At 43.9% G+C, this 72,089-nt stretch overlaps 2 long non-coding RNA genes across 2 annotated transcripts in view; one reads left to right on the top strand and one right to left on the bottom strand.

Annotated features, from left to right (window-relative positions):
* LOC119857964 overlaps positions 1 to 6,362 on the bottom strand; it is a 20,248-nt gene extending 13,886 nt beyond the window's left edge. Inside the window, exon 1 of the long non-coding RNA XR_005293749.2 lies at positions 5,783 to 6,362. This is a non-coding gene — a long non-coding RNA (uncharacterized LOC119857964). The remainder of the gene's footprint in view (positions 1 to 5,782) is intronic.
* Positions 6,363 to 32,781: 26,419 nt separating this feature from the next.
* Positions 32,782 to 51,477, top strand: LOC119858009. The gene is made up of 3 exons (XR_005293755.2): positions 32,782 to 32,826; positions 42,038 to 42,140; positions 51,239 to 51,477. It is a non-coding gene; the product is annotated as an uncharacterized LOC119858009 (long non-coding RNA).
* Positions 51,478 to 72,089: the final 20,612 nt, after the last annotated feature.

Raw genomic sequence — 72,089 nt, forward strand, 5'->3', positions numbered from 1 at the left:
ACTTGATGATTTCCTGTTCTGTTCATTCCCTCTGTAGCACCTGGTATTGGCCACTGTCAGAAGACAGGGTACTGGGCTAGATGGATCTTTGATGGACCTTTGATACTGGGCTAGATGGCCATTCTCATGTTCTCTAAACTGAAGTGAAGACCCAAATCTTTTTAGGTCCATGAATGGCTGTGAGTAACACACATGACTCACTGGAGCAGATTCTCCCATCCTTATCCATGCTGGGTTGGCTTGCAGAGCTTTCAATCAAATTGGGGGGTAGAGCTGGTAAAAATGTTTCCCTCAAAAAATTTTCCAGTCAGAAAATAGGGTTTGTCAAAATTTTCTCTGGGGAAAAATGTTTATTTAGTTAATCATTTCTATTTTGTGATCCGGAAAATCAAAATGAAAAATGTAGTGGCATGGAAGTGTCGTGTTGACATGTTCCAATTGACCGTCGTCAAATTTTCCATGTCAACAGCTCCCATTCAAAGCTTCATGGAGTTTTGTTTCATGAAACTTTTGGTACTTCAACATGCCGTTTCAGGTCGGAATTTCAAAATGCTGAAATTCTCCTGTGAAAGGAAGGTTCTGTTTTTTCACCCACTATATCAGAGAGTGCTCAATCAATGAAGTGCATCTGGGCAGGCCTGGAATTGGCATCTCCACTGTAGAGTGGGAGGAAGAGGTTCACAGCTGGCTAGCTGTGCTACACTTTACTCTGCGAGTACTCTTGTTTAAATGAATGTAACCACTTGCAGAGTGAGGTACTATTCACTGTAAGGACAGCACAACTGGGCTTGACTGATGGGATGAAGGTGATGATTTAAACTGAAACTTGAAAAGGGAAGTGTCTCTCCATTGACAATAACATTGTCATCGTGTTTCACTCCTACACTTTTATGTTGAGAATGAGGCACGGAGTCATAAAATCATAGAAGATTAGAGTTGAAAGAGACCTCAGGAGGTCATCTAGTCCAACCCCCTGATCAAAGCAGGACCAAAATATCTGCTTGGAAAAGCTCATATCTCATTATTAAAGTTTACTCTCTTTTATACTTAATGAGTTTAAATGTTTATTTATAGTGCCTCATAGGATCAGAAGCATCAAAGGAGATGCTGATAAATCAGTGCTTCCACAGCCATGCAAAATTAAAGTTCTCTAAGAGAAATGCTCAGTTGCAATGAAGCCTTTTGTATTTTACAGCTTTTTCACATTTTAAGGAGAAAATAGTATTTCAGTTTTCCAATAGGAATTTTAAAAGGTTCTTTCTTGTCAATATGTAATATGGATTTTAGACTGTTTACGAGGAGAATAAGATTTACCTTCTGTCTTTGTTTCACCTCTAAGCACATGCCCTGTGGGCTGTGATCAATATGGCACTATTGTTGAGCACATGGCATTGAGCGCACAGCCAGTGTTACTTGGAGACCTTTAAAAAATTGAATGCAGAAACAAGGAAGAGAGTGAAAATATGCAGAATCAGTGTTTATTTCCCCCTGTGATGTGAATGCAGTCGCTTCTGCTAAGGAGGAGTGATTTCAGCCCAAATATTCACAAGTGGTTACTTAAACTAATGCACTTTAAGGCCATATTTAGGCACCTAAATGACCCGTAGTCCCTACTGTCAGAGGTGCTGAGCACCTCTGGCTCCCATTGGAGCTAATGCTGAGGTGGATTCTCAAATATGGACTTCTCTTCCTAACTTTTGGCACATGATAACAACGCCTAAGTTCTATGAGGTTGAAATGTAAGTCCAGATAGGAATCCTGCAGAGGGCTTGACAAAGTCCTGGCTGGGATGATTTAGTTGGGGACTGGTCCTGCTTTGAGCAGGGGGTTGGACTAGATACCTCCTGAGGTCCCTTCCAACCCTGATACTCGATGATTCTATGATTCTATGATCTGCTGGAGCTCACTGTGCTGCTGGCAGATCGGATGCCAGCTCCTGCCAAGGCCTCTAGGTACCAACTGAACACTGACGAATGCACAGCTGGAAACCAGTCTGGCTCCCCTGTGTGTTTATATTGTTAAAATAGGTATTAGATTTATACAAATGTGTTTAGTGTTTAGACTTTATGAAATATTTGTATGTGCTGCGTGATCTAATCTCACTTACAACATCTGCACCCCATGTTATACGGTTATAGTGAATGTGTAGGAGCAGATTTTTGATAGCCCAGAGCCCAGTATCATGTTTAAACCACTGTCAGCGGCTGGCATACCAATTGTTACGTTTATTGCTGAAAGCAGCTAGAAGGAGGCCTTTCTGAAATCTTAGCACAACTAACAGACCAGGACGGGAGGTGAAGTGAGCGACCTAAAGGAATAAACATGACCCTCTGCCCTCCTGACTTGAGTTGCTTTTCCGAAGCATGCAGATTTTACAAGATGGAAAATCTAGCAATGGTGAACAATTGCTCTACATCTGGTTAACTGATGGAAAATTCCCCTGCCTGACTGAAGGAAAGTTGCCCACCAGACAGCCTGGAGAGCTCTCCCCTTAATTTAGCGTCTGCTCAGCAGTTTTGTTAATGAACAAGCTATATAATACTAACAAGTTAGATATAAAAAGAGGAAGAAATCTGAGCTTGATGGACACTTGAATGCTTGGCCACCTCTCAAGTTCCCCTGCAGACAGCGGCCAACCACTGGATGTTTGCAGTTATCCCCTTAAGACCTTCTCAAGATCCTGGGTAATATGCCTCTGGGATTTTTTTGGGGTGTTTTACTAACCTGCTGCAGACATGCGTAAGTGCTTAAGACTAAGTAAAGTATAGCTTTAAGTAAGAGTACTCTTGTGTTGTCCTGCTTGTGCCTGCTACCTGTCTCTGTGCTGATTGGACTTTGGGAGGGCAAGGTTTCTAAGCATAAGCAAGAGATCCCCAGCTGCTTAGCCTCAGTTAGCCCTAAAGGACATATACTGCTTGCACATTACAGCAGCTTCTATTAGCTTTTGGGAAAAAAGACTGTAACTCGTGTGTGTGTGTGTGTGTGTGTGTGTGTGTGTTTATCTGCTTTAACCTTGTAAATAACTCATTTTTTTTAATTAATAAATCTTTAGTTAATTTATTATAGGATTGGCTACAAGTGTTGTCTTTGGTATAGGATCTAAGGTACAATTGACCTGGGGTAAGGGACTGGTCCTTTGTGACTGAGAGTAACCTGAATATTGATGTGACTTTTGGTGAAAGGGACCATCTGTCACAGAGACAAGCTTTCCTGAGTGGCAGTGCCTAAGCGGACTGTCTGTGACTCCATTTTAAGGCTGTGATAGTGCTTGAGGAGTTCACACTTGATCTTTGGTTGGTGAAATCTAAGTACAGAAATCACAACCAGTTTGGGGTTTGTGCCTCAGCTCTTAACACTCTGCCCTGAGGCTGGCACTCATGCTCCTGAGCCACTCCAGACATATGAACACATAATCCAGACATGAAAGTGAGACTGGGATCCTTTTGAGAGTGTATTTGTGGAGGAGGTCAGAGCAGGTCGAAAGCTGGTCTTTTGTTCCTCTGCTTGATTCCCAAGTCTGACCAGATAGATGCCCTGAGCTTCCTGGGGCAAAGGGGCTGCCTCTCTGCCAGGTAACAGCCCTCTCTCTCTCTGTAACATAAGCCCCTCTGCTGGCTATGCAGCTCTGTGCCCCCTTCCTTTGTTAGGGAACATGGAATGTGCATCAGGACTGCAAGGGCCTTCACTGGCGCCCTGAATGGTCTGTACCGGCTGTTACCTGGACTGTTCAGATGTCCAGCAGCTCCAGCGCTATTTGTGGATTTTGCTCAGCTGCCCCCAGACACAAATGCAGGGTGTGAGGAATTGCCATGGCTGTTCATTCTGACACTGGTCCTTGTGGATTTAGTGGAAAATTATGCTAATCAGTTGAGATGTTCATCTTAGATTTAATGGAAGATGAATCTCTTGATCCCCTGGACTCTTTTAGAAATATCAGGTGCGATCTTCCTCCTTGCTGCATTATCGAACATCTGAAAAACTAAGTACACTATATCCATTGGATCCTTCTTGTAAACTGCTTCCCTGGAGTCTGTGAGAGCTTCCGATACAATTACCCCAGGGGGTGAGGAGGCTCAGCAAGAGCAACGCCTGGCCGGGTAGGAGGTGTGTCCTATAAGGTAGGCCCCAATTCTTTACAGTGTGCTACCACCTACTCTTTTCCTTGTTTTTAGACTATTTCTAAATCAGACAATTGGATCTGAAAACCAGTCATTGTAACTGGGCAGAGTGTCCACTAGCCCTTCTTTGCCAGTGATATGACAGGCTTATGGTCTATTTCTGCAACAACTCGTCTTCCATAAATGAACAAACGATCTTTGTTTTACAATCATGTACCAGGGCTAAAGCTTCCTTTTCAATTTGGGCATAATGGCATACTGTTTTTGTAAGAGCGCTGGATGCATACGCCACCAGTCTCCAGGTGGTGCTCATATTTTGTAGCAATGGAACCCCTATGCCTTCTTTGGAGGATCTGTGGACAACTTGATCTGTCTTCTGTTGTCCAAATACCTCAGGACAGGGGCTTTCTGAATCAATTGTTTTACGTTACCAAACTTGTTGTCCAGGTTCGTATCCCACATCCATTGATTATTCTTTTGCATTAGTATGCAGAAATTGCTGGTTAATCCAGCCAAATTATCATTATCTATCTATCTATCTATCTATCTATCTATCTATCTATCTATCTATCTATCTATCTATCTATCTATCTATCTCAACAAAATTCCCCATTCCTGTGAACTGCTGTAGTCCCTCATCATTTTCTGGCTGTGGCATATCTGTTATAGTTTGCCCTCTGCTACGATCAATACATACCCCTTGTTCAGTTAACCTTCCTCCTCAATAGGTAATTTGTCTGAGCCTGAATTTACATTTTTGTTTAACTTCAGGCCTACTGTTCTCATCTTGTCCAATGCTCTCTTTAACCTGTAATTATGTTCTTCTGTTGTGCTGCCCCAGATGAGAATGTAATCTGTGTACACTTCAATTCCCTCAAATATTTGCTTTAGAGTCCATGAAAGCCTTCTGGAGTGGATGGATTTTAGACCAAGTGATAATCTGAGAAAGCAATATCTTCCATATGGTGTAATAAAAATACATAATTTGAAACTCCTCTCATCTCAGGGAATCCTCCAAAATCCAGACAGTACATCTAAAGTAATAAAATACTTTTGTACCAGCCGTATCCGCCAGCAATATCTTCCCTGGTAGGGAACTGAAAATGCTCCCTTTTGATATATTTGTTAAACTCCGAAGGATCCAGGCATAATCTGTATTCCATCCTCCTCCCCACCAAAACTTTTACTAGTGAGTGCACCCATTTGTAGGCTCTTCTAATTCTATGTATTGTTACTAAACAATCCAGTTCTTCTTTGAACTTTTTTCTTATATTTAGAGGACTATTTCTAGAGGCATGTGTGATGGGACAATTGGGCTCTGTTAGTTCAATTTTATATTCAGTTGCTAGTTTTCTTATGACCTTGAAACATCCTGAGACTGTTTCTCTATGCCTGTGTCCCTTATCTCCTCTGCCATGTGCACTCTTTGTATCAGCCCAAGGGCTTGACATGCTTTTAAACCCAATATAAGTGCTTTATTCCCTTTAACTGTCACAAAGTTTATGAGTTCTATTTGATCCTTTACCTTCACTTCTAGTACATGCATACTGCTAGTTGAAATGAGTTCCCCACTATAAGATTTGAGTTTAACCGGTTTGCTCACCATGTTTCCTGGCTTTTTTTCCCCTTCAGCCTTTTACACTAGTATCTGAAACAACATTTACCTGAGTTTGAGTGTCCAATCTGTAGGTTATAGAGTCCCATTAGTTTCTAAGGAAATTGTCCATTCATCTGTTCTTCCTCTTCAGATACAGCTCCTAGATAAACTTGTCTTCTGTGCTGCTGTCTGTACTCTCTTCCTAGATTAGTGCTTCAGAATGCAGGCTCTGCCTCCTTGTCTGCTGTGTGATCCTGGTTGCAGACTTTGGCAAATAACTGCATTTCTTACAAACATTGCAGCGCTTAACAAAAGCCGGGCATTGTTGAGGTCTGTATTTGTGTCCACATCTTGTGCAATGCTTGAAGCTGTCCCTTGTGAACTCTCACGTTTTGTTTTTCAGGCTTCTCTGTGTTTTTTGTTCTCTAGTGACTTACTGCTTGCCAGTTTTTTCTCTCTCTTGTCACTCTATCAAGATTGGCGGTGTCCTGTTTTCCTTCCATTATTTTTATTCTGTTTGGAGTGATTTGTGCTTCCTGACACAGTCTTACTGTTTTATCCAAAGTGAGATCCATATCTTCCAGTAGTCATTTTTGTAGCTCTGGTTCTCTGATTCCAATTCCAATTGGATCCATTATAACTGAATCTGTTAATTGTTCATAGTTGCAGGCTTGGCTCATTAGCTTCAGCTCTGTTAGGAATTCTTCAAAGGACTCTCCTTCCTCTTGTCTTCTAAAGTGAAATTTATACCTTTCAATGTTTCAGTCTTTTGGGGTATGCAGTACTCTTCAAATTTCTGCAAAATTATGTCACAACTTGATGTCTGTGCTTGATTTAATTGCATGCTATTAAAGACATCAACTGTCTCAAGTCCTGCAATGTTTAAGAAGATTGTGATTTTCTGCTGGTCTTCCTTCTTGCCAAAGAGAGCTGCGTACATATATAAACTCAGAATCTCTTCCAGGAGTCTGCTGCATTACCTGAAAGTTTCAACTCCTTGGGGGCTTTTAGTCACTCCATCTCCAAGATGACTCCTTTACTCCTTCTTCACACTTTTCTTTCTCTGTCCTCACTTCTGACTCACTCTGGTATCATGTGTCATCTTGTGAATTCATTGGAAGGCACAGCCTGGACGCTGAGAAAGCCTTACTCCTTAGAACTAAACCAGAATTTGGCATGGAACAGGAGAGCCATGAGCTCCTAGCTGTGTGACTAGGGAAGTGGCCACTTGGCTGCTTCCAACCAGTGTTCTTTAGCCCCAGTCCAGTTCCCTCTAATGTGTGATCTTCCCTTAAAGGCACAGTATGTTCTCCTGACACCACTCTGGTGTGGTTCCCTCTTCAGACAGGTCAGGTCCAGCATCTTCTTGCACCTGTCTGGTCCCATTCCTCTCAGGGTGACTCTTAGTGTAGTCCAGCTTCTATTTCCTGTACAGCCCTGATCCTCCTTCTTGGGCACCCAAGCTCTGATCTGGTACCTCACAGGGCAGGTTCAGTTCTAGGTTCACCTTCCCACTGCAGTGGCTACTTTCACAGCATGTTATGCAAGAGATTCCCTGTCAATCCCCCTTATGACAGTGTCAGAAAACAGCAATAGCCTGTGTCAGAGGGAAGGACGTCAGATGTGATGCGTGCAAGGCCTGATCCCATATGGCAAATTCTGCAGTCCCAGCCTTCCACAAATACATAAGTAGTTGAGCTCTTTGTACAACTTTATAACAACACTAAGATAGGGACCCTGAACTTTTCTGACCGAATAAGGCAATTTCATTATTTCTTTTCCTTTGTTAAATGAGGTGTATGGCTAATATCAGGTGCTTTTCATACCAAATTAGCACAGGATACACTAAAGATAACTGTTTTATCAGGACTAAAAATTTCTGCATCAACTTGCAGGGATGTTATTGCATGCTGGACAGACATACCTCTCTTCTTTAATTAGTCAGTCACTTGTGAATATAATGATCTATGTTACCCCTAGTCTCCATGCAGAGAAACAGTTTGTATATGTCTATAGGATAGAAGTTTGGAGAAGAAATAATGGCTTTAGCTCCTATTTCTGTCCTTGATAATTTTGGTCAGTTGCCAGTCATTTGAAATGCTTTTGCTGGAATGGCATGAATTTACCACCCATTACAGAAGCTGTTTGAAAATCATTTCCCTTGCAGGTCCAGCTGGCATTTATTTCAGAGAATTTCAGACATCAAAGCAACAGAATTACTGCAATATTCAAGCATAAACCTGTGGCTGCATCTATGCATTAATTTCTGAGTTCATTGAGGAAACTGCTTGAATCTGGAACAGACAAGGTTAGAAACAGAATGAAAAGGGGAATGCAGCCACACTGAAGAATACCTTTTAGACTACTTTTATTCAGGCATCTTTTGGGATAATTTAATAGCAGATTGCCAACAGGCACAGAAAGATTTTAAAAATTCACAAAAACAGGGTTGTGTTAGGATTTTTTAATTGAACAATATAAACTCTTTCTATTACATTTTAAAAAGGAAGCAGATTGACTTTTTTGACTGTTTTATGAGGAATATGCTGAACAGATTGCCTGGTTTGGTTTTAGTTAATTATACTGTACCTTCTAATTGCAGAAAGGAGTATATTTTCTCTATGGTCATATGCATAAAAGTATGTTCTGTATACACATAAAGAGGAGGTGGATGTTGACAGTTATTTCTGAAAGGGAAAGCTGCTTTCTGCACAATGACTTAAAATTAAAGCATAGTAATCTCTTCATATCGAAGAAGATCAAATGTTTTCTGTATGTAATAGTATCAAGAGAATAGTTTTGCAAGGTGGAATGTACATATGTTGTGTAGCTCTATTCATTGCAAGGTGAGACATTCTTCATGTAGCATTGGGCTAACATAGGTTTCTGTTTCCGTTCGAGTTTCCATGGACTGGATGAGACCATTTAGAATGGATGTAAGTACAGTAGTTTGTACATATTATAACTCTGTGTGGACAGGAACAGTCCACAGTATTAATGCAATTCCTCTTTCACGGGATAGGCACATGAAGCTAGTATTCACCAATGTACTAGCCTCCTTATAAATGGAAACTATGGGACTAAGTCCAAACACATTAAACTCCAATCGGAGGCTTTGCATTGACATCAATGGCTTTCAGATGACCCCCAAGGTTTGTCTATCTCTCTCTCTCATCTCTCCCCAGTGTGTTGCAGCTATGAGAATTGTATGATGAAGCTTGCAGATGAGACAAAGATGGGGGAGAATGGTAAATAATGAACAGGAAAGGTCAATGATATAGAGCGATCTTGGTAAGCTGGGTGCGAGCAAACAATATGTGCTTTAATACAGCTAAATGTAGGAACAAATGTAGGAACGCTAGGAACAATGGATGTAGGCCATGGTTACAGGCTAGGATCATAGAAATGTAGGGCGGAAGGGACCCTGAGACGTCACCAGGCCCAGCCCCCTGTGCTGTGGCAAGAACCTCGTAACCCTGGATCATCCCTGACAAGTATTTGTCCGACCTGTTTTTAAAAACCTCCAGTGATGAGAATCAACAACATCCCTTGGAAGCCTACTTCAGAGCTTCACTTTCTTCATGGTTAGAAAGTTTTCCCCCCCTAATATCCAACCTAGGAAGTTCTCCTCTTGCAGATTAAGCCCACTGCTTCCTGTTTTACTTTCAGAACCCATAGAAAATAATTGATCACTGGCCACTTTATAACGGCCTTTAACAGCCCGGAAGCCACAGGCCCCCATCTGCTTTTCTCGAGACTGTGTACGCTCAGCATTTTTAACCTTCCCTTGTAGGTTGGGTGTCAGAGCAGCAGCCATGTCTATCTGTACCCGCAGAAAGAACAGGAAGACTCGTGGCACCTTAGAGACTAACACATTTATTTGAGCATAAGCTTTCGTGAGCTACAGCTCACTTCATCGGATGCCCACGAAAACTTATGCTCAAATAAATGTGTTAGTTTCTAAGGTGTCACAAGTCCTCCTCATAGGTCAGGTTTTCTCAACCTCTGGTCATTTCTGTTGCTGTCCTCTGGACTCTCTCCATTCTGTCCACATCTTCTTAAAGTGTGACACCCAGAATCGGATGCCACACTCAAGCTGCAGCTTCACCAGTGCTGAGCAAAGCAGGCAAAGTTTGAAATTCATCCTTCTTAACATGGGAGACCAAACTGCATACAGTATTCCAGATGAGTTCTCACCAGTGCTTTGTATAACGGTACTAAAACCTCCTTATCTCTAATGGAAAACCCTTGCCTGATGCATCCCAAGACCACATTAGCTTTTATCACATTGGCACTCATAGTCATCCTATGATCAACCAATACTCCAAGGTCCTTCTTCTCCTCTGTTACTTCTAATTGATGCGTCCCCAGCTTATAACTAAAATTCTTGTTATAATCCCTAAATGCATAACCTTACAGATGGTTAAGGGGTGACTTGATCACATATGTAAGTATCTATATGGGGAACAATATTTGAAAATGGGATATTTAGTCTAGCTGACAAAAGTCTGACACGATCCAATGGCTGGAAGATGAAGTTAGACAATTCAGACTGGAAGTAAGTCTGAGGGTAATTAACCATTAGAACAATTTACCAAGGGTTTGGTAGATTCTCCAGCACTGGCAATGTTTAAATCAAGATTGGAAGGGTTTTTTTTTTTTAGTTATATGCTCTAGTTCTAAAGGAATTCTCTGGCCTGTATTATACAGGAGGTCAGACTAGATGATCACAGGGGTCCCTTCTGGCCTTGGAATCTATTAACCTATATTGCTCTTCTGATCCAGGGTGAGATTCCTAAATTTTTTCAGTGGCCAGGGACTCTGGAACTAGGAGCATCCTCTGTAGCGTGAGGGCCAGGCATGGACATGCCTGATATTTCAGGCAATGAGTGGAGATCTCATGGGGCTATTGTCACTTCTTCCTGCTTGTTTTGACATTGCAAGCCCAATGCAGTGCTGTGTATCTCACATCACATGACATGGGGAAATCAACAACCTGTCCTAATCCTCGCAAAGTCACAGAAACAACAATACCAGTTGCATGATGTCTGCTGTCCCCGAGGCAAACAGCACATATATCCAAAAGGTTTCAGATAGGGCTAGTTGGAAAATAGAATTTCTGTCCTGCAGGAAATTCCAGTGTTCCAAAATATGTTTTCATTCCCAATCAAAAGAAAAAGGCAAAATTTCTAAATGCTTTGTGGAACAGAAATCCAGAAAACTTTTTATTCAGGAACATCAAACCCTTTCCATTAGATCAGATTGCGTAATAATGATGTGTTAGCGGCAGTGCATGGAATTTTCACTGGTGCCAACCAGAGCCCTGTGTTGGATAAGCTACTGAGGTCTGGGTTAGTGACAGTAACTCAAGTTACAGGTCCCATAGGCCTGGCTAATAGCGGTGCAGGGTTATAGTTAAAGTCAAATATTCCCCAACTACCTCTGTTGGAATGTAAAGTAGTTGGATCTGTTGTCATCCATGCAGCATGATGAGCAATATTCACAAAGAGGGTCCAAAAATTCTTGCCTTGTGCAGAGGCACCAGTATGAAATCAGTCTCTACAAGAATTCTTAGCTATTCCCTCTACCATTTAACCAGTGTTGCGACCCTGCATAGTGTGGGAGCATGGAAGCCCTCTTTTATTTGCATTGAATACACTTGACAGTACTGTACTGCTATAGCACTTACTGATTCAATACTACTGAGGCTTTTATAAATCATATCTTAATATTGAATAAATGGCAACTGATGCACAAATATATCTTGGATGAATACCTTAATCTAATCACATTAATATTACAGTTCACGTTGATGGTTAGGTTGCGGCTATTCAAATATAAAGAAAATTCCAATCTTCAGAGCTGCTCTATACTGCTATGTAAATTAAAATAGGTTTTCTGAGAATTTCTTGAACAGATTGCCAGTTCCAGATGTCAAAAGTCTACTGGTGGTTTTCTGTATGGTCTGTCTCATCCAGCTTCCTGTCCTTGAAGCCCTGCCTTTAAGAGATCCCAAAATAGGAATTGGTAACATGAAGATAGTGGCACACAGTTCCTTAAGTGATAGCTAGGTTCCATTGGAACTCCTATGGAAAGCCATTTTACACCAGAATTTATATCACACTAGATCATTGTGGGAAGAATTGGTAGGGGAAGTAGAAGTGGGTGGCAACCTGGGCAGCAGTGACCATGAGATTGTTGAGTTAGGACCCTCACAGATGATTGGGAAAAAGGAAAATATAGTGCCCATCACTAAAAAAGGGAAGAAGGATAACCCAGTGAACTACAGACTGGTCAGCCTCACCTCAGTTCCTTGAAAAATCATGGAGCAGATCCTCAAGGAAACCATTTTGAAGCACTTGGAGAAGAAGAAGGTGATCAGGAACATCCAACATGGATCAGCAAGGGCAAGTATGCCTGACCAACCCGATTGCCTTCTATGATGAGATAACTGGCTCTGTGGACATGGGAAAGCAGTGGATGTGATATCTTGACTTCAGCAAAGCTTTTGATACAGTCTCCCCGCAGTATTCCTGCCACCAAATTAAAAAAGTATGGATTAGATGAATGGACTATAAAGTGGATAGAAAGATGGCTAGATTGCCGGGCTCAATGGGTAGTGATCAATGGCTCCATGTCTAGTTGGCAGCCAGTATCAAGTGGAGTACCCCAGGGGTCGGTTCTGGGACCGGTTTTGTTTAACATATTTATTAATGATCTGGATGATGGGATGGATTGCACCCTCAGCAAGTTTGCAGATGACACTAAGCTAAGGGGAGTGGTAGATATGCTAGAGGGCAGGGATAGGGTCCAGAGTGACCTAGACACATTAGAGGATTGGGCCAAAAGAAATCTGATGAGGTTCAAAATGGAAAAGTGCAGAGTTCTGCACTTAGGAAGGAAGAATCCCATGCACCGCTACAGACTAGGGACTGAATGGCTAACCAACAGTTCTGCAGAAAAGGACCTGGGGATTGCAGTGGACAAGAAGCTGGATATGAGTCAGGAGTGTTCCCTTGTTGCCAAGAAGGCTAATGCCATATTGGACTGCATTAGTGGAACCTTGCCAGCAGATTGAGGGAAGTGGTTATCCCCTGTATTCGGCATTGGGGAGGCCACACCTGGAGTACTGCATCCAGTTTTGGGCCCCCCACTACAGAAGGATGTGGAAAAATTGGAGAGAGTCCAGCAGAGGGCAAAAAAATGATTGGGGGCTGGGGCACATGACGTATGAGGAGAGGTTAAGGGAACTGGGCTTGTTTAGTCTGCAGAAGAGAAGAGTGAGGGGGGATTTGTTAGCAGCCTTCAACTACCTGAAGGAGGGTTCCAAAGAGGATGGATCTAGACTGTTCTCAGTGGTAGCAGGTGACAGAACAAGGAGCAATGGTCTCAAGTTGCAGTGGGGGAGGTCTAGGTTGGATATTAGGAGACACTATTTCCTAGGAGGCTGGTGAAGCACTGGAATGGGTTACCTATGGAGGTGGTGGAATCTCCATCCTTAAAGGTTTTTAAGGCTCCGTTTGACAAAGCCCTGGCTGGGATGATTTAGTTGGTGTTGGTCCTGCCTTGAGCAGGGGCTTGTACTAGATGACCTTCTGAGGTCTCTTCCAACCCTCATCTTCTATGATTCTATGATAAATATTTTAATATCTTGCTCTTCTTAAATTCCAAAGGGTTGTGACTGAGTGGCTCATCAAAGCTTTATTCGTAAGATGCACCCAACATTTCAGAGGTAATACAGGATTTAAATCTTTGAAGAATGATAGTGGCCCAAGCAGTCAGAACAAGAGCCCTCGCTAGGTGACTGTCTGTGCAGGATGGAATTTTCTGGGAAATTTCTGGCTGTGGTTTAAAATACTGTAACAGTCCTTCTTGTGGTTTGCAAACACTTCACCCCTCCAGTATCACCTGCAAAAAGATTGAAATTTAAAGATCAAGCCCAGGGAAATGCTTGCTGCTCTTCATTATTTCTCTTGAAGTAACAAAACTAGCAGGACAAATGCTGTATTTTCTTGTGCACTGTCTATATCTCTGAAGTTGGAGGACTGGAATGGCAGGATGAACCACTGTATAATTTGGCCTAGTAAGTTAAATCTCATTTGTAGAGAATTTTGCAAGCATGTGACATTTTGGAAGGAACTGGGGAACTGGCTCTTTTGAAAGCTGTAGCTTCCAGATTAAATATGTATTTTTGTTCTAGCTGTCATCATGGGCAACATGCTCCACCTCCACGGAGACTGGCACAGAAGTGTGTAAGAGAGGGGAAAAAAATAAGCACTAGAACCAGGAAAGAAACAGCAGCATGCTAACAGAAAGGAATGCTCTGAGCACTGTGGAGGAAGCAAGGGCATGGCAAGGAACAAGGAAATCCCTGCAAGCACCATCCTATGCAGGGTGGGCCCAGCAGGCAACACCCCCAGGCTCCAGCTACTGCTGTGCTCTGGTCTTTGTATGATGCACAAGAGGGACCAGCATTGGCTCCTCTGATCTGCCTGGCAGAGCGATGCCTGCTGTGACGTTATTGACAGAATCTGTAACTGTGTAGATCAACCAAAGTCCGTAGTGGCACCAAATCTTGTATAAGGGGGTCAATAAGGTATCTAAGACAAGGTGATGGTTGGCTGGTTATGATTATGCTATCTGTATAGGTGTATCATTTTGTAGTTGAAGTTATGTAGTATGAAGTTATTGGCTCTATACTGTCTGTATTTCAAACTTATGCTATGCTTCTGGGTGACACCCCAGACAAGTTGGTGTCAGCTCTGCCTAGCCTGCTTGATGGCCCATTAAGGACCATCAGCGATACAATTTACCACCTGAGAGAAGGCAGACATGCCTTGTGACTCAGCAAAGTATGCAGGGACTTGCCCAAGTGACTCCAAACTCCATTTTGCTGTAATTTTCCACAGTGAGAACAAAGCGGGGTCCTTACACTTGGAAAAGACTATAAAAGGCTGATGCCTCATCTCCATCTTGTCTTCAATCCTGCTTCATACCTCTGGAGGAACTTCGCCACAAACGGAAGCTCTATATAAAGGACTGAATGACCCATCCCAGCTGTGGATTTCTCCACAGACTTGATTTGAACATGCAGTTTATTCCATCACTGCTGCAAGCCTGAACCAAGAACTGTGCCATTACTGTATGTAATTGATTCAATTTAACCAATTCTAGCTCTCATCTATATCTTTTTCCTTTTATGAATAAACCTTTAGATTTTAGATTGTAAAGGATTGGCAACAGCGTGATTTGTGGGTAAGATCTGACTTGTATATTGACCTTGGTCTGGGGCTTGGTCCTTTGGGATCAGGAGAACCTTTTTTCTTTTACTGGGGTATTGGTTTCTATAACCATTTATCCCCTTAACAAGTGGCACTGATGGTGATACTGGGAAACTGGAGTGTCTAAGGGAATTGCTTGTGTGACTTGTGGTTACCCAGTGGGATAAAATCAAAGTCCTCTCTGTCTGGCTGGTTGGGTTTGCCTTAGAGGTAGAAAAACCCCAGCCTTGGGCTGAAACTGCCCTGCTTTAAGCAATTTGTACTGAACTGGCACTCTCAGTTGGGTCTCATCAGAACCAGCATTGTTACACCTGCCTTTTCCACCCTCCCAGTGTTCCTTTCACATGCATCACAAGTTGGGTCCCACCACTGCCATGACTTTCCTGGGGCAACCCTCTGACTGACTCCTCCTGCTCGCTTTGGCTCACAGGCTCAGCAGCCTGTGCGACTCCCGTGGCGTTTCCCCAGCAGGGCATGCAACATTCTGTAATCCACACAGGGGCTCACTGTCTCCCTTCCGAATAACACAGCCCAGCTTCCTCCACACTGCAGTATGGGACTGAGCGCAGCATATGGCTGTGAATTAACCATGCATTCAGGGAACAATCACGAAGCCCTCCTGTAGCTAATGGAACATCTGTAAACTGCTATGGCTTGTAAGCAAGACTCCATAGCCAGCTTTATCAGCCTAATAAAAGAAAATGATGAGCCCAGATCCTGGGGCGGAGTGTCTTCATTCATTGTTAGCAATTCTTCACCTTTTATTCTCTGTTGAACGGTTGTTGCCTCTTCTGCTCTTTAATTATCAGTCCCCATCCCCCCCAACATTGCAATAAAAAATACAGCAACATCCTCCATTCAAAAAGGAAAATGGAATCCATGATTCAAGATCTGTCTGAACTCACAAAGTTTGGCAGACATGGGGAAGAAGCTGTGTTTGGCTGGTGCATATCCTTTATTATATGACTGATCTGACAGTATGAATCAATACGCTTCCATTGAGATCAGTGCACATAGAATCATAGAATCATAGAATATCAGGGTTGGAAGGGACCTCAGGAGATCATCTAGTCCAACCCCCTGCTCAAAGCAGGCACAATCCCCAAATAAGAAGCGTTTAGTGATGGGATGCATGAAAGTAGAGAATCTGTCAACTTTATGATGAAATGTCATGATGGCCGACAGGTGTACATGGGTGGAACTCATGGAAAGTCCCATTTAAGTTCCAGTAGATAGCCTCCTTAACTCTTATTTTAGACTGACGTAAGTACAGTCTGTTTGCGTTGGTACCATGATTCGAATAGTTTCCATTTATGTCTGTAGGTGTGTCGGGTAGTTGCCCTACGACTGTTTAATAACAAGCCAGATCATGTGGCCTACACACAGATCCGCAGCAGGCAGACCAGAAGGCCAGGGATGCCAACAGTTGATCCAGTGCTGTGCCACAGACCTGCCACATTTTACAAAGAGCTACATGCCATACTTGGTGGAGACCCCACCATTGCCCAGCACACCACCATGGGCACCTCTGAGGAGACTGAATCAGAGGTCCCTGCCATGAACACTGAGGAGGAGACGGAAGAGGATAGAGGACAGGTGACCAGGAAGCCCAGCTGTGCCATGAGCCAGAACCCTTTTTTGACTCCATCACAGTCTAGCCAGTCCCACCAGTCGAGCACATATGAGCCCGATGCAGGGGAAGGAACCTCGCATAAGTGTGTAAATAAATTTCCCATTACAGTGATGCTTCTTCCCCGCAAAAAATTAATTAGCAGGACACAGCTATTGATTTTTCATTAGTTTATTCATACTAGAAGAAGTAGTGAAACAACCAAGAGAACCAGAGTTGCCACTGCTTTTAATTCCCTTGGGGGGGGAAGTGTCATGCAGAGCAGTTTGTATATATGCACAGGGATGTCTTGTGAATCCTCCTGGGAGATCTTGCTGACATTTCTGCGACCCTTGTCTGATGGTTTCTAGGCAGGGCAGCCTCATTTCTTCCTGTGTGGCAGCACGCTTTCCCACACCAGAGGGCAGTAACTTCAGCAGGCGCAATTCCTGTACATAGGCTCGTGGCACAGAGGCCTGGGCAAGTTCAGGATGCCAGCAGCAGCTGTGCTTTCTCTGCCCTTGTTATTCTCTGATGTGAGACATCAGCTAAACTCACCACTGGCTGTGGGAAATGGTGTCAGTGTGCACTGGCAGTGCCCTATGCTCAGAGTTTCATGCAACCGAGCAATTCCCTCCTCGTTTCCCTCTCCCTTGGTGGTTCATACTCATCAGGGTTAGTGCTGAGAGTGGAAGTGTGAACAAGTAGTCTGAAGCAGAAGTGCCAGTAAGCAGGGTCTTGTTTAACGCGTTAGGGGAGCAAGGGGAGGGGGCAGTTCGGAATGTTAAGTTTCAATTTCTGTTTCTTACTCTATTGACAATGGTGTTCATGTTTGTTCTGTGACTGGGGCCACTGTGGCCTTGGGGAGTACTCCCTGCACACCAGCAGAATGACTGACCCAGGTAAGGAGGAGAGAAAAGATGACACGAGAGGGCATATTCTGTGAGATCCTGCAGACCGTGATCAGGGCCTGCAGAGTAAATATTGCAGACAGCCTAGAAAAGGAAAAAGCATACAGGAGAGAGGCACAGGAAAAGGAGAGGGGGATGCACCAGGATGCATGCAGATGCAAATGCTGCAGATTCTTGTGGACCTCCAGATTCAACAATCCCAGGCTTGACTTCCATTGCAATCTGTGGAGAACTGCACCATAGCACCCCTTCAGCACTCCACACATCCTCAGGGCCCACACATACCTACCCCATCACTCCACAGTGGGGGAAAGCCTGGACAACCTCGGTGTCATATATACAGCTGTGGCTCTCACAGGTCAGTGTACGTGTAGCTACAATGGACGTCAAGGTTCCTTCCTATTTTATTAAGACTCTGTGACGGGGTGGACTTGGCCCGGAGGTCCCTTGCTGGAGGCCTTGCAGCCCTACCTCACCCCGCCCCATAAAAGAGCAGCGGGGAAGTCCTCCAGGCAGCCTAGAGTGGCTTCAGGGGAACAGCCAATTAGAGGGGTTGCTGGAGTGACGAATAAGGAGCCAGAAGTGCCATATGAAAGGAAGCAGCAGAGGCAGAGCATCAGTTGCTGCCTGGAGCTCAAAGAGGGAGGATCTGCTGGGCTGGCTGGATGAGCAGCAGGACCGCAGACAGCTCGCTGCAGGCACGACGGAGCCAAGGGAAGCCTGCTGAAGACCTGGTGCTGGCTGGCTGGAAGAGCAGCAGGACCGCAGACAGTTCACTGCAGGCATGATGGAGCCCAGGGAAGCCTGCTGAAGTCCTGGTGCTGGGCTGGCTGGAAGAGCAGCAGGACCATGGACAGGTCAGTGAGGGCAGGCTGAGCCCAGGGGACTGAGCCCAGAGCCTAGCCAGACTGGGTGTGGATACTGTGATAGGCCCTGCTGGGCTGGTTGAAGACTGAGCTTGGGGAAGGCTGCCAAAAGGACGCCAACTGAGGGTACCATGATGGGCCCCTGTTAGGCTGTTAAAGAAAGCAATGTCTCCAGGAAGGAAGCTTTGGTGCTATGGCCCCGTACCAGAGCAAGAACTAGAGAGCTGGAAGGCTGAGTCACTGAAGACCTGCTGAAAGTACCATTGGCTGGGAGGGTGCTCATGAGAGGTGAGTGCCACCCATTGTAAGAACTGAAAGAAAAGTAGGCTGACAACTGACCAGAAAAGGGGTGCCCACAATAGGGAGGTGGTGCCCCGTTCAAAACTGAGGGATTGCAAGCAAATATTGGCCAGAGAGGGGGCACTCAAGAGAGATGGGTGAGAGGGAACTGTTTTCAAAAGTGAATAAAACTCTTTTGCTTTGAAATTTATTCATCTTTATTAGTTTATTACACCTGATATATAATGCCTGCGGGCAGTGAAAGTAGAGGTCTTGTACACTCACAACCCAAACAGTGCAGTTGTCATAAATGTACAGCAAGCACCCCAACATTATTAGTTGTACTGGCAGTGACATAGGCACAGATATAGTTAGTGATATTTTAAAGCTTCCTAACTGTATAGCTTCTTCTTGAGCTAATCTGATAGCCCTTGTAGTTGGCTGCTAAACCTCAGCAGACAGCCTCTCCACTTCTGCAGCAAGATTGCACTCTTTGCTTCACGGACACTATACAGGACACAACAGGCAGCTACATCCATTGGGATATTTTTCTGGCTGAGATCCAATCCGGTGAGTGAACAACACCAGCGTCCTTTCAGTCTACCAAACACACATCACTGTCATTCTGCATCTGCTGAAGCAGTAGCTGAATCTTTCCTTAGTGCTGTTGAGATGGCCAGTGTGCAGCTTCATGAGCCAGAGGAGCAAGGGGTAGGCTGGGTTCCCAGGATCACTGCTGGCATTTCAACACGGAGTGCCATGCACCTTCCCTGACCAGCCATCGCTGATGCCAGTGAAGCATCCACAGTGATGCATTAATGCAGAAGTGGGCAAACTACAGCTCATGGGCTCCATCCAGCCCACGGGACCATCCTGTCCGGCCTCTGAGCTCCTGGCTGGGGAGTCTAGCCCCCGGCCCTTCCCATGCTGTTTCCCTTCCCCCCACAGCCACGTGGGAAGCGCTCTGGGCGGCAGAGCTGCACACTCTTCCTGCGCAGGGCAGCAGCGTGTCTAGCTCTGGCCAAGCGGCACGGCTGCCAGACATGCTGCTCTGAGCAGCATGGTAAGGGGGTTGGGGGGTTGGGTAAAGGGCATGGGGGTCTGGGGGGCACTCAGGGGATGGGGGTGGTTGGATGGGGTGGAGGTTTGGGGGGCAGGGGTTGGAGAATGGGGGGATTAGATGAGGGGCTCCTGGGGGGCAGTTATGGGCAGGGGGTCCTAGGAGGGGATGGTCAGGGGAGAAGGAGCGGGGGGGTTGGATGGGGGGATTCTGAGGGGGGCAGTCAGGGGGAGGGCAGATAGGGGGCAGGGCCAGGCTGTTTGGGGAGGCACAGCCTTCCCTACCCAGCACTCCATACAGTTTCACACCCCGATGTGGCCCTCAGGCCAAAAAGTTTGCCCATCCCTGCATTAATGCTTGCATAGCCATGGAAAAGTAGCTCTTTCTGTTGATGTACACTGGGACAAGGTGCTCTGAAGCCACCTGCTGTGAGGGATAGATGCAGTCTACCACTCTACTGCAGTTCGGCAACAGCATTTGTGATAAATAAAGGGGGGGATAGCTCCCTTTGATGGAAAGCTAGTTAGCTGTAAAATCCCTCTTGGTAGCTGTTCTTTACTTACTTTACCTGTAAAGGGCTAAAAAGTCCTCCAGGTAAAGGAAAAACATTTAGGCACTTGACCTGTCAAGGCTGAATCCCCACTCTGTCACTCCGAGTGCAGAAGTCGGGCCCGAAAGGATTTTAAAAATTAACACTTGCCACTCCAGGCTTGTATTAAACTCCCAAGGTTACAGCTTTTCTCTGACCTTGGCCAGGTAAATGCTGCACCACTCAAATGCAAAAAAACCCCTTTGAACCCAGGAAGGAGCACTTGGGAATTCCTCCCTGTGGGGTACCCTCAAGCCCCTTCACTCCCACCCCTTTCTGGGAAGAGCTGAGAAAGAAACAAGGAAATTAGCTGTGGCTACCAGCTGATCAAACAACATGCACAAACCTCTTAGGACACACAAATCCAATCCTGTCCTTAAAAAAAAAAAAAAAATCCATCTGGAATTTAGGCTTTTGATAGATTTTAAAAGATAAATTCCAAAAATCAATCACCCAAAATAGCTTTCTTGGGGGTTCAGTTTAAAGATTACAAGCAAACAAAAGCATCTGGGGTTAGCACAGAGGAGTCCACAAGCCAATGAGAAATAAAAGAAATAACCCTGATTGCGTCTAGCTAAACACTCGGATCTACGGACACATTGGAGTTCAGATAAGTAGTTCTAGGCATGTTCTGATGACTTATGATCATACCTGGCTTAAGCTGCTTACAGCATGGCTACTCTGTCCTTCCAGCCCAGAGAACAACAGACAAGGGGGAAAGTTTCTTTCCCAATTTTAAAAAGTTCTACCTTCCCATTGTCTCTTTTGGTCAGGTGCCCCCCCTTTTTTTTCTTTACCTGGGAAACTTTTTAACCCTTTACAGGTAAAGCAAGTAAAGAACAGCTACAAAGAGGGATTTTACAGCTGGCTGACTGGTTGGGTGTTCATCAAAGGGAGCTATCCCCCTGTTTATTTATCACAGGATTGCTGCAAATCCATCCATGTGCTGCACAGGGCCGAGAGTCACAGTCCTGTGTAGCAGGAGACAATTAATTGGTCTGCATGCTTGCATCACAGTGGCCCCCATAGTGGATTTTCCCACTCCAAAATGACCTCCCTCTGACTGGTAGCAATCTAGGATGACCAGATGAAAAGGACAAAATATTGGGACACATGGGAGAAGCAAAAAAACCCACCGGAGCCGAGTTGCCGAAGCAAAAAAACTGCCATAGTGGCCAAAGCCGCAATATTGGGACAAATGGCGCCCTGACCATGCGTCGGTCAGGACGTGGGACAAAGAACTAAAAATCGGAACAGTCCTGATTTTATTGGGACGTCTGGTCACCCTAGAGCAATCCAGTGTTACAAGTTCCACAGGGTGATCACCACATGCTTCTCCACTCTCAATACAGCCCTCAGTTTGGTGTCCCTGTGCTGGATGGCTGGGATGAGCTTGAGACAGATCCAGGAATGTAGCCTTGTGCATCTGAAAGCTCTGCGTCCACTGCTCGTCATCCCAAGCCTGCATTATGATGAGAGCCCATCAGTCAGCACTTGTTTCTTGGGCCGAGAAGGTGCGCCACCATTTGTAGCTGCTCTGCAAACACCACCAACAACCTTGAATTGGTTCTTGCTATGCCCCATCACAAAATGATCACAAGGAAACCCTCATGTTCCCCTCAGTGGTTCTTGTGGCTCTCCAAATAGTGGAAGGTCATGCGCCCTGTGCTTGCAATGCTCATGACAATAGCACAGAACTGCGCAGGAGCCATGCTTTGTCAGAGGTGGTAGACAGGGACAAGTGCTACGTGGGTTCATGGGAAACTGAAAATAGGCACAACAATTATGGAGTAAGATATTATGAGGGGGAGAACACTTAATTATGGGCTGTTGCCCCTTGCTTGCAGTCAACCCTGCATGAGTCGTTTCTGCCCCACCATACATTGCCAAAACTACGCAGAAGACAGTGTGGGATGTACACTGGTATACCTACACCTGGTACACCGGACTGTGACTGCACTGACACAATCACTCCCGGTGAGTACGTGCCGTGCCATGCCGATGCAAGGAGCCACATATGAATGCACACAAGCAATATACTAACTGCAGTGGCTTTATGCCGACATTACTTGTGCTGGCAAAATGTGGTAGTTGTGATATCTAGGGCCATGTCTACAAGGAGAGCTGAGTGCACTTGAAAGCACAACCACCTGTGATTTACCCAACGGAGTCTGTGGCAAAGCCAAGTATTGAGCCTGCTGAATCCAGTTCCATTGCCTTAGGTGCAAGCCCATCCTTCCTCAAGTCAGCTCTGTGTCCTGGAGCCCTTGGCCGGGGGTTAGCATCCTTCTCATATAGCTGATTGTAAATATCCTGGGCAGGATTGTATTAAACTGAATGGAGTGAGTCCAGATTTCCAACAGCACACCTGCCATGTTGTCCTTCCCTTTATGTAGCTGACAGGTTTTCTTTGATAACGGGGCTTTTCTGCCCACCTGTGAAACGTTTAGGATCCTCTTGTTTCAACAAATCTTTGAAAAGTGAATAAACTTCCTTCTCTTTCTCCCCAAGCCAGCAGTGGGGCAGCTGTCCAGCATACTGTCCCATGGTTTTAACAGTCCTGGCTCATTCTTCCGCCAGCACAGCATGGCTATTTCTGTGAACTCAATAGTAAAACCTATCTGCTGTCAGCACCTCTGTATCAACAGCCTTATCGCTCCGAAAGCCACGGCAAACATCGCACACTTTGAATCAATTTATACCATGTAAAGCTGAAATTACTGGGCGGCAAGCTGTCTCCAAATCTGATAGGACAGCTGGAGAGAGTGCAGGGCCTGGTAGGAGACTGTCTGTTACTATCTTGTCTCTTAGGTATAATAGCGCCTTGAACATGCAGAATTCCCATCAGGGCAGAGTGACTTCATCTTTCTTTAAGGCCTAAAAGCTTTGTTTGGAAGAGACACTGGGACTGCTCTAGCCCTGAAAGCTGAGGTAAATCCCTGTACATAAAGCTGGTGATGTGACAGGAATACTAGTTAGATTTGGGAAGCGAGGCCTAGAAATGAGACAGGCGAAGTGAGGGCAAGCTATGGCAGGATGGTGCTGGAAGCCTCCCTCGGCTCCTTCTGAACAGGGGCTAGCATGACTGCTGGCATCCTCAAAGAGGGGAGAGGACAGCCATGTCCTGACTCTTTACACTAGCTAGCAGGGCTTGGCAGGGAGGGGAGGGCAAGGCCTACAGTTCCCTTTCCACTGGTGCAGCAGAAGCCACTAGGACGTCTCCTGCCCCTGAGGCACCGGGCCTGAGTTTGAGCTCAGCCCTGTGTAGAACAGGTGGAAAACTCCAGTGAAGTCAGTTCAGTTATCCCTGGTTTACACCACACGAGAGAGGGCAGAGTCAGGCCCATTGGGCCTGACTTGGGAACAATGGACCTGATTCTATTGTCTTGCATCAGAGCAGCAAAATGAGGCAATAAAACACTACCGCCGGGGCTTCACCTCAGCACCAGAGGATGATCCTGAGCCCATAAAGCTGGGCAGCTGGCAGCACATGCCAGGATTTCCCAGGACAGCTACCTCAAAAAAGGGATGGTCCTGGGCAAGCGACCTCCCTACCAGGGGCTTGGAGTCACAAGCTGGCCCTTATGGCAGGCCAAATCCTGGCACCCTTGCTCACACGGAGTAGTCTTTCGCTCACGCCTGAGCTCAATGGCAGTACCAGCATGAGGGTGGAAGAGTTGTGCCCTGTCATCAGTAATTTAGTTTCTCTCGAAGGAATTGTCCCTATAATACATTTTCCAGAGTGCTGGCCTGACTATATTGTTGCTAGAGCTGCTTGACAAACCTGTGTGTGTTCTTTGAGTGGCTTTTTTTCCTCAACAAAAAAATTGAAGAATAAACCAGGAAGGAAGGAATGTGTGAAATCCCCCTAGACTTCATTCATCCCATCCCGTTTGGAGGCAAGAAAGGAAGGAGAGAAATCCAGCATTTCACCAATTTTTCAGTTCTGCAAAACCTGTTTTCCAAAATTTCAATTAAAAACTAAACCAAAAAGGAACTTTTATTCGGGTTTCAGTCTGAAATTTCCCACTGAAATTTTAATTTAGAGGTTTTTTTTTTTTAACAAAACCCTATTGTTTTTCAGAAGAAAAGATACACCACCTCATATTACTGCCTGCCCCATAGAATCCTTTGATTTTTCAAATAATAAAACATTCAAAAGGCCATAATGAATACATTAATTTAACAAAATCCCTGCTTTTAAAAGTTACCTAAAACATCGTAAAAGTTTATGGTGTCATTGTTACAGGTATAATGATTTGCAGTTTAGGCTGCATGCATTGTAATGATCTCTGCTGCTGAACTTATTATCAATTTAAAAAGGCATTAAATTAAGACATCTCCGATGTTTTCTTCCTGATGACTTTCAAATCATTTTTCCCATAGCAGCCTAGCAAACTTCTGTTACAGCCTGATTCTGGAAGTCCCTGACATTTGCAAAGACTTGTCTGTGGATGACAGAGATAATTTCCAATCCATGAATAAAAGAGCTTTTCTAAAGGAATAGATAATTTTAAACTGTCGTTTGGGCTATAATTTGTTCGGGAGGTGAACATAAATTTCTTAAACTCCATATTTAAAAGCCATATCCCTTTATTATTGGAGCATTGGCAACCACTGTCAAATCTGAAAAAGCATTGGATTAGAGGGTGCCCTGGATGGCATTCCTTCCAGATGCCCTGGCGCAGGCCAACCAGACTTTGGTCTGGAGAGTGGTGGGGAAAGAGCAACCCTCTGGTCCACCCCCACTCTGCACTGGCCAGTGCAGCTGGGATAGCATGGGTGTGTGGTCATTTGCAAAGAGGATGTATTACAATTTATGAGCGAAGGGCCTACAAGCCTAATCCAGCCCATTGCAGCCCTGTTAAATGATCCTCTGTATTTTGAGTACCATGGTCTAACAGGAGCCTACAGATCTTCTGCCAGCAGCAGCTTTCTTTTGACTCATGTGTACAAAGCTTGCCACCCCTTTTCTTTTTTAATGACATCTCTGTGCCTGGTGAGATGTTTGCAAGGGGTTGCCGGATACTGTTCCTGAAAACATGAAAGTCTGAAGAGCACAAGCGTTAATGGAGCCTGTTACTTTTCAGCACTCAGACTGCTTCTGTCCCCAGAGTACCATTTATTTAAATGCGCTTCACAGGCTTTCTTCATTTCCTTCCTCTCAAAAGCTACTTCTTTCACTGTCTGCAAGTTTCTCCTAACAGTCCCTCCTTCCATTGCCATGCAGCTCCTCCCTGATACCTGCCTTTGCCGAGCTGTTGTACTCAGGGCAAGTCTTGACTACAGAATAAAGTTGACCTAAATTATATCGACGTACAGCCACTGCAGTAATTAAATCACTTTTGCATGTCCACATTATGCTCCTATATTTGTGTGTGTGTGTGTGTGTGTGTGTGTATGTATATATATAATACAGCTATAAATTTGTACTCATTGCTACCTACCCAACCCATATGAAAGAAGACGACTATGTTCCTTGACTTGGTGTGTATCCTCACCAGGAGCACTTGTAAGTGTAGGGCATTGTGGGACAGCTTCTGAGAGGCAGCAACAGTCAATGTAAGCAATGCAGTGTCTACCCTGACACTGCATCAACCTAACTATGTCAAACCATGTCACAGGAAGTACCAATTTTGATGATATTTTGGTGGGGGAAATGCCAAAATGACTTGTTTAAATTTCTTGTTTTAATAATGTTGAAATGTAGTATTCTGAGGTGGGTGAAACCTTGTTATGGGTTGAGTTAAAACCCCATTGAGGTTGATATGTGTGAACTCACCTTTCAACTACCGTAGCTGTAAGCAGAGTCTCCACTTAAGATGCAAAGCTGTGTGTGAACTTGCCCAGGAGCTTTTGGCTGAGTATTTTTTGCTCAGGTGTGGGGCAGGAGTGGAGGGGGAAGAGAGAGCACACACAAACTGACAGCAGACAAGAACAGGGCGAAGAGGAGAGACAAGAAAGCCCAGGAGAAGCCTGCAAACAGTGTTACCCTGTAAAAGGCAGAGAACACTTTTTTGATTTTAGTGCTGGCTAAAGAGGCTTGGGGGCTGTAAGCAAAGAAACTGCATCTTTTTACCCTTGGTTCCCTCTGCGTTCAGAGACACAGGACTTTATACATTCCTTATAAACAAAGAAGATTGCATCAAAGAAAATAGCAGATTCCATCAATTTCTGATTCCCTCTGGAATGTCCCAGGTTCCGAAACTTTGACTAGCCACTCAGGTTGAAAAGGGGCAATGGTATTGTTTTGAATTTTTAATTTCATGTCGACTAGTATATAAAAGATAATATTTTACTTTTATAAAATTAATGAAAAATTTATAATGTTTTGACACCATCAAAACAAAGTTTTTACCTTATTGAAACAAAATGATTTGACACTTTTGTGACAAAATGATTTAATGTCACCAAACTGATTTTTTGTGTGTGTGTGATTTCTGTTGTGGAAAAAAGTGTTCATGTCAATGTGGAATAAAAACAAATGTTGGATTTGCCCATGGAATGGAAATTCTCTTTTCAGACCAATACTATTGGGAATAAGCTGGTGGGTGAATGTTACTGAGGTAGACAAAAAGTAATGAGACCACAACAAGCAATGAGAGAAATGGAAACAAAATTGAGACTGAAAAAGAAGAGCAAATGGACAGAAGAGGGAGCTAGCCCAAGGGAAAAGAGAGACAGTTAGTTATAGCAATAAAGGGATAGACTAGTCTGAGGCCATATCTATACTAGCATTTATGTCAGCAAAACTTTTCACACTCTGGGGTGTGAAAAAACACTCCCCTCTCCCAGAATGACATATGTTTTGCCAGCATAAGCACCCATGTGCACAGCACTGTGTCAGCGGGAGACATTCTCCCACCAGTATAGCTACCACTACATGCTGAGCTTGTTTTATTATGTTGATGGGCCAGCTCTCTCCTGTCAGCATAATGCAGCTATATGAGCGCTCTCACAGCGGCACAGCTGGATCAGGACAGCAGTGCCCCGTAAGCGTAGAGGTAGCCTGAGATAGAATATTTGTTGCTATGTTCAACTAAGGCACTATGATCAAGTGAATAGGGCTCTGTATTGGGAGTCAGGATACCTGGGTTCTATTCCCAGCTTTGCTGTTGAACTGCATGTGATCTTGGGAAGGTCGTGTCATCTCTGTCTTTATTTCCCCTCTGACCCAGTGTCTCTTGTGTGTTTAGACCATAAGCTCTTTGAGACTGTGTCTGTGCAGCGCCTGGCGCAACAGGGCCTCTAGAGCTACTGTAAGCAAAATATTAACACCCATTCAAGGATATTTCAGTGAAAATGTCCATCAGTGGGAGCATCTGGGAGCAGTGTCCAGGCCAGGACTCACTAGTGTAAACACATTCACAGACCGAATTAACACAGGAGAGTATTCAGACACTGAACAGTTAATTTCATTGCCTTGCTCTTGTACTCTGATCATTGACTAACAGACAGGCTTCCTCCCTGTCCTAACCAGCCTGAACTAGGGGCAGCAGACAGTGAAGCAGACCCTGGAAGGAAGCACCTCCTGTGCTTGTCCAGCCATTCCTGAGCTATAACACTAGACAGGTTCTTAACTAGAGCTGGCTTTTTACAGGAATCTGAAACCCTCCACTAATTCACAAGGGCTGTTGAAACAGAGATTTGGGGCCTGGGCTACTCTCAGAGTAGACAAACACTATTGAGAGAGAATTATGATGCTATACTCCCATGGGTGGATAGCTCATCTAGGTTGTGTGGTCTTATAATTACGGTGTTCTTGTTTGCCCATAGTAGCTACATTGAATTCTTTAGCTAAATAAGCAGAGCTGTCTTGTATGTGTGGTGCTCTGCCTGTCTGCTAAATCTTTCCCATCTCTGGCAATTTTTACATGTCTCCACACTGCTTGGCATAGGACTAATCCGTTTCTCTTCAAGAGATGCTTTCACACACACCCGCCCCTCTCCTCCCCTCCCCGTTCCCAATTCAGCACAGCACTTAAGCATGTGCATAAGTCTCACTGAGGTCAATACAAGGGACAGTTCACACAGAGAGCAAAACATGTGTTTAAGTGCTTTGTTGAACTGGGACTCTATTATTCATGTGGCTTAGAAAAGGACCATTGCAAATGACTGAGTTTTGTAAATTACCAAGTATGGGGAAGAAACAAGTAACTTAAAATAAATCAAGGATGTTGCATCTTAAACGTCACTTTGTTCCCTTTTTTGACAATGCAGCTTCATCTGAATTATTTATGACACATTTAGAGTACACTAGTAACTCTTCTGTACTGTATTATGTAAAGATAATGAAGTTGTTGTTTTTACCTTTATTGTATATTTTGCAGAGACCTTGAGCAGACACAAGGAAAAATCATTGTTAAATTTAAAATTCCATTGCATCTCTGACAGCTTTTCCAATAAGCTGGAACAGAAGTTTAACACCATGTTTATTAGACTTTCAGTGTTTTACAGGCTAACAAACTGTCTGTATTTTCTTGGTCCTTTGGTGTTTATTTATTTATCTCTTCCATAGTCTAGAAATTGGAGCCAGATGTGTAAGAAATGACTGAATCAGGCCCTAAGCCATTGGACTGGGGTCTAGGACATCTGAGTTCAATTCCCTGCTCTATTACAGGCTTTCAGTTTAAACTTCGGCAAATCTCCTAATGGCTTTGTGCCTCAGTTCTTTATTTGTAAAACAGGATAATAATGCTCCCTTTCTCCAGCGTTGCCCTGTTTTCTCTTCACAGATATTAAACGTAGAGCTGGCTGAAGAGTGTGTTTTCCCCTCATGGAAGATTTCAACAAAAATGAAAAAAATTCAGTCTAAATCTTCCACAGAAAATGTTGGTATGTTTTTTTCCCCAGAGGAAATTTGAATACTGAAAAAAAAAATTGATTCAGAAATACTGCCTTGGTGCCTTGTGGGAGTTGTAGTTCTGGTGCCTCATGGTCCCATTCTTCTCTATAGGCTCTGTGTCCTGGTCAGACTACATTTCCCATAGTACACCATGGCCTGCTACCTTGGAGAAGGCTGATGGTGCTTGGGAATCTGACTCTGATGCATCCTGGGAGATATAGTCCAGCCTGCAGAGAACAATGCCAGCGTGAGGCACCAGAACTACAACTCCCACAAGGCACCAAGGCACAATTTCAAAATAAAAATATTTTGATTTTCAGGCATTTGATTTTTCAACAAAAACTTAAATTTTCTGCAGAAAGCAGACACCTTTGCAAAAAAAAATTGATCAAAAATCCAGTTTTTCACCAAAAAAGTGATTCAACTGAATTTTTTCAACCAGTTCTATTCAAACACTTTGGAGGCAAGGCATTGTCTCTTATAGGTCTGTAAAATTAACACCACCTTTGGGCTCCAGTCTTGTTTGGTGCCTCTCAGTGCTACTGCAATACAAATAAAATATAATAAGATGAAGGAACTTATTATTTCCCCTGTGGATTTCTGGGTCTCCATTTATAACAGCTATACAGGCAGCTTATTGTTCGCCATACAATGGGCCCAGTTCTGCCCTCAACAGCTCCCTATATTTTTTCTCTTGCAGCATCATCTCAATGCATATTTTGATGCTTATTAGTGTTGATTTATTCATTTGCCAACTCCGTTACTGCAGTATTACCTCTTATCTGTTTAAAGCTCTTCCTTATCAGCTTCTCATCAGTGAGAAAGCTGACAGTAAAGCTCCTACTTTGTCAACAGTTTGTAATACCTGAAATGGAAGTGACTGGACAGTGTGCTTCCCCTCTATCTGATTGAATGTGTGCTGCTAATCTATCTGCAGCAGCCCACATCATGGTTTTCAGCCTGCCCCAGAAACAGTTCTAGATTTCTGGCTCATTTGACTAGAACTATCTTGGTTTATCAAAAATTAGTATTGATTTTCTGGAAATCTGAGCCTGCCGTATCCTGCCAGTTAAAGGTTTAGATCCACCACAGCATGGGAAATGCTGGTAAAGATGTGGTGGGGGAGAGGGGTGGATTGGGACAATTTTAGATTACCTTTGTTGTGACAATAATTCCAATGATTCTCCCCATCTATCCTCTCTGGCCTCTCTGGCTATTTCTCTGGTAATCTCTTGGTTGTCTAGCTGCCATCACAAACTCAATATCTGCCATAATGAACTTCTCATTTTTCCTCCTAATTCTTCTCCTCAGCATGTTTAAAACAAATACAAGGTAGTACTTCTTCAACAATGCACAGTCAACCTGTGGAACTCATTGCCAGAGGATGTTGTGGTGGCCAAGACTATAAGAGGGTTTAAAAAAGAACTAGATACATTCATGGAGGATAGGTCCATCAATAGCTATTAGCCAGGATGGGCAGGGATGGTGTCCCTAGCTTCTGTTTGCCAGAAACTGGGAATGGGCAACAGGGGATGGATCACTTGATGATTCCCTGTTCGGTTCATTCCCTCTGGGGCACCTGGCACTGGCCACTGTTGGAAGACAGGAGACTGGACTAGATGGACCTTTGGTCTGACCCAGTATGGCCATACCTATGTTCCTCTCCTCTACGTCTCTATTGACAACATGATAGTTTCTGTCTACCAGGCCCATACTCTGAGGTAAGCTATAACTAACCCTTCCACTTCTTTAAAATCTCCAAAATTGACCCTTTCTTTAGGGCAGAACTCTGGGTTATGATCTGGTAATGCTTCACCTCAATTGCTAGTCCATATGTAGCAGGGCTCAATGGAAAGCAGGGCTATTCTGCTGACTCATGATGGTTTTTGTGGGAAGCTGGACCAAATGGGACTCATTCGGTCAAACCCAGGCTATAAAAGGGTTTGTAGGGCTCTGAGATGGGAGTAGAGTCAGGCCAGAAGGCCCTTGCTGAGTGGGATCCTAGGAACCTACCAAGTTCACAAGGAATCCTAGGCTGATGTTTCCATTTTATTTTTAAGTTAACCATAAAGGCAAACACCAGAACGTGGCACATTTGGCATATTTGCCCAGTGTAAGCGTGAGCGAGTTAGCATTGTGGGCACTTGCCCATTCCAACCCCTGAGCATTATGTGTGAAAATTCTGGATTTCACTCACAGATTTTAAAGTCTAGAACAGCCAATTTCCTCCATGTCCTCTCACTTTGGCTTGCATACAAACAGAAGATAAAAACTTTGAAGACATCTGTAGCATTAGCATGAGCAGATGTAGCTAGAGAGCTTCCAGCCCTACTCTCCCACAGTGATCTATGGAACTCATTCCTCAAATGATTTGTAACCAGATGTGGAAATGTTTTGTTTGCAATTTATTTTAGCTATGTTAGTCAGAATGCTTTAATCTATTTTTTATTCCTTATCCTCTGTTTCTCAACCTGTCCTATAGTAGAAGCTGTTAAAGTCAATATTTGCCAACTATTGGAATATAGTTACTAGAGTATTTCCTATTCTAAATAGAGGGGAAAGTTATGGACATCTCAAACAGTGCTGTGTAGTAATTATTGGCAAATGCTGATTGAGAGTAGCCACCATATAAACTTCTTTATTAGAAGAACCTCAAATATTTATTATTGAAAGGCTCTATTTATGTAGCATTGCTAATATTATATCAATAGGCAAAAGCTTAATGAATACAGAAACCTCAGTGCTGGTAAATATGATCCAGGAAACCACAAAACAATGCATTCTTGGGAAGGTGATCTGTTGGAGGAAAATATGTTCAGTTTTATCAGCAGGTCAATGAAGATTACTTTTGTTTTTTATGCAGTTGGCAGCTAAGATGCAGCTGCCTATGACTAAGAAAAAGAATTTCAGGCAAGTACTTTACCGGGGAGGGGGAACTCGAACATTATTTTGTACATCCCTATGTTAAAGTATAGTTCCTTTTTCCAGCCACACTACAAAATGCACAGTGAATCTCTTGGAGAGGGCTTGAAAAGGGCAATCACTCTGTGTGAAAGGAAAACCATAAACACACGTTCAAAGGTTGGAATCATTGTAGCATGTGAAAACACATGGTGGAAGTGAGCTCTTAGAAAGGGGCTATGCACTCACACCATGGCCAGGTAGTTCCAGCCCAGGCTCCAGCTCTAAACCCAGCAGTGAGGATAAGAAAAAGTACAGGGGCTTGGGGAAATAAAAGGAAATTATCAATTCATAACACCACTCTTCACTCTGAGGGATAAATACTTAATGTGTGGCTGAGCAGAATGAAAGGGAAGAGGATCGACTGTAAATTTCACAGCATCCTGCTGTAAATGCAGGGAAGCCTCAAAAGAAATGAACATTTGAGTGGAGTAAAACACCAGCTTTCCCCTCTCCTGTGTTAAAAAGGATCATACCTAGCTGTCATAAAAATAAAGGGAAGGGTAAACACCTTTAAAATCCCTCCTGGCCACAGGAAAAACCCTTTCACCTGTAAAGGGTTAAGGAACTAGGATAACCTCGCTGGCACCTGACCACAATGACCCATGAGGAGACAAGATACTTTCAAAGCTGGAGGGAGGGAGAAAAAAAGGGTCTGTCTGGGTGATGCTTTTGCCAGGGACAGAACAGGAATGGAGTCTTAGAACTCAGTAAGTATCTAGCTAGAGATGCGTTAGATTATGATTTCTTTAAATGGCTGAGAAATTAGACTGTGCTGAATAGAATGAATATTCCTGTCTTTGTGTCTTTTTGTACCTTAAGGTTTTGCCTAGAGGGGTTCTCTATGTTTTTGGAATCTAATTACCCTGTAAGGTATTTACCATCCTGATTTTACAGAGGTGATTCTTTTTACCTTTTCTTATATTAAAATTCTTCTTGTAAGAAATCGAATGTTTTTTTCAGTGTTCTTAAGATCCAAGGGTTTGGATCTGTGGTCACCTATGCAAATTGGTGAGGATTTTTATCAGGCCGGGGGTGCAAGGTTTTGGAGAGGATTTTGGGGGGAAAGACGTTTCCAAACAGCGCTTTCCCAGTAAACCCAGTCAAACATTTGGTGGTGGCAGTGGAAGTCCAGGGGCAAAGGGTAAAATAGTTTGTACCTTGGGGAAGTTTTAACCTAAGCTGGTAAAAGTAAGCTTAGGAGGTTTTCATGCTGGTCCCCACATCTGTACCCTAGAGTTCAGAGTGGGGAAGGAACCTTGACACTAATCACAGGGCTCCAGAGGTGGATAGCATTCCTGAGGCTGCTTTCCCCAGCTGTTCGGAACCCAGAGCTCCACTGGGCTAGGGGCGCTCAGCACCTCTGCAAATCAGCATTTGTTAGCTTCCAGTGAATGGCTCAGAAGCTGCTCTTGTTTGTCCCACAGTAAGTGCTCCTGACTTCTGGCCTGGTGCCTGCTCCACAGGATCACAGCTGCGCCTCCTGGATTTGGAGCAACTGCCTTGTGGGTTCAAATGTTTCTGTTGCAAATTAGCCCTCTGAGTTTTAAGTGTTGAGCAAAGTGCTGTGGCCAAGTTAATCTCTTAGTCACAGCTGTGCAACCCTACTAAAGTCACTGCAGCGTTCGTGCTTCCAGACTGTAGCCCCAGTTCTGCAAAACACTAAAAGTAGCCACATGCTTATGTACCGTGGAAGGCACTAGGGCAGGGAATGGCTGGTGTTTGTTCCAGTCAAATGGTCATTCCTGAGTTCTGAGGCACCTTTATTTTTTAAAATTAGGATACACTAAGACAGATGAATAACCCATCCCTTTAATGGCTGCTCAAACACACATTCATTATTTAAAAAGGTGTTGAAGTCACCAGGCCTTATGCTTCTGCTTAAAGTTAAATACATGCTTAAGTCCTGTTCTGAATGTAAGTCCTAGTAGAACATTTTCAAAGGTGCCTGAGTGACTTAGACTCCTAGATCAAATTTTCAAGAAGTGACTTAGGCACCTGGGCTCTAACCTCCCATTGACTTCCAGTGAGACTTGGGCTCCGATGTGACTAAATCACTTTGAAAAGGGGTCTTAGACCTAGATTTCTAAGGGATTTAGGCAGTGCTATGCTCAGCGTTGCACATGCTAACCGACTGAGGCGTTTACGTTCTTTTTTCAAAAGGGATTTAGGCACTTTGAAGCCAAAATCCCATCAACAGATGATGTATATTAGACTGAAGTGCCAAACTGCCTTTTAAAAATGAGCTAGGTTCCTCAATGAGTTTGTGGTTGTAATGCTGAGGGCAGCAATGCCTAAATCCCTTTAGAAATCTGGGCGTTAGACTTCCAAGTCACTGAGGCTCTTAGGGAAATTTTGCTCTGAGTGATCTCTAAAGGTGGGATTTTCCAAAGTGTCATGATGAATTAGGAGCACAACCCCCCAACAGCTTTCAGTGGGACCTGGACTGACATCTCCCCTGCATGCTTTTCAAAATCCCACAGCAGAGCCCTCAATTAAAGGATTTAACTGAGAACTGAATTTGGGGCAAGAGAGACTCATTGAACCACAGGGTTAGGAGGGACCACAAGGGTCATCTAGTCCAACCCCCTGCCAAGATGCAGGATTTGTTGTGTCTAAACCATGCAAGACAGTTATTATTGCATGTAACTTTATTAAACCAGAATCCAAACCAGGATCAGGTTTTCCACATAATACAGCAAAACAAAAGTTATAATTCTAGAAGGAAACACAGATTGCAAGAACATCATCACAGTTTCCCTAATCCTGATCACACAGAGCTGTTCTAATTTTAAATCTACATCTATTATAAGCAACCAAGATGCCTACAAAGGTATCAATAATATGGAACAATTGTTTACTAAATAAATAAATACAAATCCACAATTTTCTCCCAGTTTTTAGATACCTGTGCAGGCCTAACCAACACTATCTTCACATGAAATAGGGCATTAACTTAATATTCGTAATGACCTATTGCACTTAGCCTTCTGCTCTGAGAATCCTCCCCAAAGCCTTTTGCTACGTGAGACAGAATTCATCAACATAGATGTATTGAGCATAAGTGATTCTTTCTCTTGGTGTGAGTGAGGGGACAGCTGCACTGGAATAAAAGACCTGCAGGTTGGCCATGGTGGGCCCAGGTCAGATGACTTGGGGTTGGGCTGGGGGTGCTAAAACTTGCTGTGTAGACATTCAGGCTTGGGATGGAGCCTGGGCTCTGGGACCCTTCTCCCTCACGGGCAGCATCCACACAGCAATAGTGCAGCCCTGCAGCCTGAACCCTGCAATCCTGAGTCTGCTGACCCAGGCCAGCCATGGGTGTTTAATTGCTGTACAGACATATCCTGAGATTTCTGAAGAGAAAAAGCCAAAGTCAAAGGGCAGGGAGCACCAGAAAGGCAAGGAACCCAATGGTCAGATAGTCATCCACTAGAGGAGGTTTATACTCGTAGATTGAATGTACAGCCAGATGGGACCATTCTGATCATCTAGTCTGACCTCCTGTGTAACTCAGGCCAGAGAACTTCATTGAGCCCGATAGCTTGTGGCTAAGCTAGAACATCTCTATAAAGATATCTACTGTTGATTTAAAGCCTTTAAGTGATGGAGAATTTACCAGGCCCCTTGGGAACTTGCCCCAATGGTCTATAACCCCAGTAACTGCTGCAGGGATGGGCAAAATGGTTCATTTATTTTTTTGTTTTGTTTTGTTTTTGCTCCACAGAATTTCTGCAGTAAAATTTCCTTCCCAGCAAATTGCTGTAAGTCAGAGCTGGGTTTGCTTAAGCCCCTCTGGAGCCTTCCATTTTGCCCCTCTTTTTGACTTCAGTGACAGAGGATCAAGTCTCAAGAACCAAGTCTAAATTGATGGCTGTTACACTATTTACAGCCGCTACTACTACATTAGGAGGTCCTAGACTAGAAACTGTGTTAGATTAAATATCCCCAGGATAAACTGTTATGTTACGCTCGAGACTTAAATCAGTACCCTGTTCCTACCCAGCGTTCAACTCCCAGCTTCAGAAAAGGCATCAATTCACTTTTATGACTGGATCATAAACCCTTCTCCCTTGCCTGATAATTTGCCCATTCTTTAATTCTAGCGTCTAGATTGAAGTCACTGGCTCAATTCAGAGCTGTGGTAAATGGCTGCAGCCCCTCTCTGCACAAACTGCACTTATTTATGCCAGCAGGTGAGTTGTCAGGGGAGTCTATTTCCATGCTGATTTTCAGTTGTCACCAGTTGGAGCCATACAGTTATTCAGACCTCAGTGAGGGTTGATTGGTACTTCATGACCTTGATCATAAGATCAATGAGCAATGCAGAACTCTGCCATGCCAAGGGAAGCAGCAGCAGTCATCCTGAAAGCTTACCCCATTACCAGAAGATTTGGTTCAATAACCCTCTATAACTATTTAAAGCCCTAAAGGAGTTGCCAGGAAAAGCCACAGCTAGCTAGCTTTCCCTTGAAAGAATACAGATACAGCCCTCTGATCAAGAATAGACAAGTAAGCAGTAAATCTTTGAAAACAAAAATAATATTTATTTAGAAATTAGTGGTTACAGTAAAAGAATAGCGATAGATAAGGGTTACAGTATAAAGAAATGAAACGGCGCATCAAATAATCACAGCACTATAATAACAATTTCAATTAACTCTACAGCATATAACAATATAATAATTTACTTAATCATAGAATCATAGAATATCAGGGTTGGAAGGGACCTCAGGAGGTCATCTAGTCCAACCCCCTGCTCAAAGCAGGACCAATCCCCAACTAAATCATCCCAGCCAGGGCTTTCTCAAGCCTGACCTTAAAAACTTCTAAGGAAGGAGATTCCACCACCTCCCTAGGTAACCCATTCCAGTGTTTCACCACCCTCCTAGTGAAAAAGTTTTTCCCAATATCCAACCTAAACCTCCCCCACCGCAACTTGAGACCATTACTCCTTGTTCTGTCATCTGCTACCACTGAGAACAGTCTAGCTCCATCCTCTTTGGAACCCCCTTTCAGGTAGTTGAAAGCAGCTATCAAATCCCCCCTCATTCTTCTTTTCCACAGACTAAACAATCCCAGTTCCCTCAGCCTCTCCTCATAAGTCATGTGTTCCAGTCCCCTAATCATTTTTGTTGCCCTTCGCTGGACGCTTTCCAATTTTTCCACATCTTTCTTGTAGTGTGGGGCCCAAAACTGGATACAGTACTCCACATGGGGCCTCATCAATGTCGAATAGAAGGGTACGATCATGTCCCTCGATCAGCTGGCAATGCCCCTCTTATACATCCCAAAATGCCATTGGCCTTGGCAACAAGGGCACACTGTTGACTCATATCCAGCTTCTCATCCACTGTAACCCCTAGGCCCTTTTCTGCAGACCTGCTGCCTAGCCATTCGAGCCCTAGTCTGTAGCGGTGCATGGGATTCTTCCATCCTAAGTGCAGGACTCTGCACTTGTCCTTTTTGAACCTCATCAGATTTCTTTTGGCCCAATCCTCTAATTGTCTAGGGCCCTCTGTATCCTATCCCTACCCTCCAGCGTATCTACCTCTCCTCCCAGTTTAGTGTCATCTGCAAACTTGCTGAGGGTACAATCCATGCCATCCTCCAGATCATTAATGAAGATATTGAACAAAACCAGCCCCAGGACTTACCCTTGGGGCACTCCGCTTGATACCGGCTGCCAACTAGACATGGAGCCATTGATCACTACCCATTGAGCCCGATAATCTAGCCATCTTTCTATCCACCTTATAGTCCATTCATCCAGCCCATACTTCTTTAGGTTGCTGGCAAGAATACTGTGGGAGACCGTGTCAAAAGCTTTGCTAACGTCAAGGAATAACACGTTCACTACTTTCCTCTCATCCACAGAGCCATTTATCTCGTCATAGAAGGTAATTAGATTAGTCAGGTATGACTTGCCCTTGGTGATTTTCTTAATACTCTGTACCTTATAACAATATAGCAATTAAACATTCAATACTAAATGCTTAAAGCTAAGCATCCAGTAAGCACTGACTGGGTGGTTACTAGATGGGTAGTGGAAGACCCAGACCTTACTCAGACCACAGGCACCCAGCTTTATTTACAAGTGAAACCCATACACTCCTGGATGGTAAATAAAGGAAGATTTAAACTTACAGGGACTTTCTTAAAATTCCCTTTGAACCGTCTTAAGGGGTCCTTCTACTCTGTGTCAGTTGGGTACGATGGCTATCACGGGCGATCCCGCTGGGCCGGCTGGCATGGAGCGGCTGCCTGCTACTGCTGAGGTAAAACAGCTTCTCAGGTGGGAGAGACGGACGCTGGCTTGGTAGCCTCTGCAGTGGCTTCCTGCTGGTTGGGTAGCAGAAGCGGTCATTGCCCGTGGCAACTCTTGGTGGGCTGCTGCTGCTGCAACAGCTGCTTTCCAGGCAGCTCTCGGCTTTGCAGGGTTCCTCTGAGGCTTCTCAGGTGGCTTCTTCTGCGCAAGCGTCTTCTTCCTTGCAGGTGTCTTGCAGCTTCTTCTCTCTTTCAGGCCCCTGTCCTACTACAAAGTTCAGCCTGTCGGCTGTCGGTCTTATATACTATTTGCTCTCCCAAGCTCAGCCAATCCACTTCCAACTTTTCTTAGCTCTGCCCTTGATAGGTAACTCCTCCCCCTCCATAGACTTCTCTGAGGTTACAATGTATCTCTATGGGACTTTGCTGATGCGACTCCGTGCCTCCATTGCATCCCCCAGAAATGGTGCAATCCTACCTTCTGATTGCATCATCTCTCTCTCTATATCCCTATAGGCTTCCATATATTCCTATGGCGTTTTTCTTAGCTGGCCTTTGGATGAACCCCAGCTAAAGTCCCATGTATTCCTGTGGGCTGCAGTGTATCTCTATGGGGTTTTGTTGAGTCATTCCCCCTAGGAGGATGATACAATACCGTCTCCTGATTGCATTATACGTTCCTATAGGCCTCGACGTGTTCCTGTGGAGTCTTTCCCCATGTTACATCACCCTATAGCCATCATTACTGGATTTTCTGAATTTCAACAATTATTAATTTCTCTTTAATTAGGGCTTTATTCTTAAAACGAATCACTACTCTAAGCATCCCAAAGGGTCCTGACATGGTCACCACTCTTTTTATGTCCAATTAAGCAAGCTATACTTTTCATGAATTTAAACCCCAGCCTGAGGTTTTTCTGCAGACCTTCAATGTAAAGTATTATAAGGCTGTTCTGGCAACTGAGGCAAAATTTCTCACCACAACCCTACTACTACATGGCTTTAGAGCATGTGCTGTACACACATGCCCCTTGTCCCAGGACGTGTGCTTGTCAGTGCATGGGGCAGTGTAACATAGGTCTGCTACCATCCCGCCCAACTGGGGCAATCACATGCCCCCAGAGGAACAGGGAGTGAGGATTGCAGGTGCTCCATTGAGCATAAAGCCTGCAATTTTGCCTGACCCTTTAGTGGGCTGTGCCCTGGAGAGGTGGAGAGGTGAAGGACCTTGTGCCCTCCCGACACAGCCATGTAACAACTCGTGCTGCCCAGTGGAAGGGTCAGCTGTCAGGAGATCTGGGCAGAGAATAAAGGGTGATTTCACTTTGTGCATTTTCCCGTAGGCCAATGGCATAGTTCAGCAAGGCAGAGGTGGAAGACAATGTCTTCTATCAGACCCGGGGATTTGCAAAACATCTAGAAATGTCTGCCATGTCAGCTGCTGTAGAGTTGCTGTGGGAGCTAGCCAGGTCACAGCAAAGTTGTTATCTACGCATGCTTGTGCAGCATTTCATCGCTATCTCTGGACTTATGGTAATTAATAAAGACTCCGGTCATGCTTGTGATGGTAAGAGACTGGGTGCCAGCTCTTGCCAAGGCTGTTGGCATCCTCTGAGTACTAACAACTTCATAGCTGGAAACCAGACCAGATTGCCTCTATGTTCGTATTGTTCAAGAAAGGATGTTAGACTTATAAGACTGTATTTAGTCTCTATGGAATGCTTGTGAATTGCTGCATGAATCACTCACTTGTAATGTCTGCATTCCACACTATAAGGTGATATGCAAGTTTTGCTTTATTACTGTAAAAATGCCTGCTCTGACTGACACTATGAATCAGGGCAGAAGGAATGGTTCCCCTGGCCATCGAGAAGGACTATCAAAACTAAACAGGCCATTGTGGAAAATCGAGCTACAAAGATAGGGTTAATGGCCCTCTGACACCATGAAGGTGCTGCGTGCAAGAAAGCTTGTCCCATCAGTTTGAATACTGGAAAAAAGAAAAGAAAAATAGCTGCCAACGAATGTGTTCATCTCTTTGCTGTTTGGACTGTCATAGGGCTGCAGCTAGGGAACAGGAGCAGAGATTCCTCCTGGTCAACCTGGGTTAGCCCTAAAAGACCTTCAGTGCTGCAGATTACTGCAACTCTGTCTCCTTTAGGAACCATAGACTGTAACTCATTCATGTACACATTGCCTGGTTTAACCTGTAAATAACACTCAATTCTTTTTCCTAGTTAATAAATCCTTAGTTAGTTTATTATAGGATTGGCTCAAACATTGTCTGTGGTGTGAGATGAAGTACAAATTGACCTGGGGTAAGTGACTCATCTCTGGACTGGATCTTTTGTGATCTTTTGTGTAAGTGACCATTTATCACTAAGTCCAGCTTGCCTGGCTGGCAAGATAGACCGGAGAGCCCAAGGGGACTGTCTGTGGCTCCATGGTAAGACCCTTACAGTGCTTCAGGAGTGCACACTTGTTACGGGGCTGGTGAAAGCTAATTATAGAACCTACCATCAGTCTGGGATCTCTGCCCCGCTCTACGCCAGCCTGCCCTGAGGCTGGCATTCACAGTCATGACCCACTCCAGACAGTATGACAATGTTCATGACTTGATTTTCCAGCAGTCATAACTCAACCCACTCAGTTTCCTCCGGAACAAGGTCAATCATATCTGCTCACTGGGAATGGCTTCTGGGCTACCTTCCAAACCTCAGCCATTTCACCTGGAGGGCTGGGTAAGTCTGTGTTGGCTTTAGGTTTGGGTCTGTTATTTATAGGAGGTCAAATAATCAGGCTCAGTTGGAATATGCTACACATTATTAGTCAAGAGTAAGACAGCAGAATAAAGAAAGGATGACATTACATTCCCCAGCCTGACTGGAGAAGTGACTGTAGCTTGATTCACTCCTAATTAACGCTTGGGAACTCCGGTCTTTACATAATGTGCCTTTGACAAGGGAATTTCCTTTCTCATAACATTCCTTTAAAAGTATCTTAGCTTACCTAATCAATAAACTGATGATACCTGTATGTGTATGGTATCTCAGCATATCTAATCAATTCCCTAAAGATCTCTATAACCAAGTCCTTATTATAGAAAACGTGCAGCAATAAGTAATTCCTGTTAAGCTAAAAACATCTCTCAGTGGGTCATTATCTCATCGGTTATGATATTTGCAGTAACATCTCATCAATCACGAGTGGTCCCTTCCTGGACATCTGGACACATTCTCCAGGGGTCAACAGTATCATGATTATATTATAGACATTCCACCATTTGTTCACACACTACATTTAATCTAAGTACAGAGTTCCTAGAATCATAGACACAAATACTAGAATAATAGACACAAAACACTTTGGTTCATGTAAAAGGATCACGGGGTGTTATACACAAAGAGTCATGGGGAGTTTGATTCATTTACTAACAGCTTTATTGCAAATGGGATGAGTTTTACTTTTTTAGCCTCTCACAGTGGGCTGTGGGTTTGGGCAGACCTGGAATATACAAAACATCAACCCAAAAGGTAAAGTTCCACAATGTTACCAAGGGCCAAAAATAGGGTTTTGGCATGAAACTCTTGTGCAAACTTAACTATCGAACTGTTGACGCTTTAATGTGTTTGTAATTTCCTTATCTTTGCGCAGCTGTTACAGGAATATAAACATGTTCTCTGGCCACACAACTGCAGATCTTCATGACTTGGATTCATTCATCTTCACCAACACAGTATCCCAGTCACATCACAAGGTACCAGTCTTTTGATTTTGATTGAAGTCTCTAATTCCCTCTTTCCCAGCTTTGTTCAAATGCAACCACTGGGGGAAAAATACCCAACCAATATTAGTACTCCGAGCCTGGAAAGTAATTAATTAGGGCCTGACTGTCACTGCTCAACATCATCTTACTAAATATGAATTTCAAATAGCAAAATAATTATTTCTTTCTTTAATGTCATCAAACACAAGATTGATAATTATACACTGAGGTACAAATTCAATTATCGGTCTCAATATCAGAGGGAAAAATGACTGCTAACAGGCAAGCTTGATTGATAGAGGGTGTGAAATTCACCCACTGAATATGCCCCCTACACCTTCTAAATACCCTGTGTGCCTGGGTTCAGTTTGGGTGTAAGTAGAGTGGGCATGCAAGTGGCCCAAATAGATGCATAATTTTGTGCCCAAGACCCCGCAGCCTGTAAGCAAGTTACTGAACGTTCTCCCGTCTGTGCCTGAAAGCAGAAGAGGTGGAAAGACTGGATTGTAATATCTATGCTCTAACCTACAGGATCTCATCTCTTAGTTTAAGTGTGGAATGAATAATTATGAAATCCTGAGTTTTAATCCCAGCGGTGAAACTGCCTATCTGTAGCTTTGGAAGCTGCAGTTTTCCCCAGCTGTAAAAGAAGGAGGATGAGGCTGCTTCTCTATCTTCACAGGCAGGGCTGCTGTGAGAGAAGGCTTGAAAATGGAAACCATTTTAGAATGTGATCTTCTGAAAGGTGCGTTCTGTGTGCTCCTTTACCCAGCTGGCACGCCAAATGTTCCACAATGTCATTGACGTTGTATGCATAGGGCACAATGTTTTTAAAGGTGCATGCTCAACAAGACAGCGTTCTGAGGGGACTTGTGCTTCATCCCATTCCCACCTTGCCTGGTTCGGGGCTTTCAGGTGGTGATGAGCCTTCCTTTGGTCTTTTTTAAAAACCCGGCAAATTTCATTTAAAAAAGATCCCTTGTTTTCAGAGAATGTTAAGGTTGCGTGGATGCCAGGAAATGCCAGGGTTAAGGCTGTGTGGTGTTCTGTGATAGTTTCCCATTGTGTGATCATTTAACACAATGCCATTTCATCCCTTTTGCCCCCCTACCAGCTAGTAAGGGTCCTTGGGTGACATGAGGAGGGTTATGCAAAATGCTCTGGGCTAGGCAAGGGCTGCCCTGGTGGGCTCTAGCAGCTCCCAAAGCACCTGGAGTTAGCTGCCCATAGAAGGAAACGTGCTCCAGGTGAGAGTCTTGCTGTTGGCTTTGATGGGAGCAGGAGCAGACCTGTCCTATTATAAACACCAAGGCCCCAATTTAGCCAAGCCCTCTAGCACATGTGCAAGTCCCATTCAGATCAGTGAGCTCTCAAGATGAATCTGTCACAGGGGAGCTGAGCCCTGTAAGCAGACCAGGCCCAGCTCTCTGGTGTCAGAGCAGGTGGAGCTAACTGAGCTAATTAACAGGGGCCTGGCTACCCCTGGGGCTCTCCAGACCTGTGGGAGGGTAGGAAGACAAGGAGTAACTGGGGCAGGCTGTGCCTGGAGAGAGGGCTCAGTCCTGGGCTGGGGGCCCTCTGGCAAAGGGCTAGGTGCTTAAAACGCTTGTCCTGAAACTGCAGCCTCAGAAAGGGAACAGAGTTGATTGGGCCAGGGAAGCTGCCAGAAGTAGAGACCCTAAAGACTCCTGATAGAGGTAGCCATGAAACCACAGGACACAGGATAAGTGAAAGAACTATTTCTCTTTCTTTTTTTTTCTTTTCTTTTTTTTTTTTTTGGCTTATGTTTTCACAATAAATCTGAAAGGAGGCTAGATGTGGCAGCATATGCTTGGAAGTTGGGGAGAAGCCCTGCCCTGTGACAGGGCCCAGTCACTCAAGTACCACCTTATCCAAAGTGAACATAAGAGCAGCCATACTGGGTCAGATCAAAGGTCCATCTAGCCCAGTATCCTGTCTTCCGACTGTGGCCAGAGCCAGGTGCCCCAGAGGGAATGAACTAAACAGGGAATCATCAAATGATCCATCCCTTGTTGCCCATTCCCACCTTCTGGCAAACAGAGGCTAGGGACACCATCCCTGCCCATCCTGGCTAATAGACATTGATGGACCTATCCTCCATGAACTGATCTACTTCTTTTTTTAACCCTGTTATGGTCTTGGCCTTCACAACATCCTCTGGGAAAGAGTTCCACAGGTTGACTGTGTGTTGTGTGAAGAAATTTTGTTTGTTTCAAACCTGCTGCCTATTAATTTCATTTGGTGACCCCTAGTTCTAGTGTTATGAGAAGGAGTAAATAACACGTCCTTATTCACTTTCTTCACACCAGTCATAATTTTATGGACCTCAATCATATCCCCCCTTAGTTGTCTCTTTTCCAAGATGAAAAATCCCAATCTTATTAATCTCTCCTCATATGGCAGCTGTTCCATACCCTTAATCATTTTTGTTGCCCTTTTCTGAACCTTTTCCAATTCCAATATATCTTTTTTTTTTTAGATGGGGCAACCACATCTGCACACAGTATTCAAGATGTGGATGTACCATGGATTTATACAGTGGCAATATGATATTTTCTGGGGAAAAGGGGAATCCTATTAATGCTGGAAGGGTTTGGAACTATTAGGGCTTTCTGGAGTCGGAGTATGAGACTATGAATTAGATAAACTCTCCAGTACAATGTGTGGTAAAGCAGTACTGAGCTGTAACCATTATTCATATTTCTATTTACTCAAAGGCACTGGGGAACATGAATAGTTTGGTGATGGGTTTTTGTGCCATTTCCCATTTATTTTCCTTCCCAGGGTAGGTAATGAGTAGATTTCACTCCTCCAGGGCACTGAATTGACCCTTTTGACTGGTATATAAAGACCTCGCAACTCAATCTATTTTTATTAAAACTTAGACTCCACATGCTTTCATTAGAGCTGCAGCAAGCTATTTGCCAGAATTCTGAACTCGAGCAAACAAGTCCCTTCCAGCTGAAGAACTTTGACTTTTAAACTCCCTGCTGCTCACCTTTTAAATTTACATCCAGCAGCAAGATGGCTATTGCTGACACTGAGCAGTCTGCTCCAAACCCTTCACTTCTCCTCTGAAGCAGTCAGTAGAAATCAGAGTAATGGAGTGAAAGCAAGCAGCATGACCCAGAACGCCAAAGGACAGATGAAGCCATATTTCATGAAGCTTTATTGACTCTGGGAGGGATTGTAATCAGGGTTAGAAATCGAGTGAGTGAGGCTGGATTCTGCCCCTGCAAAAGGGGAAAACAGAGATCAATATTTTGTTTAAATATTTATTTTAAAATATGCATTTTCATTTCCTGCACTCCTGCCTCAAAGCCAGATCGGGCATATGTTAAGCTCCCTTTAAGCATGTGTGAATTTGGTGAGCCTAGTGCAGTTATCTTTTTAGAAGAGAGTTTACTCATCAGGTCAAATGTATCAGATTCTCCCCTAGGAGTTATCGATCCTTTGCTCCAATTCCCACTGAAGGGAGTATTATTTTAAGCAGCTTTCTTCTAATAAGTGATAGCATACTGGAAATGATCATGTGTCTTCCTTCTTGGCTTCGTGCCATTGGTATAATTAAAAAGGTTTCATATACTGGGGTTAGGCGGTGGGAGAGGCTAAGAATTAAAAATGGTTGGGTAATTTTTCATCCAGCCATCCTTCTTGGTTTTAAGAGAACACTCCTCTATCTGTTTCTGGTTGTTGTGTTTAAAGTATTGGCAACAGTTAAAGAATAAAGGAACAACTTTGCATATCAGAGTTAATAGTAATCTAGGTATAATCCTCAGCCTTAAAAGGAAGGCTGCCCTTGTCGGAAGCTGGTACAAATGTAGCTCTGAGCATGGGGTGGTGAATACTGGATTAGTAATAAATTAAATTCACTTTCACAAAAGGAGCTGATGACAGGATTTCTGTAAGTTATTATAACTGACACTAGACCTGCTGCTTTAACGCACATGACCTGTTTCTTAGTTGCTGAGCTGAAAACCAGTGTTGGCAGACAAAAAAGAGCCACTTTTATTTCAAGATCACAACTAAACACTAATTATAAGACAGATTTTAAAATTATCTGGGGGAACCTTTTATGAAAGGCCTCACAAAAAGCACTGTGAAACAATACTGAATTAATTAAACCACCAAGAGTTTTGCCCTATCATTTAACACTCGGACCCAAATCCTACTCACCTCGCTCTGTTAAACTGTAGTGGGGAAGCCAATCAGATTACTCACATGAGTAGTGTGAGTGGGGTTTGGCTCTTTGTTCAGTACTAGTCACTTCAGATCAATGCTCTTACTTCTAATAGTTGTTCTCTTCTCTTGCTTCAAGTTCCCATCTCCCTAGTAATTCAGCTAACCCCTCCTGAGCACCACCGGTTCAGTTCCAGGTTCCCTCGCTAGCACTACATGACAACGCCCCTGCCTGGGAAAGTCACTTCCACACTCTTCTCTGCCCAGTGCAAGGCACTGCTGTTGGATGCTGGCTATCTGATCTTGGCTTGCTCTGCAGGTTGCTGAGAGCTGCAGAGGCAGTGTGCGCTCACCTGCTGACTAAAGCCACTCCTTGTGTCCCGCTCGGTGCCCCCTCCTCAAGCCCATGCTCTGATCCTGGCTCACAGACTTGAGGCTGGGCAGGTGGAAGCTAAGCAGAAGGTGGGATCTTGGGCTGGGGTGATGCTGGGATCCGTAGGTAGCAGCCCACGAGGGAAGAGCCGAGCCCCTTTGTATTTGCTTTCTTGTGGGCCTGTGTCCTGTCTGTGATGTCCTGGGAGGGCAGGATTGTTCCTCACCCTGGTTTGCCCTTTGTGGACTGTTTAAAGTGAGGTTTGTTAAGGAGTCTAGAACCTGCAGGTAGTGGGTTGTGTGAAAAACAATATCCATTATTGCTGCAAGGTTGGAAAGAGTCATGAGGGGAGTAAACTCTGATCCCTTCCTTCCCAGACTGCATGGGAGATTAAAACGGGGCCATAAATCAGTTTCTGCAATGCTTCTGGTACCTCTTTGTGACTGGAGCACCTTAGCGTGTGCTCGCTCCCTAGCAGAAGCACTCCAACCCGTGTCATCACTGCTTGTCTTTTTTCTTCTCCCAGAGGAAGAACAATTACATCCAGGGAACGTAGATTTAAAATGCAATTTAGGAGAACTACTCAGAGTTGGGTACTACACCAGGTGAAGATGGAGGACTCTGTCCTGTAATGCTTTGCCAGTGGGTGTATATATATTTTTAAGACCAATGTTTTGGAAGCCATTTTGAAACTGACTGGTCAATAAAGCAGAGGTTATTTGAGGGGGATCATATTTTAGAAAAATGTCCTAAGACAGAATTCAGTGACTTATTGTTGTGTGTGTGTGTCACTGCATGTGAACCTTAAACATGAGACACTTTAGTCTGATTTGCCATTGCAATGAGAGGAGAGTCCTTTTATTTCTCAGGAGGACAGCTGCCGTCACAAGAGATCCATGTAGCTTTCACAGATTTATTTAGGTCAGAATCTATTGAAAGATTTAATATTACAACCAGTCAGAAACACTTTTAAAGAGGAGTGAGATTGAATAGACACAGCATTACTTTGCTGGAATACAGGCACAACCAAACAATCCTATGGGAATAGATCTTCTGCAAGGTACTACCTTGGGCTTTTAACAGAAGCTTTAGAATGAAAATGGGGACACATCTGAAATAAATGTTCCCTGGATTTAATTTGTCTTGCTTTAGAAGAAACAATGAAGGATTGTTCATGTTTGATATCTCAAGTATGAAAAACATAAGGGAAATGTTAAGATTAGAAATCTGCAGGAAATGTAATTAAAACAAATTCTGGAGAAAAATTCAAGAGGAGATAAACTTGTGATATGGAAAATAAATTCAGAGAGATGAGTATTCAACTGAGGGTGAGCAAACAATATTGTAACAAAATCAGCAATTAGCAAAGCAAGATGAGGCTAGTATTGACACTTCCAACAGAACTCTGCCTCAGTGACACCGACGTGGCCTGGGTTGGTGATCACAAATCAGTCAGTCTAGCCACCAGTAAAAATCAGTATTCTCTGCCCGCCTGCCCAAAGCAAGAGAAGAGATAAAGAGTTTGCTACCTGCTTCTGCCAGTTCCCTTGTTGGGAGCTTCATGGTGGCTCTCCTTGTCTGGAAAAGTGTTGTAGACTTCTCATCCTGTGCCTGTTTTAATAACTTACTAGGCAAGTCTCTCAATTTTCCAAAAGTGACCAATGTTTCTTTGGGTGCCTAGCTTGACACATCTTAGAGGGACCTGAATGATGCTCAACAGTCTCTGAAAATCAAGTGCCTCTTCAGCGATCTCTCTTGGGCATGAAAAATCACTCGCCTCTTTTGACAACTGAGACTATCATGTCTCCCTGTTCCTAGATTGATTAAAAATGTGGAATATGCATTACTCAGATCTGTGTTTCAGAGTAGCAGCTGTGTTAGTCTGTATTCGCAAAAAGAAAAGGAGTACTTGTGGCACCTTAGAGACTAACAAATTTATTTGAGCATAAGCTTTCGTGAGCTACAGCTCACTTCATCGGATGCATCCGATGAAGTGAGCTGTAGCTCACAAAAGCTTATGCTCAAATAAATTTGTTAGTCTCTAAGGTGCCACAAGTACTCCTTTTCAAATCTGTGTTGTGCATGATGGGGGGGGGGTTACAAACAGGGTAGACTGATTATAAAATATAGCCATAGCATGAGACCTGTTAAGATGCATATGTTCCATTAGACTTTAGTAGCTGACCCATAAGCCCAATAGTTACATCCAAAAGTTGCTTGGTTTGGTTGCTAAAGTTGCTGAGACAAAATCTGAAATGCTTGATAATGTCTAGAATGTATCATAATCAATACCACGAGTTACATCAGAGGCAGAGGCTAGAATGTCTGCCTTGCCTGTCAACTGTGGTGAACATTTTAGGCTGAGGAGACTCTTTCTGCCAGCATATATTTATCAATACTGGTTTTTGTCTGCTGCATTGTGAGTTTTATTTGTAACTCTGACACTTAATTTCCTATGTAGATCAGCACAAAGACAGCTCTTTTTGTTCCAGTGCTTGGCTATTTCACTCACTCTCTCTGAACCCCAAGTTGTAGGGAGCAGAATTGCCTAGACTAGTGGTGTCCAAACCTTTCCTCTCATGCCCCTCTTACCTGTAATGTAATGAGTCTGCAGCTGGGGCCAGGCTGGAGCTGCGGGCAGAGCAGGACAGGGTGGCATTCCCTCCGTGTTCCCTGTTGGGGCAGGCCTGAGCCCTGCTGTGCCCCCCTGGATGTTCCTCCCTGTGCCCCACAGTTTAAGGACAACTGTCCTTGATGGTCCTTGGCTCTGGGTTTTCCTGTAGTGTGCACCATGTCTGTATACTGGTAGGAGTAGGTCCAGATGTTAGAAGGGTGGCTCTGAGGACAACCTGACAGGAAGAAGGGAAGGTATTTTGGAAGGTGTAAATGTGTTGTAGCCAATCAAAATCTTGCCTGGTTCGTTAAGGGCTGTATGTAATGAAGGATTAGGAAGATGGGTCATTTGCAGAGAAGGTGCAGCTATTAATATGACTATTTTTACTATCACCAAGACTCTGCTCAGCCTGATTTTGCTCAGGCTTGTGGGACCTGAGGCATGCTCAGTTGTCTGACGTGGACGTTAGCAGAGGTATTCTCTAACCGTCACTACAACCTCTCCCCATAGCGCTGTCAGTTAGTGGCTTGTTAGCTGGTTCCCATAACCATCAAGTTCATTCTGATAGCTTGGACTAGCCCTTGGTCTGACTGCGTCTGGATGTATGTTGTGAAAATGGCCAGAAAAGGGTCCTTCAACTGCAGCCAAATACTTTCATTGACTGCTCCTTTTCTGTGGCCGCAGCCTTTATCGTGCGAGTCAAAGGGCTTGTCTAAATGGAGATGTTAGGGGGCAGTAAGCTAGCTACTAGGTGTTACCCGGGGTTCTTTCAACCCAAAGTTCTTGGTAACTTTTACTCTGTGCGAGTTGGTATCAGGAAATAAATCAGGGGAGACATGGCAGTCCAACTGATAGATGGCTGGCACAAATAGGACAACACAAGAGTGCTTTCACTTAAAGCTAAACTTTACTTAGTCTCAAGCACTTACACATGTCTGCAACAGGTTAATAAAATCCCCCCAACCCTTAATAATTACCAGAACTGAGTGTGGCTCTCGAGTGACACAGCGGGTGGCTTCCAGTGGCCAAATCTTCCTTCTGCGAATTGGAAGCTCTCTAGCTACTCCATATTAACCCTTGCTGGCTCAGCTTCACAGGGGGTTAATTAACCAGCAGGCTGGTTGACCTGACAGCAACCCTCAAGAAACTATTAGAGTATTCAAATGGTAAACAGGGCCATTCCTTGTAGATAGGTTTCAGAGTAGCAGCCATGTTAGTCTGTATTTGCAAAAAGAGAAGGAGTACTTGTGGCACCTTAGAGACTAACAAATTTATTTGAGCATAAGCTTTCGTGAGGTACAGCATGCATGCTTCATGCATCCGATGAAGTGAGCTGTAGCTCACGAAAGCTTATGCTCAAATAAATTTGTTAGTCTCTAAGGTGCCACAAGTACTCCTTTTCTCCTTGTAGATAGTTATCAAAGCCATGTTAAGTACTAGAATCCTTGACATATAGGCCTGTATTGTTAGAGAGTCAAGAATAGATATTAAGTGTATTTGTCTGTGTTTACCTATATCTTGTTAGAAGTTTAACAATGTGATCTAATCCTCCTGTAAATGCTAAACTTCTGTTCCTGTTTCATTACTGTATTCAGATTCAGAGATCAAAAAGGGGATATCATAATTTATTACATGACAAGTCCCATCTAATGTCTTCATTTCTCTTTGAAACTTGTAACACCACATAGTAAAACTGCCTGTGAACTTTTGGAATGGTTAGTTGCCTTATGCTAATGAATGCGATTAGCTACTGTGTACGCCTAGGAAACAGACTAGCTTCAAAGCAACAATGTATATTACCTATTCTTCATCCAAGGAAGGCCTGCTGGGACGGTTACTGGCTGCAAGCTGTAAAGGAAGTTTCGGGCCTGATCCTTGCTATCTCTGCTTAAACTTTGACAGGGGAAGTCTAAGCCCGCAAGACTGAGGTCTCCAAGTCTACTCTGGATTAACCCTGCACTTTTGATGGAAGAATTGGAACAAACTCTGCATGTGGGCTGCCTATTGGACTATATCCTTTTAAATTGATGCCAGAAGGATTTTTACAAATCCACAGCCTCCTCTCTGCCATGAAACTGACTTAAGAAATTTATTCATATCTGTATGTATAATGATCTCTAACCATAGCAACTTTCTTTTCTTTTTTTTTATTAATAAATCCTAGATTTAGTTAATAAGGATTGGCTGTTAGCATGAATTTGGGTGAGATCTGAAAAATTCATTGACCTGGCAGGTAATGTGTCCGCTCTCTTAGGATTGCTAGAACCTTACACGTGGTGAATAAAGTTTTTAGTAACCCTCACTATATGAGACTTGGTTGTCTGGGTGGGAGCCAAAGGCTGGATTGCTTAAAGGGAACTGTATTTTTGTCTTCTTGGTGACCAGTGAGGCATTACAGAAGCTGTTTGGTTACTGGCTTCGAGAAATCTAATTATTGAATAAACCACCAGTTCTGGGGATTGTCTGCCCTGTTCCGTGTAGTTTGCCCTCATTGAGCATTCTCAGTATAGCCCCTTAGTAACCACATTCAAGTCCCATGTGGGACTGCTGCACAAGGAGAATACCCTCAGGTGGTTTAAGTTCCCAGGCTAGCATTCACGAAGGCACTTGTAGTGTGTTAGGAGTGTCCACACAGAGCACTAATGGGGAGTAGCTAGTGCACACCCGCTAATGTGGGCTTCTTCCCTATGGAGACAAGCCAAAAATGTACTCTCTGTAAGCTCTCCTAGAAAGCTCAGCGGGTAGCCCCCCTGGAAATGAGATCACCATTGCCTCCCCTCTTTTCTTCCTTTGCTTAGTAGCCATCCTGTATCTCTTTCAAGTCATTTAGGGGAAGGGTGGTGTGGCAAGTAAAGCACTGGACTAGGACTCCAGGGACCTATTTATTACTCTGCCACAGACTCCCTGTGTGACCTTTGGTAAGGCATCTAATGCCAAAGCCCCTTAGTTCCCCTTCCGTGAATGAGGTTAATAGCACTTTGTTTCTCCTCCTGGTCTGTTTATAGTGCCTGCTCTTTGGGGCAGTGACTTTGTCTGGGACTGTGCAGCGCCTGGCACAATAGGGTCCTGACTTCAGCTGGTGCCTCTAGGAGCTATCGCAGCCCATGTGTTAATGATTGTGAAGGATCCCAGCAGGTGCTGAGTATGTGGGACAGTGCACTCCTGTTCAGTTTGAATCCCCTATTTTTCATGTCCTCAGCATTACTGATGCACTTGTTCCACCTGAGAGTCTGTATTTGTTCCAGCTTATAAATGAGTCATTTGACAGACTCTGATTAGCACTGATGCTGGCAAGATGTGCTCTCACCCAGGTTAGGCACTTTAACTGAGAGCATATCAGTGTGTGTCGCCTACAAGCCAAACAGAAATGACCTCTGGCTTACTACCTGTTGTATCTAGGAGGTAAAAGCTTTCAGCACACACAGGAGAAGCCACTTCAGCCCAACAAAGTCAGTTTAAGTGATTATTCCTGGGGGCCATAACGTTTGTAAAATGCCATGGTGTCTGTGAAATGCAAGGGCACGTTTGCCATATCCCAGGTAATGGATTCATAGAGGAGGAATAGTAAAATCAAGGTACCTTGTAAACTTCTGATCACATTTTTCCTATGATTGAACACTCTCGATTGAGGGGTTGGAAGGGAATCCATGCTGCTGCTTGGGAAGCTGATAGCCATCCTGCTTTTAAACTACATCACAAGTACATTATAGGACTAATTGCCATCCAGTCACGACAAGACAGTATGAATACAGCCCTGAGCCTTTGTTGGAGGGAGGGTGCCGATGCTGGTATTCAGAAATCACTGAAGTCATTGGCATGTAAAGCAAATGTCTGTTGAAACGTCCTTGAAATTATACCTGGAGGAGGGATGGGAGGGGAAGGACAGAGTGGGGAACACTATATTTCCACCTGCATTCTCCTATATGCTATAAAGGCCTCTTTCATCTAACGAGAGCTACATTACATACTATAGGTTTCAGAGTAGTCTGTATCTGCAAAAAGAACAGGAATACTTGTGGCACCTTAGAGACTAACAAATTTATTTGAGCATAAGCTTTCATGGACATCAGCCCACTTCATCAGATGCATAGAATGGAACATATAGAAAGAAGATATATATGCATACAGAGAACATGAAAAGGTGGAAGTAGCCATACCAACTCTAAGAGGCTAATTAATTAAGATGAGCTATTATCAGCAGGAGAAAAAAATACTTTTGTAGTGATAATCAAGATGGCCCATTTCTGACAGTTGACAAGAAGGTGTGAGGATAATTAACATGGGGAAATATATTCAATTTGTGTAATGACCAGCCACTCCCAGTCTCTATTCAAGCCCAAGTTAATGGTATCTAGTTTGCAAATTAATTCCAGTTCAGCAGTTTCTCGTTGGAATCTGTTTTTGAAGCTTTTCTGTTGCAAAATTGCCACCTTTAAGTCTGTTATTGAGTGACCAGAGAGGTTGACGTGTTCTCCTACTGGTTTTTGAATGTCATGATTCCTGATGTCAGATTTGTATCCTGTTCCTGACGGCTTGTAGTCCATCTTTGTGTGGAATGTTGGTGTAGAGGCTTCTACATCCATAGTGGCCAGGATGGTGTTTTCAGGAAGATCACCAATGGACTGTAGTTTCCTCAGGAAGTCAGTGGTGTCTCAAAGACAGCTGGGAGTGCTGGTAACGTAGGGCCTGAGGAGGGAGTCTACATAGCCAGACAATCCCGCTGTCAGGGTGCCAATGCCTGAGATGATGGGGCATCCAGGATTCTCAGGTTTATGGATCTTGGGTAGCAGATAGAATTTCCCTGGTCGGAGTTCTAGGGGTGTGTCTGCACAGATCTGTTCCTGTGCTTTTTCAAGGAGTTTTTTGAGCAGGAGAGGCCCCAAGATAGGACAGACTCTTCTGCCGGGCTAAGAGTGTAGCTGGAAAGATTAACAATATTGTTGGGTGGGTTAAGGGAACTACTTCTGTGGCTCCTTGTGGCATGTAGCAGTTTAGATAGTTTAGTGTCCTTTTTCCTTTCCTTTTATAGAGAAGCAAAGTTTGTATTGTAAATGGCTTGTCTAGTTTTTGTAAAGTCCAGCCACGAGGAAGTTTGTGTGGCAGGTTGGTTTTTTATGAGAGTATCCAGTTTTGAGAGCTCATTCTTAATCTTTCCCTGTTTGCTGTAGAGGATGTTGATCAGGTGGTTTGACAGTTTCTTTGAGAGTGCGTGGCACAATCTCTCGGCATAGTCTGAGTGATACATAGATTGTAATGGATTTTTTTTACCTTTTGTATGCTTACATACCTTTTGTAAAGCAAAGTAGCTTTAGTACTTAATGAATCTAGGTAAATAATAGCACAAAACACAACATTACATTTTAAAAGCTGGATTCAGACTAACTGGAGCCTGGGTCCACTAAAATGCCAGGCCCTCTTGCTGTATGGAAGATGTCAGCCCCCAATTCATATGATTTCTATGACCCTAGCACCTAGAGTTCCCAACTGAGATCAGGACCCCTCTGCGCTAGGTGCAAATACATAGTAAGAGAAACTGTAACCAAACCGCTTAAAATTTAAATAGCCAAGGAGGCAGGGGGAAGGGAATTAAAACACTCCCTTACTTACAGAGCAAGAGCTGATGTACAGAGATTTAGGGACAGATACCACAGTGATGGACATAGTGTAAGACACTGCATAGAAATGATGTCCCATCACACAGTGAGGATGACGACAACAACACTTTTTCCATTCCAATAGTGTCTCAGGAGGATGTTAAACACCAGCTACTAAAGTTGGACATTTTTAAATCAGCAGGTCCAGATAACTTGTATCCAACAGCTGCGTGAAGAGCATGACTGGACCCTCCATCAGTCTGGGAGCACTGGGGAAGTTCCAGATGACTGGAAGTTGTGCCAATAGTTAAGAAGAGTAAATGGGATGACTTGGGTAATTATGGGCCTGTCAGTCTGATGTCGATGCTGGGCAAGATAACGAAGCAAATGGAGAATGGTAGGCTTTTTTTTACTTCATTGACTTAGGGTCTGATGTGGAGCCCACTCAAGTGACTGACTCTGATTTATGCTAAGGAAGAGGGTTACTTAACCCTCAAAAAGCAATATCACGCAGTTAGCAATAACAGTTGCTATTTTTGGAGCCATCCTTCCTGGACAAGGGGAGTGAATATGTGGTTTGGAAATAGAACTGTAATTGTCCCCGTTCATATGCATGTGGAAGTACTCACAATTCAGAATATGAGGGGTGTCTATATAAACGTAGGGTGTGATTCCCACTTGTATAGACATACTGTGAAATAATGTACCCCTGCATTCACACCCTGCACATTAATCTAGAAATCTTTTTACAGCAGAGACTTTGCAAGGTATCATTTGAAAACTCCTAATTTGCTGGTCAGTATTGTTTAGATCAAATGTGTGGCAACATGTCTGTGAAGTTATAAGATTTCCTTGCTTGGTGTTATTAACACATGTTCCAAACTGAGATTGGCAAATAGGTTTGTGTCAAACAAAAGAGCGCGTGCTCTGCTTAATTTGTATTGAAGCCATAAACAGAGTCATCAAGCAGGAAGGGAAACAAACGAAGCTCTAACAGGGTGAGGAGAAAGCAGCAGGGAACGTTCTTCCACATAGACTTCTTGTCTCCTGGTACCTAGCTGGAAATGTGTTTCAGGAGGGGAACTGAAACTATAAAAAGGAGGGACAGACACATCCCAAAAGACCTCTTGCTGCCCCCTGATTCACTGGAACAGAAGGACAAAGAAATTAGCCATTGGACTGGGGGAGGGGTCCTGACCTAAGAAACTTGGTGAGTAACACTGCCAAAAGCATTCAGAGAGAGACCTTTTCTTTGCATTTAACATAGTTGAAGAAGTTAGACACCAGTAGCCTTAACTTTTTTTTCTTGTAGCCATTTCTGACTTTTATGTCCCAATACTTGTACTCACTTAAAATCTCCTTGTAGTTTGTTTTGATTGTTCAATCTTATCTAGTGTGTTTACATTAAATTGTCTGGGGAAACTCCGTTTGGGATGACAAGTTATGTGCATATTATTTCTATTAAAGAAATAATGGATTTAATGTAATGTGTATTGTCCAGGAGAGGGCTGGGCAGTACTGGATGGACATTTCTGGGGGTGCATTGGGGTCACCCTGCAATATAACCAAAGCTGGTTACAGCTAGAGTGTAACCCGAGTGTGGCTGGCAGGCAGCAGTTACACTCTCTCTCTCTCTCTCTCTCTCTCTCTCTCTCTCTCTCTCAGGGTGTGGTCTGCTGACTGTGAGCTGTCCAGGTAGGAGCTGCTTCAGCAAGGCATCGCAAGCCACCCAACGTTGCAGGGCAGGGGCCACACAGCTATTCATTAGTCTGGATTGTACCCTGGTATGTCACACCACCCACCCAAGCTAGCTTTGGTACTTGTAGAAATGGAGCAAAAGCTACACAGGCTTCAATGCAGGCTAGGTGCCTGAGTGAGTACCCAGTGTTCCTGGTGTGATTGCAGATAACTTGTCTGTCAGCAGGAACCGCAGTACAGACCTGCCCTAAGCCTTCACTCATTGCTTAAACTCCCTCAGGAGGGGATGGCGCTTACATGTCTCATCTCTACGCTCTTCCTCCTCACCTCTTGGACTGAAAATGAAAACAAATTAGCTTTAACAAGTCTAGTCTAATAGCTCATTCCACTCTCCTTTTCTCTCTCCATGTACGCTCTTTTACAAATATCTTTTAATAGCTTGTGAACTGTTAGTGGTGCTCTTCATGTCAAGGCCTCTCTACTCTACTTGATCCAAAATTCGGCGGGAAGCCAGTATGGAGGACAGGTTTGATGTGCTTGAGGTAGCCTGTGTGACTTACGAGACCCGCTGCAGTGGTCTGTGCTCGTTGGAGTTTCCCAAAGCTGTTTCCTGCCCAGGTATACTGCATTGCTGTTGTCTAGGCAGGAAGTAATGAAGTCATGTGTTACTGAAGGTCTTCATCCACCATGGGAAGGAGTTTCCTAGCCAAGTGGAGATGAAAGCAGTACCCATCATCATATTGCCTTCTATATGAGAACTCAGAACGGGTGAGAAATCCAATAGTAGTTCTAGACTATGGACTGATTTGACCACTTGTGGGTGTGTTTCTTCAACCAAAGTGGACTGCACCATGCTTGCAAACTATTCAAAACACTGTCCTTTGCCCACAAGTACTACCTCTGTATTGGGGTTAGCTTCAGCTATCTGTTCTTCATCCATGAGCTAATCTCCACCATGGACTGGGCTACTTTGGTGATAGTGGTGTGATCGCATGTGGTGAAGGATTGGTAGAGCTGTGTGTTGTCTGTGTATTGCTGGCACTTGAGTCCAGGCCACCTGACCAGGACGGGTGAGAGAATTGCTCCTTGTGGAACTCGGCAAGTGAGGGATCTAATGGTGGAGTTGGAGTTTCCCTTCCCATCTCATTTGGTTGCATCCCAGCAAGAAGGACTCCAACCATTTTAGCACATAACCCTGGGCCCCTACCACCTCTCAGACAAGACAGCAATATCTCATGGTCAGCAGCATCAGATGGTGCAGAGAGGTCTAAGAAGATGAGAATGTCTGTCTGTCCTCTATCCATTGACAGAAGATCCTCCGTCCATGCTACTAGAGCAGTTTTCTGTTGTGCTGGGCCTGCACCATGAAAACCACCATCACAATTGGAGCTAAGCAGAATTCTCTGACAGGCCAGGGTGACTGAATTGTGCGCTAACCCAGAAGTGTGGTAGGAGGTGCTTTTGTGGGGTAGTGTGGAGAGCAACGTGGAGATGTTATCACCTGTGCGCTCTCACATGGATGAGCAGAGCTACCATCTGAATGGCTATCACTTTGGCCCCTCTTGGGACTATTTTCTAAAATATGCTTAGAAATCAGAACCTAGACAAAGAATAAAACCCCAGGAAATTCCAGACTGACTGGATCTCACTCACTGCTTCTCTGTCTGGAATAGACCCAAATTGGAATTCAGTGGGGTTGCATGTCAGGGTAGAATTTGGTCCTTGTAGCCTTGGAACCTAATGTCTCATTTTCCACGAGTGTGGGATGACTGTCCAGTAGGGACTGAGCCCAGGAACTCTTTCTCTGATAGCACAAGTCTCTAAAACTTGAGCTAAAGCAAGTCCTGAGCCAGGAAAGCATGTAGTTAAGTGCTGCCCTGAATACAGAAGATTTTCTGAACTGGATTTGTTCTCTAACTGGCAGCTGTGACAGACTCCCTAACATCTCACATGAACCAGCTGCTACATTATGAGCTGCACCTTGTTATGCTGTGGGAATGGGGTACCACTTCTAGTGGCGAGGAGGACAGAATTTGGCTTTAAGACAATATTTTCATAAGCACTTAAACCCTGTTGTATGTCAATGAAGAGTTAGGTGCATAGGCACTCTTCAAAATGTTATCCTCAATGTCCCAGCCTCCCTCCCCCTTTTCTCCATGTGGTGTCACCCCTAATACAACCAGCCCAGTGTCAGAGCTTTATTTGTCCTCTCTCTTTTGTTTCCAATATACATACAGATCCCCCAGCATCAAGATTCAGTGTAGAAGGCAACCCTGCCTCTGTGATCCTACTGTTTGCAGTAGCCCAAATCTCAGCAGCTGCGAGTGCTCCTGTGTGATTTTTAGGTAGGCTGGACTTTTTTGGCCTGAGGCAGTGCTCAGGTTATTCAGTACATTAGGTTTCAGGGTTGTGATTCACTGTTAGCCTGATTTGCCCAGCTCTGGATGATTGGCAGTAAGCAGGTGAGTTAACATTTGTAAGCCAATACTAGATTGTTGGCCAGCGTTGTGCGTTTGCTGGCAAGTACATTAGCACTGCAGCTAACTCCTAGTGAATAGGAAAGTGCAGCAGCAAAAAAGACTAAGCAAGAGGTTTAGGAACATATTATAAAACTATACCTGATGCCTAAATCTGCAGATAAACTGTTACCCCAGAATTTGACAGTACCACAGTCAGCAACTTTGTATGTTCAGCCACTGGCAGCTGAAAACCAAACATCACAGAGCTAGGAAAATCTGAAAAAAAAAAAGAGTACTTGTGGCACCTTAGAGACTAACAAATTTATTTGAGCATAAGTTTTCGTGAGCTACAGCTCACTTCATCAGATGCATTCAGTGGAAAATACAGTGGGGAGATTTATATACACACACAGAGAACATGAAACAATGGGTTTTATCATACACCCTGTAAGGAGAAAGAAAAGGAGTACTTGTGGCACCTTAGAGACTAACAAATTTATTTGAGCATAAGCTTTTGTGAGCTACAGCTCACTTCATCGGATGATGAATGGATGAGCTGTAGCTCACGAAAGCTTATGTTCTAATAAATTTGTTAGTCTCTAAGGTGCCACAAGTACTCCTTTTCTTTTTGCGAATACAGACTAACACGGCTGCTAGTCTGAAACCTGTAAGGAGAGTGATCACTTAAGATGAGTTATTACCAGCAGGAAGGGGGGGCGAGAAGGAGGAAAACCTTTTGTGGTGATAATCAAGGTGTGCCATTTCCAGCAGTTAACAAGAATGTCTGAGGAACAGTGGGGGGTGGGGGGGGGAGAAATAACATGGGGAAATAGTTTTACTTTGTGTAATGACCCATCCACTCCCAGTCTCTATTCAAGCCTAAGTTAATTGTATCCAGTTTGCAAATTAATTCCAATTCAGCAGTCTCTCCTTGGAGTCTGTTTTTGAAGCTTTTTTTGTTGAAGTATAGCCACTCTTAGGTCTGTGATCGAGTGACCAGAGAGACTGAAGTGTTCTCCAACTAATTTTTGAATGTTATAATTCTTGACGTCTGATTTGTGTCCATTCATTCTTTTACGTAGAGACTGTCCAGTTTGGCCAATGTACATGGCAGAGGGGCATTGCTGGCACATGATGGCATATATCACATTGGTAGATGCGCAGGTGAACGAGCCTCTGATAGTGTGGCTGACGTGATTAGGCCCTGTGATGGTATCCCCTGAATAGATATGTGGACAGAGTTGGCAACGGGCTTTGTTGCAAGGATAGGTTCCTGGGTTAGTGGTTCTGTTGTGTGGTGTGTGGTTGCTGGTGAGTATTTGCTTCAGATTGGGGGACTGTCTGTAAGCAAGAACTTAACAAAAAAACTTCAAAAACAGACTCCAATGAGAGACTGCTGAATTGGAATTAATTTGCAAACTGGATACAATTAACTTAGGCTTGAATAGAGACTGGGAGTGGATGAGTCATTACACAAAGTAAAACTATTTCCCCATGGTATTTCCCCCCCTCGACCCCCCACTGTTCCTCAGACGTTCTTGTTAACTGCTGGAAATGGCCCACCTTGATTATCACCACAAAAGGTTTTCTTCCTTCTCCCCGCCCTACTTGGTGGTAATAGCTCATCTTAAGTGATCACTCTCCTTAAAGTGTGTATGATAAAACCCATTGTTTCATGTTCTCTGTGTGTGTATATAAATCTCCCCTCTGTTTTTTCCACCAAATGCATCCGATGAAGTGAGCTGTAGCTCACGAAAGCTTATGCTCCAAATAAATTTGTTAGTGTCTAAGGTGCCACAAGTACTCCTTTTCTTTTTGTGAATACAGACTAACACGGCTGCTACTCTGAAACCTGTCATTATGCGAGGAAAATCTTAGGCCCTGAGAGGTAAGGCTGCTGAGTGGCATGTTTGCAGCTTTGCTATCAGAATGGGAGGATGGGGTAAGAAGTGAATGTACTGTTAGAATAGAAGGAATGTTGGGACGGCCAGCCTTGATCTGGCATGCTTCTGACTCCATTGCCATGCACGTTTTCTTGTTATGACTAGAAATCTCTTTTATTAAGAGATAATGAATAGTTTTGATGAAAATAGGGGAATTGGTGACCCATTGGGCTTCCTATGGTCACTATAGGTTATGTGCTTTGTTTGAAGTTTGCTATAAAATGTTAGGCAAAAGAACTTGCTTTGGAGCAGTCTGAGGAAGCTTTCTTTAGGTAAAGATCTGACAGCTAAATTCCCCAGTGGCTAGACAGAAGGCAGGGTCCCCCTGAAACCTGGCCGCTGATCCCTTGTAACTACTTCTTACCTTTAGGTCAATATAAATGTTTTGATGCTAGAAACTTATGGTGACAGCGTGTGTGTGCACACTCTGGTTTGTATCAATTATATATCAGATGGATGAACTGTGCCCCCAGTGACACTGCCTGGAGAAAAACAGTTAAATTACCATGGCTTTGGGGTCTGAAAACCCTGGATAAGAAAACCTAAGAACTGCAGAAGAAATACAAAATCATAAATCAGCAGCCTCTTCCTCTTTGTGGAAGGCCCAGACTTTGATTTTAAAATAATACCAAGAAAAGCTTTTCAGTAGGGACATAGGGCTGGTATATGTACATTTTGAAAGAAGGGATATGGAGACTTGTGCTTAATATAGATACATGCTATGTTTCTGTAGGATTCTATAGTAATGGTCCAGACACTGAAGTAACATGATTGTAATCTGCAATGCTTTCAACTATGTCTGCAGCATAGTGTGGTAAGTGTTCAAATAAGGACTGGGCTTGTCATGAGCTGAACTATATATGCAGATTCAAAGACTCCAAGGATAAAAGGGGCCACTTGTGATTCAGAAAGCTTCTCAGTCAGCTCTTTTAAAACTCTTGGATGAAGGCACTCTAGACCTGCTGATTTTAAAAATGTCTGAGTTTAGTTGTTTCTGTTTAACATTTTATACTGACACTAGTGGAATGGAAAGAGTGTTATCACCATATGATGAGATGTACCATCAATGACTATTAGCTAGCATGAGCAGGGATGGTGTCCATAACCTCTGTTTGCCAGAAGCTGGGAATTGGTGACAGAATGGATCACCTGATGATTACCTGTTCTGTTCATTCCCTCTGGGGCACCTGACACTGGCCACTGTCTGAAGACAGGATGCTGGGGTAGATGGACCTTTGATCTGAGCCAGTATGGCTGTTCTTATTTTCTCCCAAATACAGAACAGAAATACTCAGTGAACACTTGTGCCTTTCTGCATTATTATTGATAATTCTATTTCCACCAAATAATAAACCAATACCATTGTCAATATTTTTTTTAGTTCCTAGTATAGCTTAAATAAATCTCGTTGTTGTTGTCGTCCTTAACTCTGCTGGACATTCTCCTTGTGTCCCTTGGTTTACCATATCTATTTTCTACAATTCCTAGCTCTGATTATATTCATTACTATCAGCTTCCCCTTTCTTACATTTCTTATGCGTGTATGATCTATAAAAATGTACAGCTGCCTTTGCTTGTCTTTTTAACCAGGTAGGCGGTTGTGCTTCCTTAATTTGTGGCTTTTTAGTAAGGTCTGAAATGATTCCCAAATGCCATTCACATTTTTATGATTACATTCTTCCTGATTTGGTTTATAATTGTTTTCAGTTTGATGAAACTGGCCTCATCAAAGCACTGTGTGTGTATATATTTTACTGTTCTGGACTTTGCTTGCACATTATAAATGTGATCACTTGTATCTAAGCAACCCTTATTATTTTTTTTAAGTTCTTTGGTCAGTTTCTCTTCATCTTAAGACAAGGTCTAATATAAAATTCCCCAGTATTGGCCGCAACACTCTTCGAGTTAGGAAATTTGTCATTATGTTTAGAAATTGCAAAGATGTTTTAGTACTGATAGCCTGAGACCTTCAGCATGTGTCACTCAACTTAAAATCCCCCTGATCATGCAGTTTTTTCCCTTGCACATTATAGATAGCTTTGTAAGGAGTCAGATTTGTAAGGAGTCAGACATCCTATTCCTCGGTGTGATTTGGTGCTCTCTTGCAAACACCACCTAATACCTCATCTTGTATTTTATCTGTTAGGACATTGATCTGTAAGGCTTCAGGATCATTTTCTTCCAGGTTATCAGTGATTCAGAAACAGGAAATGCCATTTTGGACATAAAATGCCCCTTCCCCACCCTGTTTGCCCCCTTGATCCTTCCTAAATAGGTTATATCCACTGGTTTTTTTAACATTCCAGTTGTGCGAATCATCCCACCAGATTTCAGTAATACCAACTAGATTGAATTTATGTTTATAAATGAACAATTCCAATTCCTCTTGTTTGTTACCCAGGCTCCTAGCATTGGTTTACAGGCCATTCAAGAATTTCTCTTCATATCCTTTTGCTCCTGGATTAATTTTGTTCTCAACATCTTGATTTTTGTGCTCATATCTGCCCTCCCCTTTTGTTGCTAGTTTAACTTTCTCCTTGCTACTCTAGCCAGCCTGTCCCCTAGGAGATTGGTCCCCCTTCTCCTGAGGTGGAGGCTATCCAAAATATACAACCTCCCTTTCCCCACAGAAGATGGGCCAACATTCCACAAAAACTGCATTTCCAACAAGGATTGTCTGTCTTCCTTGGATGGCTGGAGAACTTTTGTTGGCTGCCTTGATATTTTGGTTTTTTCCTCCTTACGGGTTGGGCTAACTTGCCATCCAAATGTATACTATACATCTCTCCATTCTCTTGGTCCTGCTGGCCAGGTTGAGGACCTGGTATTGATTTTTGTAACTTCTGGCTGTGTGGAATTTCACCTGATCCTCTTCTCTCTGATGGCTGTAGGCTGACCATTCTCATCTGTCTCCAGCTGTGTAAGCAGCTTCTATGACTTTCTACCTATGGTAGCTATGAACCCCCAGACCTCCTCCTGACTCCCTTTCTCTCCAATTCCTTGGTGGCTAGCTCCATTCTCTTCTGAACCAGGGGTACAGATGTTTCCTGATCTGGCTGTCTAGGAGCTTCTCTGATTCTCAGTAGCATTTCTACTTACAACTCCAATCCAAGAATCTTCTCCTCCTCTAGCACAGCCACCAATTGGAACTTCATGCACAGGAAGTCCCTTCCCTCTTCAGGCAGAAAAGCACCACACATCCAGTGCAGATCACCACCGCTGTTCTATCACACACAACGCTGCACCTGGAAGGGAAACCTCTCATGCTCCCTTCAAAACTCCTCTATTTGCTATTCTTAAGTTTGCCTATGAGGTGACTTTATACCAAGTCTCCCTGCTTAGCTCAGAACAGCTCCACCCCTCACCACCAGGAAGTGATTAACGACTTCAGACAGCTTGGCTAGAGCCTCATGACCTTCTCTAAGGCACTGATCAGAGCTCCAAAATTGGGTAATTGCATGCAGAAATGGGTCTGCAGGTGCAAGCAGAATTATTTGCTTTGAAAGGACAGGTGCCGTCCTTTAGAACACAAGGGGCGGAATATGTCCCCACCCACCTACTCGCACATTTCCTGTGTGCAAAGGGACTTTAAAGATATTCTCTTCAGATGAGAGCTAGCCTGAGTACGTATATGTGAGCTGAGACTCAAGTGAAATTTGGCAAATGAAATTTAACGTGGATAAATGTAAAGTAATGCACACTGAAAAAATAACCCGAACTATAAATACAATATGATGGGGGCTAATGTAGCTACAACTAATCAGGAAAGAGATCTTGGAGTAATCGTGGATAGTTCTCTGAAGACATCCACACAGTGTGCTGCAGCAGTCAAAAAAAGCAAACAGGATGTTAGGAATCACTAAAAAAGGGGTAGAGAATAAAATGGAGAATATCTTATTGCCCTTATATAAATCCATGGTACGCCCACATCTTGAATACTGCATACAGATGTGGTCCCCTCATCTCAAAAAAGATATACTGGCATTAGAAAAGGTTCAGAGAAGGGAAAACTAAAGTGATTAGGGGTTTGGAACAGGTCCTATGTGAGGATAGATTAAAGAGACTAGGACTTTTCAGCTTGGAAAAGCGGAGACTAAGGGGGAAAGATGATAGAGGTCTATACAATCATGAGTGGTGTGGAGAAGGTGAATAAGGAAAAGTTATATTATGGGAACAAATAAATAAGAACTAGGGGCCATCAAATGAAATTAATGGGCAGCAGGTTTAAATAAATAAAAGGAAGTTCTTCTTCACTCAGCGCACAGTCAACCTGTGGAACTCCTTGCCTGAGGAGGTTGTGAAGGCTAGGACTATAACAGGATTTAAAAGAGAACTGGATAAATTCATGGAGGTTAAGTCCATTAATGGCTATTAGCCTGGATGGGTAAGGAATGGTGTCCCTAGCCTCTGTTTGTCAGAGGGTGGAGCAGGATGGCAGGAGAGAGATCACTTAACATTACCTATTAGGTTCACTCCCTCTGGGTCACCTGGCATTGGCCACTGTTGGTAGACGGGATACTGAGCTGGATGGAATCACAGAATATCAGGGTTGGAAGGGACCTCAGGACCACCCCCCTGCTCAAAGCAGGACCAATCCCCAACTAAAGCATCCCAGCCAGGGCTTTGTCAAACCTGACCTTAAAAACTTCTAAGGAAGGAGATTCCACCACCTCCCTATGGTAACACATTCCAGTGCTTCACCACCCTCCTTGTGAAAAAGTTTTTCCTAATATCCAACTTAAACCTCCCCCACTGCAACTTGAGACCATTTCTCCTTGTTCTGTCATCTGCTACCACTGAGAACAGTCTAGCTCCATCCTCTTTGGAACCCCCTTTCAGGTAGTTGAAAGCAGCTATCAAATCCCCCCTCATTCTTCTCTTCCACAGACTAAACAATCCCAGTTCCCTCAGCCTCTCCTTGTAAGTCATGTGTTCCAATCCCCTAATCATTTTTGTTGCCCGCCGCTGGATGCTTTCCAATTTGTCCACATCCTTCTTGTAGTGTGGGGGCCCAAAGTAGACACAGTACTCCAGATGAGGCCTCACCAATGTTGAATAGAGGGGAATGATCATGTCCCTCGATCTGCTGGCAGTGCCCCTACTTATACATCCCAAAATGCCATTGGCTTTCTTGGCAACAAGGGCACACTGTTGACTCCTATCAAGCTTCTCGTCCACTGTAACCCCTAGGTCCTTTTCTGCACAACTGCTGCCTCGCCATTTGGTCCCTAGTCTGTAGCAGTGCATGGGATTCTTCAGACCCAAGTGCAGGACTCTGAACTTGTCCTTTTTGAACCTCATCAGATTTCTTTTGGCTCAATCCTCCAATTTGTGTAGGTCCCTCTGTATCCTATCCCTACCCTCCAGCATATCTACCTCTCCTTCCAGTTTAGTGTCATCTGCAAACTTGCCAAGGTGCAATCCATGCCTCCTCCAGATCATTAATGAAGATATTGAACAAAACCATCCCTGGGACCGACCCTTGGGGCACTCCACTTGATGATCTGACCCAGTATGGCCATTCTTATGTTCTTACTCACACCCTAGCTTAGAGTATAGACATCCTTAGAGTGTAAACTGCAACCCCTTCTGGAAGCTCCTTTGGGCCGTTTGCTCTGTTCAATGCAAGTAAATCCAGACAGCCTTGTCCACACCCTGCAGCAGTTCAGCCCAGGTAGCCTACAAGTATGCAGGTCTCACCCTGGCTTTGACTGCCCAGGTACCGGTTTCAGAGTGACCGTAACTCCTCCGAGTCCCAATTTTCCCCCAAACCGTCTCCCTGCAGAGTCCAGCCCTCCCCAGGGACACAGAGCTGTTTGTTGCCCTTTTGAGGACAACAGCCTGCAGCTCTTGAACTGAGCTGAGCTTTACCAAACACTCATTTCAGTCACAGCATTGTGTTGGTTTATATAAAAAGTAAAACAAGCTTACTAACCAAAGTCAGAGGTTTGTGATACCAATTAGAAAGTAAGTAAACCAAAGTAAAAATGCACTAAAACCTGATTTTAAATCTCTCCTGCACAGATGTGTTTCTCATCAAATCTCTTTTCCAGTATAGCTTGCCAGAGCTCCAAGTGCTCAATTTCTTTATCTCTCCAGGTGAAGGATAACTGAGGGGGTTTACTCCTTCTCTCTTGAACATTGTCATGGGGTGGCTGCCCCCAGTCCAGGAGGACAGGGGTTAAAAGCAGTCCTGGAGAGGGGCTGTGGCTGGGATAAAAGGAGTGAGAGCAGATAAGGGAGTAGCTGACCACAGGTGTGGCCAGCTCAATCAGGGCCCAGCTGGCCCTGATAAGAGGGCTGGGGGCCAGGAGCTGAAGGATTCTCATTCTAGCCCTCAAGTGAGAAGGGCCTGGCTTTCTGGGAGCAGGGTACCTGAAGTAGAGCAGTGTTGGGGCAGAGCAAAGGGAGCTGGGGAGCTCCAACCTCATAAACCCCCAGGCTGCAGGCCTTGGTAAAGGCCCAGAAAGGTCCTGGGGCTGCAGAGGGGTAGCCTGGGGATCAGCAAAGGCAGCTGGTCCTAACCCCTTGCCAATGATGAGTGGCATTACAGATGGCCGTCTGCCCCAGTGAATGGGGGTTAGATGATGACTGGCAGTAGCTACTGAGGCAAGGTGGGTGTAGAAGGTTGGGGGTTCCTGTGGGAAGGGAGACCCAGAGCGTGGGGCAGCACCCTGAAGGAAAGGGCACAGGGGCTTGAGGCAGGGGAGACACCAGCCCGCAGAGGGCGTGCCGAGGCTGGAAAAGAGCTAATTCCCAGATGACCAGCAGGAGGCGCTGTGCCGGTGAGTCTGCGATCTGCTACAAACACATAAGGTATTGCCCTGCCCTGCTGGGCGTAGACGCCATGCTGCCCCCATAGACTCGGGCTGTCTTCTGAGCTGCTGGTGTTGCTACATGCCAGTGATCTCTCCTTGCAACCGCCAATACAATGAATAGCTTGTTGACTTTGGCCACATGTAGTTTGAGGTGTTGGCCTCTTTCCTTTGGAGAAACCCTGTTTATCCACTCACCCTGACACGTCTGGTTTAAACACCTTTCATTCACATTTCCTACCTGCTGATTGAGTTCTTTTGTGGGCTGACATGCATCACTCAGGAATAGTAATGAGCAGTGAGTTGTTAGTTTTCCAGTCAGACAATACATGCCACCTTTGGTAAAGCCCATGACAGTGTGCCATCTGCCACTGGGTCACAGATTGTGGCAAAGCAGCTTCAGGGGATGGGGGAGAAAAGGCACTGCTATCCATTCCACTCTAGTGTGAGATAAAAATGGGTTTGTGGCTCAGGTACTAGACTGGGGGATGGGATCTAGGTTTAATTCCAAACTTTGGCAAGTCACTTCATCTATTGTGCACCTCACTTTCCTGTTTGCCAAAGGGGGATGATGATTTCTCTTCTCCCCCCCCCCCCCCCACCTTAGGCTGTCAGGTTTCCGGAACAGGGATTATGTCACTGACATAAGTCCCAGTTATAGATCACTCTACCTTTCATAACCCCTCCCATGCTCTAGAAAGCTGTTAATCCCTTACGTGGGCCTTTACCCTTTCTCACTGTTTCTACAATGCCTTGCATGATGGAGGCTGGGAGGGGAGCTCTCTCTCTGTTGCATCCTCTAACTGCTACTGTGGTATAAATACTAGTGATCCGGAGCCTCGTTTCTCTTATGATGATGAGCATTGGTGGTAGGTTTGGATGACCATAAAATTATTTTTTTCCATGTTCATTCCCAATCCCCCACAGAGGTGTAGGAGAAGGGCAGATATATGATAGTCCTACCCCAAATGTTCACAAATTATGGGATGGGGCCCCCAAGATCAGGAGATTTAAAAAAAAATTGTTTTTTTAGCCTTGTGGTTTTTTGGGTTTTTTATTTTTTTTTTTTCTTTCAGTCCTTGTGTTCATTTCAGTCACATTCACTTTTTCCCCCTCTCTGGAACCAAGGGGACTAGAAACTAAAGCCAGCCAAAAAGTATTGCTGACAATTTTCTGTCAAAATCTAGTTTTGTCAAAATTAAAACTGTCTAGACTTTGTCCCATTGAAAGTTAAATATGTCTAGAAACATTTTTTTGTTTTGACTTTAGTCGTAAAGTTCTACTAAAATATCAATTGTAGTAACTTCTGTGTTGAAACAATGTATTTTAATATAAAAGTAAAAAAACAATGAGTCGAAACATTGTGACAATATCTAAACAAAACATTTTGATCCTAGATTGAAACTTTTTAGAATTATTAATTCATTGGAAACTTTACATTTTTAGTTTGTTTTGATTGGGAATTAATGTTTTCTGAAATTTCCACTTCATGGGAAATTCTGACATTAACCAGTCATTAGAAATGTATACTTTTTTTAATGAAACCTGAGAAATGTATACCGTTTTTAATGAAAGCTGAGATTATGACATTATAAATTGTCTCTAGGAACTGGAAGCTTATGTAAAGTATCCACTACCATGAGCTGGCAGCACAGTGCAGGAGATCTAAATGATTCTACCCTTTCTCATTCAATGTGTGTAAACCAGAGCCACTCTAAAATAGCGCAGCACTTGAATATATACTGTGCTTTCGTATGGCATGGGAAGTTTAACCTACTAGGCACTTGTTAGGCCTCTAGCTAAAGAGTTAGGAAAATAAGATAGACCAGATCTTCAGATGATGTAGTGCTTAATACAGAAGCTTTCAAAACTTAGAAGGAATTTGGCAACATTCCTGTAGCTGGTTTAATATTTGACATTCAGCATCCTAGCCAGAATTAAGCAGCCCACAATGAGCCAAAAGCTAATGGCCTCACTCTCTTTGCTCACACCCAAGTAATCTTGCTCTAGGCAGAGAAGTTGCACAGGAGGGAAGGACTGAGTTAAAGTTTGTTTTCCTCCAAATACTCATGTGGGTTTGGCTGTCTCTTCCACAGTGTGAAACTTACGCCATCTGGAAGAGGTGAAGGACATCCCCATGCATTTGCATATGTTTGTTATAGCTCTCTGTTGGGATAATTAAATATTTATTGAACACTTTAGCGCTTTTAAGTTGTTTTGCTGTCTGTAAGCAAGGATAAAAGCAAAAACTCAAGACTCATGTTGTGTTTTGTCACTTTCATATCTCCTTCTTGTGAGAGGAGGGGGAAGCACTGAGCTCCCTGTTTATCCAGTAGGCAAGACGCTGTCAACCCTATGAAGAAATTAGCTCTTCAGAATACACAGGCAGAGTACAGAGCATTACTAGTTGCCAGTAAATATATAACAAATATCACAATTGTGTGGGAAATATTCTTGGAATAGAACCATTGCAATGGACAAAGATGTCCCATGAATTACTCACAAGAGCTCACCTGTGGGAACTCATCCCAGTGCAGAAAGCCTGCAGGTCTATGCAAACCTCTCACATATCACTTAAGATCTTAGGCCATGATCCTGCCAAGACTCTTGTATGTGCTTAACATTTAGCATGTGAATTGTCTCACTGAGTTCAGCTTTCCAGCGCCACGCACAGTCATTGTTCATGGAACCTGGTCCTTTGTGGTAACAGGATGTGCATGTTGCCTGCTAAAGTCACTAACTTTCATGTAGCCATTATGTTCTGAATTGGTTGATTATGACTTGCAGCTGAGTGCCTGAAAATATGAATGTTTTGCTGAGTAACTGAGCTCTGTCCACAAACAGTTAATGAATCCTTGGTCTTTTCTTGTGATGTCAACCCAAGTTTTAATGTTGGCTTCAGTGGAAGTAGGATTTCCTCTCCTGCCTGACTCTCATTTATACTAAGGCACCTTTGCACAGCCAATTCTAGTCCTGGTGTAAACGGAAGACCCCTGGATTTGGAGTGGGTTGTAAATTTTCTTATCCCTTCTCGGCTTATTTAGTCAATGAGTAATATTGTTGGCCCACAGTCAGAGACTTGTGCAATAAGAATTGTGACTGGATGGCACTAATGAAATACCATACAATAAAAAACTTACTGTCAGATAACCAGAATCAGGCTAACCCTGTGATAATCAGACAGACCTTTATTCTACAGTTAAGTCACTTTACATAGGAACTTCCATATTGCATCAGAGCACTGGTTCATCTTATCCTGTCATGGAGAGCAGTCAGAGGAAGAAGCCCTGCAATGGGCAGTTATGGGGTAGCCTGTCCCCCAGTAGTCAGAAGCTGGATCATTCCCTGAAGCAGGAGGGTTTAGAGCCCATTAAAAACATTTTCTTTTTTTTTTTTTTTTAAAGTGGCAACTAATCTAGTGCTGGATGATCACATCCACACATCAATATTGGTATTTTCCGTATCTGTCCCCATTATGTGAGGGCAGAATTTGACCCTGAAAATGTCAGGAAAACAGAGTAGCTTGGAAATGAAGCTACTTGAGACGCACAGTAAACACTCGCTAACAGTGTAGGCCAAGTTGACTTGCAGGTTCGTTGGTGACTTGATGCTTTGGACACAGCTTCCTTGCAGCCTCCTGAAATTCAGGCATGATACACGTGACGTGCCCAGAGATTAACCGACAGCCATCTTTGTAGGGAGTACCTATGCTTCTGTCCTGGAGATCAGGATGCAATCTTGGTGCTCTGTTCAAGAGCAGCACAAAGTGGTGTCTGGTTTGGTTGGCAGCAAGCACTTCTTGTTTAACCCCTCCCCCCATAAGATGGAGCCCCCTTCAAAGAAGAGTTATGTATTGTACACAGAGCCTCAATCAAAGTGTTAGCTCCTCTGAACGTGCTGGAACAATACAGCCATTTCTCCTCCACACTTGGAGATCAGTACGTATGGAAATCAGTCATTTAAAAAGGTAACATCTAACAACATATTGGGAATGGCGAGCGTGGTCCACAATGAAGGTATCTGAAAGGATAGCAACAGGCACACGCTCCCAGCTCTGGAAGAAATGGTGAATTGTAAAATTTGCAGGTGGCATTAAAATAGTTGGAGTGGTAAATAGTGATGGAGGCTTGCACAGATCAATGTGGATCACATTGGGTGGCAGTGGGATTTCTATCTTGGGAGTTCTCGGGCCTGTGTTGCTCAGGAGGTGAGACTAAAGGATCAGAATAGTCCCTTTGGTCTGG

The sequence above is a fragment of the Dermochelys coriacea genome, chromosome 6, assembly GCF_009764565.3.
Source record: "Dermochelys coriacea isolate rDerCor1 chromosome 6, rDerCor1.pri.v4, whole genome shotgun sequence".
NCBI lineage: Eukaryota > Metazoa > Chordata > Testudines > Dermochelyidae > Dermochelys > Dermochelys coriacea.